This window comes from Atractosteus spatula, chromosome 4, assembly GCF_055471065.1.
Source record: "Atractosteus spatula isolate fAtrSpa1 chromosome 4, fAtrSpa1.hap1, whole genome shotgun sequence".
NCBI classification, from domain to species: Eukaryota; Metazoa; Chordata; class Actinopteri; order Semionotiformes; family Lepisosteidae; genus Atractosteus; species Atractosteus spatula.
This window is the reverse complement of record NC_142709.1, coordinates 2,383,024-2,455,112: the sequence shown is the minus strand read 5'-3', so window position 1 is coordinate 2,455,112 and position 72,089 is coordinate 2,383,024. Positions and strand designations below refer to the sequence as shown.

Genomic DNA, 72,089 nt, shown 5'->3' with positions numbered 1-72,089 from the left:
CACCTTCGCTGGAAGCTTTAATTCTCTTGCTGTACACTTGAGAATCAGAGATAAGCGGCTCCCACGTAGCAGCTGGGGGTGCCAGCGGCTGAAAGGAGCCCCGGGGGAGGAGCACAGGTCCAGAACGTTGCCTCGCCTGGGAATTCGTTCCCCATTATAACGGCCGCGGTGTTGGACTCGTGTGCCCTGCAGGAGGCGGAGGAGCGCGTCTTCTCCGGGATCCAGCCCACGGGGATCCCCCACCTGGGGAACTACCTGGGCGCCCTGGAGAGCTGGGTGCGCCTGCAGGGGCAGCACGGCTCCGTCCTGTACAGCATCGTGGACCTCCACTCCATCACCGTGCCGCAGGACCCCGCACGGCTGCGGACCAGCGTCCTGGACGTGGCGGCCAGCCTCATCGCCTGCGGCATCGACCCGGAGCGGTCTGTCCTCTTCCAGCAGTCGCAGGTCAGGACGGCCTCACACTGTACTTATACTTATGTTCCTTGTACTCCACACTGTACTTATACTTATGTTCCTTATACTCCACACTGTACTTATACTTATGTTCCTTATACTCCACACTGTACCCGTAATTTTTCTTCACAGTTTAGGATCATCTCTGTGGGTTCCACCGATTGACAGGGAGGTTTAGAAAGCATGTAGTCCTTAAATCTAGTCCTCTGTGCTTAGGAGATTTGCTGAGAAATTCAGTGATAAAAGATGGGTTTTTATTTTTGGAAACGTCGGGGCTAGACGCACTTGTGAGCTCACTCCCAACACGTTGTTTTTTAAAACATGGATACAGTGCAAAGCAAAAGCACTGTGATCAAGATGAAAAAAGATCTGTTGAGAAAACAAAGATGTCTTTCCACCACTGTATTTCAGGGAGGTTGTTTTCTCAGTAGTGTGGTGATTTTAGCATTTCAGGATTGCTGGTCCCTTCAGACTGGAACTTTGAACGTTCACCCCCACAACCCCTGTTTTTATTTTAGTTAAACTTCATGCCACATATCTTGGCTCTGTTGGGGACCTCCCATCGAATACAACTTAAAGCTCATTCCACATGTAAAAATAAAACTTATATCCAAAAAAAACACTTGGCTTCACTGAACATTGTGACGAATTGAAATCAATAGTGTCTTAAGGAGGGGGCAGTGGGAGAGGGTTAAAAGAAGAAGAAATTGTAGGGTTTATAAGTGAATAAAACACTTAACCTACTGGAACGACAGCCTAGGGGGAGTGTAGAGTGAGTTTTTGTGGTATGCCAGTGTACAAAAACCAAGGGGAACGTGGAGTAAAATTAGCTGTGTGTATATAACATTTCTTTCTGTTACCAATGAGTGTCTGAAAAGAATTAAATGTTGTAATAATCCATATCATATCTCTGATTTATTTTTTAGTGTATGATTCAGTTCTTTGGCTGTTCTTTTAGGATCCGTGCTGAAATTTTAGTTTTCCTTTGTTTTAACTGGAGTTATTGTGAGCAAAAAGAAACGTACTCTCTTCACTCCTAACATTTAGAAACAACAGAAAACTGTCGGGGCTCTGAACTGTTTGCATAAATTAAAAGGCGAATCAGGGAGAAAAACAATTGCACTGTGATGGAACGGTGTCTGAAATTCCTTTATAGGTCCGTGCTACTGCTCCTGCACTTGGCCGGGTTTCGTTCTGATTTCGGAAGAGGGAAAGTCCTGCTGGGTCTTCATGTGTTGTGACATGAAGCGTGCCCCTGCAGCAGGGTCGCTGGACACGCCGGCTCTGTCACTGGGTGCCCCCAGACCTGTTCTGCAGGGGTCTGTGTGGCCCGTGGCTGGTTGATCAAACAGTAGATTCTGGACCGCCCCAGGGGTTTTCTTCCTGTGGGATCATGGAGGAACCTTACAGTGGGCGCGGGTGGTGTTCAGCCTGGAGCCTGGAACAGCGAGAATCCGCACACTTGGCAGGAATCGGGCTGTGTCAGAGGCACATGATGTGTGAGCTGTGAACGAGCTCGTTAAAACCGTGCAATGGTCTCGACAGCGAGGAGCGCCTCTCTGGGCAGGAAAGTTATATGAACACGGAAAGCCCCCCCCTTCCCCTCCCCCTTTTCTGACTCCACTGTGGGACCAACAGTGTCCCTGGTGATGATGTAGCGATGTTGAAATGTGGAGTGTGGTGCATATTTGCTTTAACCTGCGCTGCTTGGCATCAGCCCAGAATACTACATTGGATTCATCACACCTGGAGAACCTCGGGTTTTAAAAACGGCGATCAAAAAGTGTGAACTAGTTCAGGGTGTCAAAGAAGTCACAAGCAGTGAAGTCTTGAGAGCTGGAACGTAACCCTGTGAAGTATTATCGATCACTAATTACATTTTGGGGGAAGAATGAGCTTTTCGTGCCAGGCATGGTATAACCATGTATTCCAAGGCTCGCAGTGAAACGTGTTTTGTTCACTGATGTTACGACTGCTGTAGCCGATCTGGAAAGAGAGTCAGCTAACAGGTGAAAAGAGGAGTTGCTGAGCTGAGGCCGCTGTGGTTGCATCCTCGCGAGCATGTTTTGATATTGCATAAAGACAAGTGGCTGAAGAGAAAGTAAAAAAGCGAATTCACCCGGAATAGGGGAAAAAATCATGTTTCTGAAGGACTCTGACATTTTCCACCTTTCTGTTAATTGTGCAGGTATTTGCTGACCAGGCGTCGTTACTTAAGCAATCACTTGAGCGTTACCGTTGTCTTCTCTGCTTTCCCACAGGTGTCTGAGCACACAGAGCTCTGCTGGGTTCTTGGCTGTCTGACCAGCATACCTCGCCTACGACATTTACCTCAGTGGAAGGTAAACAGTGCAGTACAGTCTGGAGGTGCCCTCTGGGTAACGTTTGTGTGAGCATGGAGCTTGCAGAGCATGTCAGCCAGAGTCTTGGGCTGGCGATGGCTGAGCCTGAGCAGCTGTGTAAGAGGAATGGAAGAGTTGTTTTCCCTCACACTTTATTGCTAACTGCAAATTGTGACATGTTTCCTCATTTTGTCTTAGGATGTTGTATTATCGTACTTATGGAATGTGACATGGCCAGAAATGTCTTGTTGATACAGAAGCCTTCTGACTGTTCACCGATGTGGGCATGTGATGTTGATTTTCACTGAAAATGTTATGATTTTTTACATTTCCGATGCATTTGTATTCGAGGTGGTCAGGATCTTAATATCTAAATCAGACCTTGGTTACAAGGAGTGTTCTTGATTTAGGATTAAACCTAAAAAATGTGAAATTACTCTTGCATTTTAAAGTACTGCTTTTAGAACAACACATTAATAATAACTATAATTTATAATTTATTTTAAGTTCAGAGTGTTCAAATAACATGGTATTCTGTAGTTTTACTTTTCAAAACTTTCACTGCCATTTGTGTTAAAACACTTTTGTGCAAAGCAATTCTTTCCCTCTTGCTGCTCCCTAATACATACTAGTAACATTTTAAACTTTAAACAGTCATTTACTCTTTTTTTAATTTACAAAGATTATTCTTCGTGGCCATTTTTGTATCTCTTGGTGACTTATTCCACACCGAGTAAGTCTTGTCTGGTTCAGGAGGACGTTTTTAAAACTGACAAGTATTTTCTAGGTCAGAGATTTAAAACTGTTAGAAGTCTTGCTGAACTATAAGACAGTTTTGACTTTGAACAGCCAAAGTCTTGCTGAACATCGGATCTTACAAAAACAAACGTGTTAAATCATTCAGGTCCATAGCTAACATGTAAAGAGCTCCCTGAGCTTGGAAACACTCGTGCAAGTTTCCCACAGAATGACGGGTAAGGGTCGCTTCTGCAGTGGAGGTTCACTGGGATGTCCTTTTCCAAAGCAGCATAAAAAGCATCTGGTGTGCCTGATCCTTTGTTTCCTTGTTCTGCACCAGATGAAGAGCAATCGGAAGAATGAAGGCAGCGTGGGCCTGTTCACCTACCCCATTCTGCAGGCTGCAGACATCCTCTTATACAAGTACGACAAATTATGACATTTCCACAGACAGGCATTAAGCCTACTGTAGGAAGTCTTCCAGCAACAGCCACAGCCCTGGTGCCTGTTGTTGACCGTCCTTAATGAAATAAGAAAGCTTATTTCTTTCTGTTTTTGAGGTCTTATTAAATCCAGCAAGCCATAGCTAGGTGACACAATTTCCTTACCAGGTAAATGGTCTGTGATTCTTAAGGGGCTTTTGAAGCAACACAAAAAAGGTGACTTGTTTCTCAGAATATCTGACACGCCTGTCCTTCCCCTTTGAGTGACAACATGTGAGACACGCTTGTTGTCAGGGGAAAGTCAAGCCGACGGTTCCAGCTCCTTTACGGAAACCTCGTGTGTTGCTGCAGGTCCACCCATGTTCCGGTGGGAGAAGATCAGATCCAGCACTTGGAACTGGCGCAGGACACTGCTCGCATCTTCAACCAAAAGTACGGGGACTTCTTTCCCATCCCACAGCCACTTTTGAGTAAGTGGAGCCCAAACACCGTTTCAAGTGCTGTTTAGTTACTGTAGTTTAGGTACAGTGGAGGACAATGGGTTGGGTCAGACAAGTAGACGGGCTTTTTTAAAACAGGGCTTTAAAATTCAATGTGGGGTCAGATTTACTAGTGTGAAAAACAAGTCTTTTTGATGTCGTGCATTTGCAATGTTTTGACACAACAAGGAGAGAAAGAGTTGTTTCTGGAGAGGCTGTGACATTCTTATACCTATGATGCACGTACCAGTCATCGCACCTTTCTGAAATCATCTAAAAGGTGTGATTGACAGGGGTGGAGGGGTGGTCTTCGGTGATAGGAACGTACAGTTTGGATAAAACGCAAGTCCTGCTGTAGTGGGCCATTTTCTGTATTGATTTTAAAATTAAAGCGCAAGATAGTCACTTTCGTTTATTCTTTGTTTGTCTTCTCAAAATTCAGGTGTAACAAGAAAGGTAAAATCCCTCAGGGACCCCACATCCAAAATGTCTAAATCCGATCCTCAGAAGTTAGCCACAGTCAACATTACGGACACTCCAGATGACATCCGGCTTAAATTCCGTAAAGCAGTCACGGATTTCACCTCCGAGGTCACCTTCGATCCCGAGAACAGGCCTGGTGTCTCCAACTTGGTGGCTATCCATGCAGCAGTGACTGGACAGACAGTGGAGGAGGTAGTTCACCAGAGTGAGGGACTGGAGACGGCCCAGTACAAACACGTTGTAGCTGAAGCTGTCATCCAAAAGTTTTCCCCGATCCGGGCTGAGGTGCAGCGACTCCGGGCCGACACTGGGTACCTGGAGAAGGTGTTAAGCCGAGGGGCAGAAAAGGCTAAGGAACATGCTTCTGTTGTTTATCAGGAGGTTAGGAGACGTATTGGGTTTTCCTGATGGAGGAATTATCCTGGAGGCAGGAGCATTCTGGGAACTGCCGGCAGTGATGGTCATAGGTGTGCTCCACAAAAAAACTCCTGTTTTTATCTTTTTGATACATGCAAAATGTAGCTGTGAACAGAAATGCAGCTTCTGGATGTCATTAATTCACCTGGAATCTTTACTGCTGCTCACTGAATCTTTAAATCTGTGTTGAGTAACCCTGAAAAGATCATTTAGGAAACCAGCATTTATTTTGACAAATAATCTGTTGCTTTTTTTAAGTAAAGCTTTTCAGTACTTTTTTAATAGCAAGTGCAATCTGAATGCTGTCCATTTTTTTTCTGTACTTGTCCAGAAACAAGAGAGTTACGTGTCTGTCGTCAGTGGAATCTAGATCTGCTTTGGTTTCTACAATCTGTTCTGATCACTGATGTAAACTAATATAACCCTTATATTATATAATATTATATATTATAGCCCAGTGTCATTCCTGATTAATGTCAACATCAGGCAGCTTTTGTGACTATAAACAAGGGGAACAGCAGATTTTACTTATGGAATATAAACAGAACTTACTTTTCAAATGTTGCTAGGGACATCAGAAAGTTTTCAACATTATGATATTCACTGAACATCCCCCAGTTATCTTTAAAAAGACAACAGATGGAGACCTACACCTTGAAGATTTCAGCAGTTCATCATGGTTTATATTTGTTCAGAGGCTCGTTCATTCATTTTATTCATTTAAGTGTGATTTTACTGTGGTTAGAAATTAAGGATGTTCTTAAGATACATGCAGAACACAGTACAAGAGCATAGTAATTAAGTACTTAAATGTATTATTCTTTAAAATGAATAAACCTCACTAAGTCTAGGTCTGTTGACAAAGCACAAGAAACGCATACTCTAGGGTTTTATAATGTTGCAATTGTAGGTTTTAGACATAAGATCTGTCTCTGTTCTGATCCTGAAATGTTCTTAAGATGTTTCCTCCTATAGAATGTTATTTTGTGAAATACCTCAAAATTAACCATGTTAAAGTGTGTGTGAGATGAAGTTTAGAAAGCACTAATTCTTGTGAAAAATGCTTAATTCTTCACTGGCTGACTCATCTTTATTTAGGAGGTGATTTTTCACTTGCTGCTGATCTCTAGATGATGACATTTCTGGGGGACATTTACCAATCATCTCTGAACACACACACATCTCAGATGTAACTCCAGTGTTTGCCAGATGGGACTGAATATAACATATCTGCAAACCGACCATACAGTTTTGTATCATTTTACCCCATGTTTAAAATTTTGTTTGCAGATTTCAACATCTGCTAAATCTTTTCTCTGCTGAGCTCCATATCTAAATGCTGCAAAATCTGTTGATGTGGCTCGTTTCCTGGATGTAGGAGTAGATCAGTCTCATAGTGGATACAGTGTCTGTATTCACTGCATCAGCAATATGAAAGGCAATGTAAAAATCCTCCTACATTCTCCTTCTCCCGTCTACATAGAGATTGCAAGGAAAACACAAAGCTGTGTTCCTGTCGAATACACACAGGGGCGAACTACATTGTCTCAGGTTGATCTGGTAATTGGAAAGAAGAGCTCTACCAGCTCACTTCAACATCTGGTCTACAAGAGAAGCTGTTAAACATGCTGGGAATGTTTAGTAAAGGGGATTTTTGTCCCTGCTATTATGTAACTGGTTTGAGTTTTAATATTCTGTTTTCTAAACCGTAGATGTTTTAAAGTTACGTTAAATATTATCTTTAAAATTATGAAAACTAGAGAAATGAAAGAAAGTTATATGTCAAAGGATCATGCTGTATTATCTCTGTATCAAGTCTTTGTAAGCTTTATGTTAATATTTTGGCTGTGACGTAACATAGCCAGAAAACTGAAAACAGTTTGGGGGGAAAAAAAGACAGTTTAACATTTTTATTTTTTTATGTTTAATGAAGAATTAAACATGACTAATCTTATTTACAGTAACTGCTCTCCTGAGATTGTTCAGTAATGCTTTAAAAACTAAATTTGTTTTTAAAGAGAAACAGGCTCTTTAAGCAGTCCCCTTTTTCCTGATGTTATTTTTTAAGAAAGTGCAATACGATTGCTGTAATGTTTCTGCAATCATAATGTTTTCACTTTGGGAATAGAATTTTATAAATTGTGGACTTCTTCCTGAAATGTTTTATTCTTTTAACTCCAATGACAGCTAACAGAACACACCACTCAGCAATTTTCCATTTTTCAATGGAACATTATTATGCACTGTTTGGAAAATGGAGTAAAATTGTTTGCTATTTGTCAGTTCCAGGAAAACCCTGCCGAGCCATACCTGTTAGTTGAAAATCAAAAATAGCAATTATCAACAGTTAAGTAAAATTATTATTTCAGAAGTATTTTTTCTCTCCCTCAAGACCCCCTCTTAAAAACGAGGTTAATGCCCACCCCGCAACTAGTTTTGCTCATGTGGAGCGCAGTTAATGATGTTTCCCCAGCCTTCTCGAATGAGAATAGCAAAATTACTTCCATCTGGACCTTTTCTCCTAATGTTTAAAATGATCAAGAGTGTGGAGAGACTAGTTCTTTTCAGGAGACAGGCACTGTTAATATGAAAAGTGTTATCATGGGACAAAATCGACGGGCTCTTTTTTTAAAGCTAGAAATGTTTCAGGCCTTTAGGTCTTCCCACAGTCCCTTGTTCCCTGTCTGTAGGGGCAGATGATTGGCAACCACTTCCCACCGCTCTTGAGGGCTTATAAACCAAGTTAATTGAAGCTCCTCGAACCAAATTTAAATTTGTCATGTAATTGTAGATGAGTGTGTCTCTTTGATCGCTACATTCTTCATACTGTACTGTATGACGCAGAGAATCAAAGAGGAAACCACAGATATTCCTCCCATCATTATGGAATGTGTTCTTAAAGGGTTCTGTCAATTTTACTACGCGTTTGCACATATTGACATATTGGGGGGGAATTCGCCGCTAACAGCCAAACTCTTCGTGCCTTGATCTTATAATGATATAAAAACATGTTGCAGTCTTCCATTCGTATGTTGGAAGCCCAAAATAAGTACTTCTGATACATGTTTGTATTTCTTACAACAAGGGGACGTTTAAAAGGGCAACGTGAAATCACAGAAACACAAGGAATACTCTTCTTTTACACACCCGTTGGTTTCTCAGGAAACTCGGGAGTCCGCTTGACTACATGAGCGATTTGCTTGAGGCGGTGATGTGCGCCACCATATATATATTATTAATATAGGCCTTTGGACTCAAACTAATTTGGCTGATTCACAGCGGACTGATAGAACAGGACACTAACGTCAGGACTCTGCGGTGTGATGAGGCCGTTTTCTCTTGAAGTCCTGCGCGTTTTTCCATTTTGCGAAGAGCGCCGTTTCTCCCGCAGTCGATTCAGCGTTTAAAGTTGTGTCAAACGAGATTTTCAACTTCTGTCTTCTTGATCAATTCGCGTTCATTATTTAAGCAATTTCCCCTGCAGAACGTGCACTTAACAGCGCTGCAAGTCCGCGTCTAAGCGTGTAAATGCCTTTCCAAACCGGGTTCGCTTGAAGGTGGAATATACCTGTTACAACAGTAGGGGGCACTCCAAAGATTCACAAACGTTTCGCGCTGCCAGCTTTCCGCTGCAAAGCAGACTGTGGAAAAATGTCATGTAGATATTTGATCGTGTATGCATGGGCTTGGTAAGAAAAATAATGACTTTCAGGCTTTTAAAATTACAGTCCAAAGGTAAGAAGCGAGGTTAGATATCTTAAATCCCACTGACGTCGTATAGCATATTGCCTGCAATGTAATATAAATATAAATTAAAACTTTTTATGGTGAGGTGTAGAGGTGGCCCGTTTTCAACTTGAATTCGAATAGGAATGTTTGACCTTGGCCTTTTTTCTGACATACTATTATTTCCTTATATAGCCGAAGCTATGGGATACCTTGCCGGGGTAGGACATACTGCTGTTCCGTAGTTTGCCCACAAGACTGAAGTGTGAAAGGGAGGAATAATGTTCATCTCGCTCGTCAACATCATCGCTATAATTGTAGTTGTTATTGTTCTTGTTGCAACTGTTATTCTCATCGCCCTTTTACATCTTATCATCCTGAATTAAAAACGCATTTAATTAATTTTGCGGTTCGCTTAAATATTATTTTACATTTTGAGTATTATATACCGAACTCAATCCCGTCACGTTAAAATATTATTATTTATGTTATTTATTGTGTTCTTCTTGTTGCTTCTGCACGTCATCTCAACTCTAATCATCAAGATAACACGATAATGAATGTGATCAATGTCTTTAATATTCGCCTCGCTTCGCTAATTTGCAGTGCGGTGGTGTTATAGCCTTAGGCCATAATACTCGCGCAACCAAGACACCAGAAATAATTGCGAGTTATTAATAAGCTCTTAACCTCAAGTCGTTGTGAGTTTTTTGTGAGTGCGTTCCTCTTCGTTTCCTGTAACGGGTTCTTTAAAAAGAACAGTCCTTTAAAGTTACAGAAATATTTCAAATACCATATCACGATGTGGGGTTTTTATACCGCTTTTTTTTTTAAAACGACATTGGCGATGCGTCCTTCTTATATGTCTGAATAGATGTATTAAAAAGGAACTGAATTCTGCCAGGAACCTTTTTAAACGGTAATCTGAAAATGATCTGCTGTTTCCTTTGCATTCTTAATAACACTTATAACATTACTGACATTCGGAGTTTTTCTCTGTCCCTTCGCAATCGTGCTCTCGGGTCGGGATGGTCTGGATTAAAATGACCATTCCTCTTTACAACGGTAACGAGGCTAAAATGCAATACTTTTAAATTAACTTGTCTTTGCCGTACAGTTACGGAAATAATGACACGGCTAAAATGTACTAATTCAGTTTTCGCTTCCCGCCTGTGGGCAACCTCACAACTTTTAACTGTTGTTCGTGTTTTCATACAGATGAGGCTGCGTGTCGCTAGCAGGGCGACTAGCGCTCCCCGATGAGGATGACTGCACGGTGCGTCTATACGTTTATTTACCCTGCTGGGTGTTTCAAAATCATGTAAAAATCCCACTCATCAGTGCGGCTGTGCTATTGTTTTTACCCAATGTCTTCCCGAACATCGCTAATTCTAGGGCCAGTTACTTATCATCGTCGTTATGAAATGGCAGGCCAGTTCAACCTGCTGCTTCAATGGAAAAAAAAAAATCATTAAGTGCGGAATGCCCAAAGACCAGACATAATAGTGTGTTTTGTGAATAAAACTGACCAGTCAGGGAAATAGGAAACTTGTTCATCTGACGTTAAACTTCAGTTGAAACCTTAAATGAATGCCTTTCAGTATCATGAAAGAAAATTAGCTTGTTAATAGTTTTCTATTTTTATAACCTTTTTAAAATATATATATATAACGCTATAGCCCCGTTATTTAAGGAGCGCTTGTTATTATATCTAAAAACGACGGTTTTGCACCTGTCGTCACATATTAATGGGATAAAAGTCGAGTGCGTTGCATATCGCGATCGTGTTACGTAAAACATTCCAATTATATCTGGATCTGTGCTACAACCTTTGACCTCATACAGGACTGAAACTGGACGATGGAAAAGGCGCTGAATTGCATGAGACGCGATGGCGTAGCCTTTCGAAGACAGGGTTCTCGTTAATGGAAATACAGTTAGTATTTTCTCCTCGATGTTTCTATCAGGTCAAACAGAATAAACGTATCATCTTTTTTAAATGACCATTTAAATGTAGATGTGTATATATATAGTGCATGCTGTGGCGCTGGAGCGAGGGAGCAGAACGAAATGTACGGGTTTATCGTTTCTTTATTAACATGACATAAAAGGTGGACAATACGCAGTGAGGTCTTCTAAAAAAATGATGTGACTATTTCGACGACTTTAATTTGAGTTGCCAGTTTCTGCTCCAGACATTCTGCTGAAGTTGGTGCTAATTCTGGATCTGAACACCTGTGTGAGTTTTGTGCCTGTGGGTCCCAGTATTAAGCTCAGTGTTTTCGGCTTTCTCTCGTTACACGTGGATGAAAATCTGGGAGTGACTGGCTTGTTCTTGACAGACTATTTTTCATTCGGAAATTTCCGCAAAGGAAATTCTGGTCGTCTTTTTATTCCGTTCCATTCCCTTCGTAAATCACAGTTCTGTTTTTTTCACAAATTAAGAACGAAATAGTGAAGAACATCAATAGAATAAAATGGACTGTAAACATTTAATCTTTTTTTTAATATCTGAAGAAAATATCGGGAACGTTAATGTGAGTGGGCGGGAAAACGAAGTCTTAGAAATAAGCACAATTACAGGCAGCAGACAACATAAATGGCAAATTATTTTCTGCCATGTATTTTTAAAAGATGAATGCACTTACAGTAGATTGAACATATATTGTATACATGTTCAACAAAAAAAGTTAGTTTTTACAGTTATTATTTTTACAGTGACTATGATCAGCACATTTTGCACACACCTATGTATTTATTTATTTTTATTTATCTTGTTTGTCTTTTGTTTTATAACTATTCTGATGTCTGTTTTGCTTGTCTTGGGCTGGACTGCTGTAACACATCAATTTCCCTACGGGATTAATAAAGTATTATCTATCTATCTAGTTTTTAAGTCGCACCAAAATAATTGTTAAATTACTCAGCGTTTACATAGCTCATATATAAGTCGCGCTACTACTTTAATATTTTGCTATTATATACAATATAATTAAGACAATACGTTCATCGAATATTATTTTTTAAGTTTTTTCCTGCCTTCTTACGACTCAAAACGGGAGGTGTCCAGTAACGTGTTTCCTTCTAAATAAATAGTGTACATTTAATCGCAGCCTGCACAAAACTATATCGAAAACAAGACATCGGAAAGAATATTATTTTTCTCCAGCACAGTTTCAGCTTGCACGTGTAGGATAACAAAACAGGGAGATATCATTTTCTGAACTGAATAAAAAAAAAACGTGCCGTTGTTTGGAAAAAAATATTTTGCTGTTCATTTTTTTTCCCACTGCAAAGCCGGAGTACCTCAATCTAAATTCCTTCTCCCGACGACCTTCCCAACCGAAAGGTTTGCCGCCGGGTGTCCCCTTTCGGCGAGCAGTTACTTTGACACGCACATTTAATAGTTCAACACAGTAACGAGCACAGTAAGAGAAATAAATAAACACGGATATAGAGTCAACTCGTCGCGAAACTCGCTGGGAAAGGCAAAACCCTCAAGTCGAGGTGTGCTTTCTGGAATATATTAGGCTATTTGTGTGCGTATTTAAGTATGTTAATAAGCAAGATAACATTTTGTCAACATCACGGCAACGTATACAGTACGTGTCCAATTAAAACCGTATTTGTTTGTCGAATTAATTTTAATTTAATTCAGAAAGACGGTTTTATTGCCAATCCAATGACATCGTAAACGCTTTGCGCTGTGTAGCAGGCTGGTATTTTGATTTCACTGGTTTTCTGGGATAAGCTCTTAGTGTTTGCATGAAGTGCGATTTTTCTCTCTATTTAAGAAGTTACATTACTTTACTTATTACTTTATAATGCTGCAAGAGAGTTTTCATTGCGTCTTGCGTTTTTTTGGTGGTACAGAACAACCTTTTGTATATAACAGAAAAATCTACAATTTTCACCAAATCCATGCAAAACCATTGACTACTAATAACATCATTATTAATGCTACCATCTCACCTGAACTAATGTCAGCTACATCTGCTATTATGAAAACAATATATACTAACGTTGGTAAAGTAGTCAATAATATTCCACTTATAATGTAAAACGTATTGCGGAGTCGATAAAGTAGATCGAATATAAACGATTAAACCAGGCAAATGATTTAAATGTCATTCCTATCGACGTCGCGTTTAGTGTTTTTTACAGATAAGTGTTTGCGACGTTTAATCTTTAACTAGTGATTCTGACATTAATTATCATTGTGAAAATCAAATCTAGTGAAATAAACCAGATATCCAGCTCAACGCGTCGTGCTTTTTCCTGTACACAGTTCATTGGAAATCTCATCGCAGTGACCAAGCCACCTGCCATAAACTTCAGAATGGGACAAGGGTTGTTTCCTTTAAATATTGATGATTGTTAATTATGAGAATAAAAAGAGCAGCGGTCTCATTCAACAACAGGTATCCTCATGTCAGACTAATGAGAAAATAACCAATTTACGTCTAACGCTGCCCTGGCATATTGCATATTTTAGGATCATACCGTACGTGTGACCTGGAATAAGATTCTTTCCTAACACGTTTTTTAGACTGAAACAGAGGAAAAACTCGCGTCTCGAAATGTGAGCCTTTTAAATGTGGTCTATACATGAAAGAAAAAAAATGTATAGTATAGGAGAAGTAATGAATCCGAAATATATGTGCCACACTCCTAAATATACTGCTTTCATCACCATATGAAATGCCTAACTTGCATCAACTTGCATCACAAAAATAATGCACTTTTATTGCTTTTCTAGACTCATTTTGCAATAGTCGTATGTACTGTAAATGTCAGGTTGCATGGAATAAAAGCGCATGCACATGGAGAGGTTCCTGCTTTTAAACTCAGAAACAATGATCGCAAAAGCACGAAAGAGGGCCTAAAAGACGTTTGAACGTCTCTGTTGGTTTCCCATATACCGGCCCGTCGTCGAGAGAACCGGCGAGATGTCAGTGCGCAGAACTCCTACTGCAAGACATCAGTGTGAGAGACTTCTTGTACTGTATAGACTAAGAGTCAACTCAGCGCTTAAGAAGCCTCTTATTATTTTAACGTGGGAAACCATACATCAGTAGAATACAGATGCTGTGTGCGTTTAAATCTGCATTGATATTCATCAGAATATATATATACGTGTTTTCCTTTAGACGGATTGAGCCCAAACCGCAGCTGTCGCGGTGGCCACTTTTTCAGGTGCTGTGATCCCGTCAGTGCCGCGCTGTGCTGATGGGGTTAATTGAAGGGATGTCCAGTGATGACCATCTGGTTTGAGGGCTTCACACCGGGGGGTGCGCGTTTCTCCGCGCCGCCATTGGGCGACACGTTTCGCTGCGCTCCCTCTCCGCGCCGCCCATTGGACGCCCGGAGTTTGACAGGGGCACGGAGGCAGCCCGGGTTCTTCCCGAAGAAAAAAAAAAGTTCCGCAGAAGTGAGTATCAATCAGAGACAGCCCGAAAGAAGCGAAAGAAAGAAGAACTGCAGCAATCGGCGCTCCAAAGCCCGAGATCCCTCCAAAACCAAATCTCCCGACAGGTTTTAAACTAGGAAAAGCTCCAGGCATGGAACCTCATCCTTAAAGCTGATGTAACCCTTTGCTAGTCATAGTCGCTGGATTACTTTTTTTTTGGCAAGTGTTTCCGTCTTTAACATTCTCTGTAAGTGTTTTTTTTTCCGGGTGATTTTGGAAGGAGCTCTTTTTTTGTGTGTGTGTGTGAGTGTGTTGTTTTCTTCTCTTGGATTTGCTGTACAATGAGCGACAGAAGGAGATCCGCGGCGGCGCTTAGTTCTAGGGCTCATGCCTTTTCAGTCGAAGCGTTGATTGGGACGAACAAGAAGAGGAAGCTGAGAGACTGGGAGGAGAAGGAGTTGGAGTTGTCCATGGAGAGCCTCAGCCCCAGTGGACAGCTAGGAGACGAGGACGACCCGGCTCACTGTCTGGATATCCACCCCGGTTAGTGCTCAGACGACAGGCTTGCTCGGAGGCAGACATCTCCACAGCTTCGCCGTGCGCCCGCGGGGGCTGAGAGAGTCGAATAGAGTAGAGAAAAAACATGATCCCGTCCTGCCATCAGGAAATATGGCCCTTTAATTGTTTGTGTTTAGGCCCGTATCTGTAATACTGGATGACTGCTTGACTGGTTGTGTGTTTTTACAGATAATTTAACGAAACGAGTTCAGGAAATAGAAATGACCACAGATATTGGCTGGATTAGTCTTACATTAAACAATTTAATCCAAGTGCATTCAACCGATTCATCAGTCAAAGAGGTAGACGAGTACATAGCTGAAGGCTCGTCTGAACCGTTTTCCGATCATCAACTGGCCTTAATGTTATTATTATGACACTTATTTCAACTGTCATACCTGTTGGTATTGTGACATTTTGGTCCAGCTGGAGTTTTAACATATTTTCGTACTGCAAAAGACCCCTTATTCCTCTTTCATAGTATTGATCGATTATTCGGGTATTAGATTTGGTTCTGATTTACAAAATTTGTTCCCCCCTTTTTTTTGGATCCGGCAAAAAATACGAAAATTCTTCATATACTTATTTTTCCAAGACGAAACATTCAGAGAGGTTTTGTCATAGTCCAAATATGTCTGCAGGTTTTGGCGTATTAAACTCTTACAGACATATTTAATTAAATATTTCTATTTATAAAATTTCATGCACGCACGCATACAAGTATAAATACTTCCGGGAAATCAATCTTATTTCTTCGAGTATCAGACACGATCTCAAGAAATCGCCGCCTCACGATATTTACACGTGCAGATTGATTTGCCAGATTAACAGCGGAGAATTGTTCTATTACATTAGGAAGAGGCCTTACTGCAACGAGTTCATCTGCACGATTCCTAAATGATAGAGTTGTTGATGGTCACAGAAAAACAGTACGTGTAAATTATTTCATTTCTATTTTTATTACAATGTAACACAGGAGGAAGACAACTAATGTACTCGTTCACTGTTAAAACAGAAAGAAATGTATACCTTCGCAATACATGAAAAAGTTCTATTTAAAATGATAGGTATATATAGGGAGAATTCTGTTAAATAGAGATCGTTAGAAAAATAGAGTTTTGATAATGGAGTAGCTAAAATTATACAAATCATGAAACAGAATTGTTCTGCTAACGTACACGCCAACCGTGATTCAGAACCAAGACATGTGTTGACCTCGCTATTTTGCAACGTTGAGTAGTTGCGTTCTCTTCTCAAAATCTTTGTTTTGGGGGCTCTGAAATCGGAGCTTGTTATGGATGTGAATGCTCTGTATATGAATTGAAAAAATAAAATCGACGTGTGTGCGAATGTTAAATACTACAGGTGCTATTACACTGGGGCATCGGACATCGGTTTGTAGTGTCATTTTGCGAGTAGAATACACACGTTGAAAGTATCAGTACTGTCATATTCCCAGTGTCCTAATTGAAATGGTAAATTTATTTTAATTTTCCTGCAAAAATGAAAAAAAAAATCCGAAATTTAAAAATTTGTTATATATTATAATCACGCTTAGTTTTATTTTAAACCGTGCAATAAATTGCCAACAACCCTGTGCTGCGATATTGTGATTTTGTTGCGTTTCTTAAACCATTTAAAGATACTGTAATTTAATTTATTCTTTCAATTGTTCTTCACCTACCGAGCAGTGATATAGATGCAATTATAATCCAGTTATATCTTTCTATAAATGCTCCATCCTTCACATAACCTAGTCGACATAAAACGGATTTGTTAGTAATATTATTTTTTTTTACAATTATTCATTAATGAATTCATTAACAGATTTTTGAAAAATAACATTTGAAAGCCACCATAATTTTCAAGAATATGCTCATATTCAAAATATTGCAGAGTGGTCTATTTAACTAATTTTAAATCCATATTTCGACCTGCCGGTTAGTTTCTCACAGTGAGCTGTTTCAAATCGATCGTGTGACGCACAGCAAAAGTTCTGCTCACAATTTATCAAGCTGCTCTAACTACAGTATATGCCCATTTCTGCGAATTTCTATTGTAAAAAACGAACATAAAATACCGATTTTTATTATTGTCATTTTATGCCGTTGTTATTATTATCACATTAGTAGGCCTTACTGTTATTGCGTGGCATATTCGAGTTTTGATTTCGTAGGACCAGAGGAGTGAGTTATTTACGCGGATGTGGAATATTAAGAGTTGAAAACAAAGTTTGATCAGATGCTTATAAGGAGTAAAATATCGATGTTTATATTATAATAAACTTTGAATTTTTTGTTCACATTTTTAATCGTTCACACCTATTTAAATCTTACCTCACTTTGAACGCCTATCCATGCCAATACGCGACAGCTTGTTTTGGAGATAATTGCATTGAATTTATGAACATTAAAATGGCCTGCTTTTCCATCGGTAGAAATTGAAAGTGGGACATTTATTTTTTGGTCACAATGAAAAGCATGTACTACTTAAAACATGATTTGAAAGTTAAAGTTGAATTGAAAGTTAATCAAGGTAAGAGGATGTACTTAATGTACAGCTTCACAAAAAAGTAGGGTAAACCAGTTTCTGCGGGCGTTCTGCGATTCCGTCGTTCAACCTGGACGAGATGTGGTCGGAGTCTTACTAAATCACTGTGAAACGTTTTCAGTGTTGTAAATTAATGAAAGCGACATGCGTGAAAATTAATACATGATTCATAGTTGAACAAATTCATTCCCGAATCAATTTCCCACAACCAAAAATAGGCGCCTTCTCTTGTTGATCAATATTATTCAGTTCAGCGATTAGTGAGGAACAACACTGAGATACAAATCTATTTTTCGTTCTAGGGTATCATTTCCTTTTGAGACACCAAGCGATGTGACAATGAGAAAGGATCTATTAACCTTTGCAGATGAAATCATAGACTTTTGCCGCTGTATGTGGGTGAATACTCTTTATTTCTCACTGTAGATGTCTTGGTATTTTTTAAATTGGTGTGATGCGCAGATAGCCAAGCGCCTAGGCCAGTGCACGACAGCACGTCTTTAAAAAAATAATTCATTCTCACACGCAGTTATTATAATTGTACATGTACGGCTTCTTAATACCAATAACTAGATTTATAAATCTCCAGTTACTAAAGTAATAATAATAATAATAATAATAATAATAATAAAGGAGATCTTCTCTCTGTAAGAAGTTGACTGCGTCGTCAAGCTAATGAATTCTCATTCAGGATTCTTTGCACAATATTTTGCTCGTACTTCTTGTTTCATAGCCACGTATTTTGAGTAAGGGATGAAACTCTGGGAGTTCCGTTTCTTCTCCCAGATGACAGAAGCACTAAAACAACTCGACTGTGTTAACAACCGCAGCTTCAATAGGACGGGAATGGGAGCGATTCGGATTGCTGCGATGAAGAGGAGATTCTCTCTGGGAACTAGGCCGTTCATAATCCCCGAAAGGTATTAACAATCTGGAGGAGTAAGTGCAAGATATTCTAACATTTATATCACTCTTATCTACAATTAATTTGGAATTAATTAACACACGAAGAAGGCTCCACAGCCGAAAGGTTGTGTTTCTTTTCCTCTCTTTTCAGGAAGGAATAAACCTTTACTTGTTCGTCTGACGCAGCCGCCCACCTGAACTACAACATTAATTTTGCCGATTATAATAAATTATCCCAAAATGGGGAATAAGTATATTTCCTCATGAACTAGACCGTAATGTGTCTCACAGCCCTTAGTACAGAAACACACACCAGCCGAGTGAAATGTCTTTATGTTAAATCGTTTCTGCTCACACAGCGTCCTCACTCCTCAGTCTTCTGCGCTTTACAAGAGCTCGCCAGCAGCGCGACTCCCAGCTCGCTCGTTTGTAAAAAACGGAATACATTGGTAACAGCAAAAAGAACACCAGCTCCTGTCACGTCTACCTGTGACTGAGATGTGGATATTAAAAATAGCACCGTGGCGGTGAATTTTAATCGGGATTTGTGGTAAATTGTGACTGGCTTTAACAAGAAAGACACGCGTCTATTTAAGAAAATCCCCGTGAGACAATCAGGTTTTACCGAAAGATTACTATAAAAATACATTTGCAAGATTACTCGTATTAACTACGTTTGGGCTGAAATAAATCAAGTAAATACAATGGAAATTTAGCAGGGGCCGACGCTATTACGGACGGCGCTCAATCCGAGAGTGATTGGGCCAGCTTCTGGATAAGTCACTGCTGTTCGGCCTCTGCAGGTGATTTCAGCTTCCTCGCAGAGGACAGCACTGGCGGCTGAACAAGTCGCGTTACAAATTCTAATTCCTGCTTTATCGGGGTTAGCTTTGGTCTGTTCCTTGGAGTCGTGCCCCAGTGTTTGAAAACCTCTGCATCTTGAAGGCTATGGACTTTGAAGTTTGCTGGCACAGCATTTTTCTGAATGTGGGTGTCCTGTCTTTTCAGCGCTGTGTATGATCATCAGTGAGCAAATGGTAGCCTACACACTTTCAGAGCAGAACTTTCTTGTGGTCAGTGTGTGTGGTTATTATTATTATTTTTTGGTCCTTAAGCAGAGAATTGTTCTCAAATGTTTGCCTTCAAAACATTATATGCTGTACACTTGGAAGTACATGACTGGAGCAAAAATTAAAGATCAAAAGTTTCAGAGAACCAAAAGCATTAGTAAAGCAGGATTCATCACGGCTGTGCGCCTTTTCGGATGATAGGCCTCAACGAAAAATGTTAAAGCTCTGGAGCAGTTTTAAGGTCAGCTCTATGAGCAAAATAGAGGTGTTTTATTCTTCTGATATATTGAATAAAGATATTAAAATATCTTTATATTTTAAGTATGTCCAGAACACTGTAATGAAAGGACTAAAAATGAATATCTTCTTTGCATTTTATAAATATTATAAGTGAACAATATACATTTGTGATAAAAAAAAATCTGTTTTTGATTGTACTCATTTTGCTATTGTGTGCATACATAGTTTTGGAAAATGTAGACTTTCTCTTGCAAATAGGTAGGACAGAATTATATATTATAATGAAGTTTCACATTGTAATGTTAAACTTTATGAGTTAGATACACAGCAGTATAGCAATAGATGAGTATGATATCTTTTAAATAAATGTACAATTTAAAAAACTAAAACAAGCATTTTTTGACTCTATCAATAGAAAAAACAAGAAAAATCTTGTTTTTTAAAAATGTTTTATCATATGCAAAGAAAAATGATGAAGGCCCCATAATACCAGACAGAAGACTGCAGTGATCTCTATACCATACAGAACCCCTTGCTCTCAGGAATTACTTTTAATTTGTGTCAGGATTGAGAACTGTGAATCTCTGTCATGCTGAAATATGAAACTATGGCCAAATGAATCTGCAATAATTTGGTATCATTGAGGCAGATTCTGCGCTTTAAATACTTTAAGTATCTATTTCAATAGAGTGAAAGTTTCTTAAGATCTAAACCACCACAAAGTGAATCATGCTTCCCTGTAGTTGTAGTGAAATTCTCAGTATACTGTAAATGTCTTCATTACTTCTGCACAATTGGATGATCATGCCATATACAGTACACTAAGCTGTGTCTGTTTTCTAGACAAGGGTTAGGGTTGTTCGGATATCACTGTCCTGTGGTCTTATGAACTGTTCCTGCAGGGTCTGCCAAATTTGTTCTTCACTTTTGTCTATTTTACTTTATATTTTACTGTTCGTTATAATTAGTCTCTTGGCTTTAACAGACATTGTACTTGGACTCTCGGGTCTGACCCGTTTGCTTATTTTTCTCACTAATTACTTTTGCTAAACCAGGTACCAGACTTTCAGCCTTGTACACATTTGAGATTTTTTGTGGATCTGCCTGATGTTTTCAACCTGTGGCTAGTCACATTATTGTGAAGGTTTTTCTACTCGTGTAGACATTAATATGTTTTACGTGGCACTTCTCTGTTGCGGTAAACCATTGATGTATAGTTTGTCCATGCAGTTGCAATTCAGTTGTTTTTTAAAAATATGTACTGTGTGCAACATGCTATGGTGCTGTGTTATTATAGCATTGTTTTTTTTCATTTAGCATATGGTTGTGATTTGGACCCATATTATGCAACATAATCTTAACGTTTCATTGTTTGCACAGGAGTACTTCTCTATGTATGCACACATGCAAATTATGAATATACTTTAAACATGTATCCAGAAAATTATATGTGGATGTATTTTGAGTCCAACTAGACATTAAGTCACTGATATATCAATTGTATACACACATGTATCATATGGATTTTGTACAATACTTGGTGATTGTTTTTGCCTGTGGACCTGTCGAGTCTCAACCCAACAGGTTTTATATATAACCACTAACTCACCAATTTCTAAATACTTACAACATTTTAATTCTGTTTGATTGAGCAGGTAATTTGTTCAATTAAGTAACTGGAGTTCACCTGGCAAGAAATCTAAATACCCTTCAGCTCTCAAACAGCGTAGTTACCCTAATGGAAAAAATAACTTGTTTAATTGATTAATAGCTTGCAAGTGTTCCCCGTCGCTCGAAACAGGAAATCTAGACCGACCTATGAAATGCATTGGATTGGGATTCTGTCTCCATGACCAGGGTTGGAGACCCCTGTTTTAGAGAAATCACGTAGAGAAGGTATTGCGTATCTTGAAGGCATTGCGTCGAGACGGTGGTACAGATTTTCTGCTTCAATAGCTAAATGCAACACATATGACAGGTTTTATGGAGAGTGGGCCATGATGATTGACAAGAGATCACCTACCTCGCTCTCCTGGGGTTCCCATGGTGCCCCAGTACATCATGTTTTCCCATGATCTCTGCTGTGCAGCATATAAATGTATCGAGCCAGGAACCACAGTACATGCTGGTTTTTATATAAATGTTGTCAGAGGGACTTTTCATCATACATCAGATGTTATCATAATATTACATTGATGGAAGGCTGGCTGTGATTTAAATATTACTGTAGGATCTAATTATTATTATCCATATTAATTTATGTTCTAATATGAGCATTAATACCAATGAATGGAAAAAGACTCTTTAACTTGTATGTTCTTTTGGAGACATAGTCATAAATTGGCATTAATCTTCTCCTCTTGAAAACAAAAATTTCAGATCATGGCCAAGATCATGTGAGTCTTCCACGATGGGTGAATTTGTCAAGCCCACAAGTAATTTTTTAGTTTACAGACCGTATAATTGTATTAGAAATACCATTTCTGCAGTTAATTTAGGTGTATTGAGGGCTGTTCAAACTTTCCTGTCCCAGACACACGCGTAGTTACAAATGTTAATCAAGGTTTGGATTGCTGCAAGGCTGCGTAGACTTTTTTCTGTATATAATATAACAGTGTAGTTCCATAGATAACATTACACAGCTAGTGTCTGTTCTAACGCAGGCCTGTTGGGACTGCACCTGTGTTCTGTGAAGCCTTCACCATTTACCAACTACCTCCACAGGAGTCCAGACAGCTGGAGTTTTTACCGTAGGTCATTTTGCAAAAAAAAGTCTAAAACCGATTTTTAGTAGAAACTAAACTACCGGCTGTAACTCTTTTCATATGAGATAATTCTGTTTTTTTTTTTCCAGTCTGGTGCTTTTCTAATAACTCTAAGGTTACCCATACCATTTAGAATACTGACAGACGCGCCTGCTCTCGGAAGATGCTCGGGCCTGGTTCGTACTTGCTGGGGAGGCAGGGAAGACCTGAATACCTGGGGCTTTGCCACGTGTTTGAAACTGATACACTGGCTTCTTTTCAGAAATGGCTGAATGAGAACCTTGAATCAATTAACTGATTAACTAAAACGAGCTAGATGGGCTGCGTGGCTCCCTCTCTTCTGTAACTTGTCTCATGTTCTTAAGATGTTCCTGGGAACTAATCTGTGGAAGCAGAATGCAGTAGGGATGTCCCAGTACCAATGGTCACTTTTCTCCTTTTGCTTGTAAGGCATATCTCTGTGAATGCTTTACTCTATTCATAAACAGAAACAGGGATAGTCAATCCCACTGTCACCAACAGAACTAACAAGTTTTCAAACAGACGAAGAGGGCATATTGATTGATGCTCCATTCTTGAGAGCATTATTATTTGTCTTAACACAGATGTCTAAATTAGGCACTTTGTCGTAATGCCATAGTTAGTAATTCACATATCCTATTAATGTGTCTGTCAGAGAAGAATATCCTACTACTACTTTCCTTTCTATTTTTCGTTTACTCCTTTTATGTTTATTATTATGCAAGTGCCATTTTATTAAATTCTAAAGAACTGTGTGTTATATGGTATATTTATAAACCCTCATATTTATAAACTGAAGATTGAAGGGACAAAATCTGCTAAAAGGGAATTTTGTCTGTAAAAATCAGAAATAATTGACTTTCCCTGCAATAACAGGGACACACACACACATAATAAAACAAGATCAAAACAAACACCACACAGGTTAGGTTTGAAATTCAGGAGCAGTGCTGGTGACCCAGGGGTAGGTCAATTGCTTGCAATGGGTGTTTCATGTGCTTTCAAGAAATTGTATGCAGTGTATTTACCACACGTGAAATAAAGAGCTTGTGTATTTCTGATTAGACGTTTCGGATTATAAACAACAATTTTCATTGGCTGTGTTGATTTCAATTGTTAAAAAATAAGTCTAAAAAAATCCACCAAGCATATTTAAAGTATGTATATATGTTTTTTCTCCTATAATAGTGTGTGTTTTTGGCTGAAAAATGTAATTTGTGTTTTAACAGACACCCCTTCCCGCCTATAGTTCTGTTAAACCGTGGGTTTGCTGTGCATATGTCACACTGTGTCCAGGGCTTTAACATGACTAGCTCAGTATATCTTTTAACAGATAGTTTCTGGTTGTTGAAAATGTGGACTGTATTTCCGGCGAAGGCAGTTGTTCCAGTCTGGACTGTTTCTTTGATTCCCTGCTCTGTGTCAGCCTCTATTAAAGACTCACACTCTCCTGTAACAGCTCCAACAGCTCTCTCCAGTATTTCCCCGCACAGGAGAAGCTGTATGGCCCTCTGAGGTCCCTCTCCCTTTTGCCAAGCCAGTAATCACCTCAATACTTAAAAGCAGGCCCGTTCAGAATAGACACACACAGGATCTCTGGGAAATGTGAAGAAAGCCACATTTCCAGAGTGTGTTTCACCGAGGCGAAGTATCTGTCTTCTACTAACGCAGGTAAACTACAACAGTAGTCATTTCCCTGGTTTATACATAAAAGTTATTATGCTTGCGGTGAATGCACGATTTAAATCTGTGAAGCATAATATTCACGAGACTTGCAAGATAAATTTGAACAATTACCTAAAAATAAAGCATTCGTATTCAATATTTTAAAGATGAAATGATATGTACACATATATACACAAAATAGAGGTGTATAGAATGAAGTTTAAGGATGGGCACAAATACACTGGTGTTGTCTAAAGTATACTTTTCTGAATCTAAACCATGTACATTATCATGGAATACTGTTTATTGCAAGACATCTGCAGATGACGAGTCATTACAATATATATCCTGATAACCAGACTTTCTTAAAATCACGGTCTTTTAAAAGAGCTAAGTATTTGGCTAGTGTACAGTGAGTACAATTTGCTGGTTGCAGACATTTTGACAAAGAATGCCAGATGTTAGAAAAACATGTCATTATCGGCTTCATTACTTTCTTAAGGACTACTCAGTGAGAGGATGAGAGAGGCATTTAGTTCCAGTGCTCATTTGTTGTGTTTGAATGCTTCTCCGTGTGCAATGAGGGTGCTGTTGTGGGAGGGGAGCTGTTGACACAGGTCAGACTGAGAGATGAAAGCTGGTTCTCTGGAGGTCTGACCTGCACGTACGTGAGGCTGAATTCAGGTGACACTTGCTTTCTCCCTGCAACCTGTAGGTCCTCTCTTACACGAGGTTTGCTCACTCTTTGATCAGATTCCCTCAGGGAACTCCTGTTTAACATTACCCCAGAATTTCTACAGTATGTGCTGTTTGGAAATTTCTCAAGATCTATTGTCCTGTGGTTGTACTCCACTCTAAGTGACCGCTTGCTCTGCTGTTTGTGTGATCTGTAAATTATTGGGGTCTAAATAACATCTACTGTGCAAGCCAGACAAGAGCTATTAGCTATTACTATTCTACTCAACTATTTTGCATTTAATGCATTTTGCATTACTCTTTTTAAATAAAAAGTAAAAATACTTTTTTCTTTTTCTTGTGTACAATATTTTAGGTTTTCTATATACTGTATTCAATTATTTCAAAGTCACAATTATGTGAGGTGAATAATCCAAAGTGGAGCCATTTAGTCTAACACTGTTATGTAGTTTGTAGGGTTAACAATATTTTAATGCTGTTTTTTTTGCATTTTCTCATGCATTTTTCTCACATATTAAACACGTACACATAATGTACATAAATATTTTGTAAGGCAAAAGTAAAACAATTGATTTTCATAGAAGGCGAATTCTAATTTCAGCAGCCCTTGACTCAGAAGTGGAATTACACCTATAATTAAGGCTCTTGTAGGGGCTGTCCTGTTGTGTGGTAAATGTACTGCAATAATTCAACTCCTCTGGTCACCAAACTACGTTTCCCAAATATAACCCAGTCTGATGTGTATGTTGTGGTTCCAGATTATACAATAATTGTTTGTTGTTGGGAATCACGGGTCATGGTTGTGAATCTCCTTCACTGCCAATCAAAGATCATAATTGTCTATAATCTAGAATTCACTGGTTCCTGTTGACAGATGCAAACCTTCACTGGATGGAATGTGCAATTTTGTTATCATTTTTAGCCTTTAGGGGCTGTTATTAACCATCCCTAAACCATAATGGTAGAAAAACAATCATTTTATATATCGTCCATCAAACATGCGCAAATACACTGTTGTTCTTTTGCACAGCTTTAAAACCAACTTTGAACATATCAGTCATCGTTTAAAGCTATTATTGTTATTGTTGTTGTAGCTGATGTTGTTCTTGAACGTACAGTTAGGATTTCCTTGCTCTGTTGTTTTTACATGTGTAAGAAATCTGAATGTACTTCCTCTCAACACACAAATATGACATAGAACATTACTTTGGTGTTTGTCTGCAATTAGCAATACATGTCTTACAGCAGTCATCTAATTTGGTCTATAGCTCTAGACGGACTGTAATTAGGGAACAGAACATATTTGTATTATAAAACCTCACTTTTCAGCTTTGTATATGTATTCTTTTTTATAATGTTTATATTGGTGCCTACAGAAAACAGTGAGGCATCAATTTAAACTGGACTGAAAAGCATTAAAATGCAATAACTCCTATTGGTTCCAATACCCATTTGTTGTGCTTACTGTATTTGTATATTACTTTTTAAATGTTGATCAGCTTTATGTGCTATAGCACTGGGCTAAGGTATTTCGAGTTTTAAAATTTCTTATTTATAGAGTGATTTTAAACACTGAAAATCAGTTTTGTTTGTTATGTAGCACAATACAGTGATGTTAGTCAGTGTATTATTTTATAAAGCAAACTTATAATACCGTTAATGGGCCATAAAATCTATTCTGTTACCTCATAAATATTTACAAAGCTCTAGCGTGGTCAAGGGAAATTGAGACCTAGTAGAGCTCGGTTGCATAGCTGTGGTGACAACACGTGTAAACAAATCTAAAATGTTCCATGAAGTCTGCTTTTCTGTGCGGTGCGCTGAAAATACGCTTTATCCGTAGGTAATATTTTCCTAAAGATAAAGACGCCGTAGCGGTCGGCTCCGCGCACAAGCAGTGCAGACGCGCCCGGTCTGCTCAGCGGCTCGGGGGGAGTTCTGTTCGGCCGCCCGCGATCTCAGCCTGTCTGTGTCCCCCAGAGGCGGAGGCCAGCCCCGGCTCGGACAGCGAGGGACTGGCGGAGCGCACGTCCTGCTCCTTCGAGTCGCGCTCAGACCTGTGCCACACGCCCGGCGACGCCTCCCCGCCCTCCTCCATGGACGAGATCCAGGTGGAGCTGCAGTGCGCCGACCTCTGGAAGAGGTTTCACGACATCGGCACGGAGATGATCATCACTAAAGCTGGCAGGTAACGCTGGTCTTCCATCGCCAAATCGTGAACAGTACTATAACAACTACCAGGCGATCTCCTGCCCCCGTGATACTGTTTTAAATGAACTGCCTGCTTTATTTTCTCCTAAAAACGTTTTCTGTGTGTATTGGTGAAAGAAGGGGGGCCCACACTATATGTAAAGCGCTTTGGGATACTTCATAAAGAAAGCGCCCTGCAGAAGCAAAATGTTTTTATTTCGTTTAGTTGATCCACTGCTCCACGGCAGAAACACGGTGTGTTTTTTTTTCTTTTTAATCATCGGCGTGAATCACCAACACTGATTCTGCTATTTTTAACGTTGTCTTAAAACTCGTTCAATTATTCAGACAGCTGCTCGGGACAGACCTTTTCATAATAATAATAATAATAATAATAATAATAATCATCATCATCATCATCATCATCGTCATCATGTATTTAAAAGTTTTTTATTAAAGTTTTTTTTTAGTTTTTTATTACAATTTAAAATTACCTCAGACAGTTATGGTAACGTAATATTTATTCCAAACAACAACATCAACAACAACAACAACATGTAAATTCGAAATTGTCAGTGAGTATGCGACTGGGATGCAGATTAAACAAATTAGGGACTTCCCGGGCGTTATGTGTACTCGAATCAAAATACAAATTTGTACATATATTATGTTGAAATATATATTTGAACAACATATATATATACGCGAAGAAGGCTCCACAGCCTCGCTTTGCTTTTCAACAGGAATAAACCTTTACTTGTTCCTATATATTTGAAGTGATCGTTTTCCTACTGTAGTTAATTCTGCGACATAGATCGGAAAATAATCAATTTATTTTCTTATCCAGAGCCGAAGTTTATCCCGGCAAGTTAACGGGCGCAAGGCGGGGTACACCCTGGACGGGACGCCAGTCCATCGCAGGGCACAGACAGACACACACTCACGCCCGGGGCAATTTTCACACAAGTCAGTAACTCTACCAGCATGGCTTTAGGCAGCAGGAGGAAACCAGAGCTCCCGGAGCAATCGCAGGCCAACAGGAGAAGAACATACAAACTCCACACAGACAGCAGCCGAGAATGCGCACCACCCGCCTCCGTGCCGCCCGTAGAGTCTAAAAAGGACCTTACGGGTTTCTGTATGGATGTCTTTGAAGGAACTGTCCTCAAAGAGCTCAAAGGATTTTAATTAAAAACCATCAATCGCCCGAACTCTTACTTCCTCATTTGCTCAAGGGATTTACAACTGGCTGTTAATTCTAAACATGCAGAATATCGCGCACTGCCTCAGAGATAGAACATTTTAGAAACAACAAAAGAAGTATTTTACAGCACTGCAGTCGCATTACGATGGGTCGCTTTTTTTATTTGCAAAATAAGAAATTCATTTCTGTGCCAAGATCATGACGACTTCTGATGGAATATTTTCTCTCCGTGTGATCAAAGACGAAAGCCAAGGAGTGAAAATAATTTAAGAAAATCTCATTCAGATATAACTTGATATTATTAAATGACTTAATATCATTTTATTCGTTTGCAAGAGGGACGTATACCTACTACACATCCACAGACGATCAGGAAGCTAAAGACTTATTAATAAAGAATTGATTTAAACATCATGATGGACTACTAGGAACCGTAGGTCTGCGTAAGAAACGCAGTCATAATAATAATAATAATAATAATAATAATAATAATAATAATAATGTTTTATGTATGTTCTATAATGTTTTATATTTTCTAAGAGTAAGAAAAAATGGAAGATAGCAGCACTATTAAGACCAAGGACTTTGAAACCGGGAGAAGATGCAGATGAGCAGACAGACATAGTTCAGTCGAAGCCTCTGAAGAGGAATTTCTGGAGTCTGGATTTGAAAGGGATCGGGAAGGCGACTCTCGCGATTTCCTCGGGGACAAAATACCAGAGCTCTGGGGCGCTGCAGGAGACGGCCCTGTCACCCACAGAGTGCAAAACTTATACTACATTTTTTTTTTAGTCTTTCATATCGGAAGTCTAAGTTAGATAATAGCAATTTTTGTAACAGATCGTTAATTGTCATTACATTTTCTTAAAATTATCTGAGTAAAAAGGAAAATAGTACGTAGCAGGCCTAAATTCTTGATGAGGTGTGAAACCTCTTACTTTGCTTATACATTTACACATTTAAATATAAAAAAAACCCAGTTTTGAATGTTCCCGTGATATTGGCGCGCTCAACGTTTTAAACAGCCGTAACCCTCGCCAGGAGAAACGGACTTTGAACGGGAGGATGGTTATCCGGAAAACTATTTTGATTCAAGTAGAAATTGAATTGAAGAAGCTGGGTTTTTTTCCGTCAACGAAAAAGATCGAGGTCGGTTTGATGGCGTCTTCTTGTATGTACAGTAACTTTTCTTATACTCTTGTATCAGATTCATTTTTGTAGGTTTGCTCATACTTTTAAAAGCTGAAATATTGGCAATGTAGATGACTTTTAAACAGAGTCGTTGCCATAAACCCAGCACAACGTGTTTTCCGTGTGTAGCCACCAATCTTCAATAAGTCTTAGGCATATTATTAATTAGTAATACAAATATTGAAATAAGTAATGGAAGAGTTGTGTAGTGTGGATCCGCGCGCTCGAGAAAATTGTTAATCTATTTACAATAAAAATAAAAAAGAAATGCCTATTTTAATCAACATAATGGAGTAGTTTTAAGTAAATAAATATGGTCGACAAATGTATAATTCGTGATAATTCAAGGTGTGCGCACTTACAAATGCGCAATTCGTTAATGGGTAATTAGAGAATCGGTAAGGAAGGATTTTCAGAATAATCTGCTCCTTGTTCTTCCAAAATAAGGTTAATTTAAAATATTTATTTTACCACTAACACCTAAAACATGGACAAAGTGAGTTTGATTTATATATATATATCATATATAGAAGCTTTTCTTTCATAACGCTTTGATATTAGACGCTCCTTCGCTGTACTGTACCTTATCGGTATTCAGCTGATGAATCGAAATGTCCTGCATATATAGAATATTACATTCTTAGTTTGTTCGCATTAATAACGGCGTGTCGCTAAATTTCGTGAAACGTATTCTCGCATGTTTTAAAATACACTCTATTGTTAACAATGCTTTTAATTGATATATTTATATATTATGAATAATATTATTTAATAATGTCTTCCATGCTATTATCACTATGTCTGAAGTTGCATCTCTAGACATTTTACTAATATTTCTAATATTGTTAATTTATATAATAGAGAAGTATTTTACATTATGGCTAATATAGCAATTGATTTAAGTTACCAAATACTTACAGTATAGTTACAAATCACTGTAATTTGTTATTGTACAGTGCTAAAATGAAAAAATAGAATTTGAAAACTATTGTTTAAATAAACTGTAGTTTTATTATTGTTTATTACGTCTAGTATTATTTATTATCTGCAGCGCAAACAATAGATACTCGAACTGTTTTTCCTTAATTGGCTAAATTCGCATAAACCTTGTGTGATGAATGACATTTTAAATTCATACCACGTTAGCGGGCATCCTTGAACAAGAATTAACTTTCGTGTTTTAAAAAGCCTTTTTAGAATCGTGGGGCATTGCTTTCATGGCTCTGTTTTTAATAACCATACACATTTCAAAGTAAGCGAAAGTTTAACAAAAATAACTTTTCCTTTCATTATGAGGGCACCAGCTTATTGCGTTTCTCTAGGGGGAAAATCTAGATTTTGTAGAAGCAAAAATAAAATAGAATTAAGTTAAAATATGTTTGAATCGAGTATTATGCTGAAGTACATTTAATTGTTGATTTTCATTTTTTTTTTGGAACACTTCATTTTGTTGAGATTTATTGAAAGTTGAAATCCTACAATGCCTGAGGTGTGTTCTTAGGCAGTAAACTCTATAGTGCATTCCCCTGTCCCTGTTAGCGTGCAATCACTCTTTAGATTTGCTTTCAAATGCACATGGACTGTGTTTGGACTGTGCGGTGCATTGTGAAAACATGTTAAAATAATTAAGAACATCATCGTGCTGACGTCAGTTTTGAAAAGAAGCAGAATCACTTCCAAAACGGTTAAAATCTTTTGTACTGAAGCCCAGAATGACTGGGTTTCCTTTATGCGGGTGCTCTAATCATATAAACCGTGATCACTTGGGTCCAGACAATGTCATTCAAGAGGACGTGTTTTATAGAGGAGCTCTGTCATTTTAAAGTCAGAAATTGTTACTTGCTGGGGTTAATGAGAGCAGAAATGAAAACAAGTCAATGTGTACAAACACTTCTCTGATTTGATCAGTGCCTGGGTCAATACATTAGTCATGAACATACCTCCTGTAGCCATAGTGGTGTTAGCCTCAGTGCTGTGAGTCTGTTCAGTCTGTGCAGTAAGGCACTGCAGTCCCCTGACTGTGTCCCATTCCGGACAGTTTCCTATAATCCTATAACGCTCATTACAGTGCTGCTCGTTGACATTTGCAAAGCAGCACTGATGTGTAAATACACAGGCAAATTAAACCTCCTGCCTTGTTTGCATCCTTGCACTTCTTGTGTACTCTACTGGAGCACCTCTGTGCTGAGAGACGGAGGATAAAAAGGAGAAACTCTCACATGCAATCTTAGTGCTAGAGCTCCCCACTCCCCACAGATGCCTCCCACTTCGGCTGTCTGCTGGTATTGAAGGAAAATGCAGATGACTGCCTGTTTGATGTTGAGCAAGTGACACTCTGCAGAGTATGTGGGCTCCTGGTGGGTTTGCAGGAGGAGGCATGCGGGTGAATGAGCTGAGCTGAAGAGCACCGGATTGCTCTACCTCTCCACGTGTGAGAATGTCGCGTGTCAGTAAAGCTTCCTGCAGGAACAGTATCAGAAATGGAGAGAAGGGTCTACAGGATTTCTGTTGGCCCACAAAAAACAGGCCTGTTCTTAGGGCCCATGTCCGGGCCGCAGGAGAGGCAGCAGTTAAACGCAGAGTGAAAGCATGTTCTGTTAAAGAAGCCCTAATACTGAAGCTGGTCGTCTGGGGATGAGCTCAAATCAAATTTCTTCCAGCCCTGTGTTTCATTACCCTTTTTTCCCTAATATATTTCTAGGAGAATGTTTCCTGCCATGAGAGTAAAAATCCTGGGCTTGGATCCACATCAGCAGTACTACATTGCTATGGACATAGTACCTGTGGACAACAAAAGATATAGGTAATCCTGTTCTTTCCCTTTCGCTCAAGCACATTCGCTCCCGATCTAGTAGTAATTAGTAATTTAAGTATTTCAGCAATCAGCACAGTCATAATAATGACTGCTTTCATACCAATCTTGGGGATCTGCAACAAGCACCCAGCCCAGTTCTTGGAGCCAAAACTCCGGCTTCTTTTCAAGAAACAGCTGGACGAGATCCTCAGATCAATTAATTACTAGAACCCAAACAAGCGAAACAGGCTGCACGGCTTCCTCTCATTTATAACCTCTCTGATGTTCTCCTGCTCCCCTTAAGTCTCTTAACCCAGACTCCTGGTACGTGTGAAAAAGATGTGCTTTTCTGCCAGAAGGCCATTTCACTGTTTACTGATTATAAAACTTAGTTGAACTTAGTAGCGGCAATACTACAGCACTTTTGATGCCTTTTAAAAGCTACTATGTATTCACACAATTGCTATTCAGCTACAGCACGTTACTAATAATAATTCTTTACACGTATACAGCGCTTTTCTGGACACTCCACTCAAAGCACTTTACAGGTAATGAGGAATCCCAGTACCACCACTAGTGTGCAGCCCCACCTGGATGATGCACCAGTCCGCTCCCCACACACCAGCTCTCAATGGGGAGGAGAGCAGAGTGATGGAGCCAGTTCATAGTTAGCAGATGCACAGTGCAAGCATATGATGTAATTTAATCATGTGAGAACCTCTCGTAGAACTGTGATTCCTGCCCAATACCTTTCCTGTTTGACACTGTAGTTTATTTTGAAGCAGAGATGCGTCTGTTTCAAGACTCCAAGAAAAAGACGTGCACATTCGCACCCCTTGTCCACTGACACTGCTGCCAGGAGCTCAGAGAGCACCGCGCGGACTCGGGCGCTTCTGCATGTGCTCATGGGTGCTCTCCCATGTGCAGCACCAGGAACGCACTCCGACGTGCCTGGCATGTGCCTGCTGCACACACGAACGAGCTCACACAGCAGGGACTGGCAGAGCTGCGAGACGGCGGGACCTGCCGACACGCCGCTTGGGCAGAGATGTATGTGTGTGGACCGTGAGCGGGAGGAGGTGGGGGGGCCATCTGTCCAGGATTGTGTCACACAAGCCCGGATCTTTATTGATTGTGCTTGTGCCAGATGGCAGATTTATGAAAGATGAAAGAGACTAATCAAATTTCCAGTTCTGTTTCAGCTTAGGTCTCTCCTTTAACACTTTCCCCGCTACTCAGCCCATAACCCTAAACAGAACTTCACACAGGAAATTATAGAAGTGCCTTGAATTCTCCGCAGGGGAGCGTTTAATACTCGTAAGCGATAACAAAAGGTGAAATGAGAGTTTTGTCAATTTGACCATTTAGTGTCAATTTTGGCAGAGGGGCGAAGCTAAGCACTTTCAACTGCTAGCATGGCCAGAACTAAAGTCAACCAGCTGTTCCTCTGTTAGCAGCAACATCTCATTCTTGCAATTTGCTGGAGGAATGCTTTGTTTTGGGAGGGGCAGAACGTACTGATCGTTATATGCATTTTCAGAGTTCGGAAAGTGAATAAAATCCTGTTTTTACAAAAGCTATGGTGGAAGTGAATTAAGAATACAGTTTTTAACAGTCCCCAAATGCTAAAAAAATTACACACACTGGTTTTTCAAGGTCCGCAGGAATGCCAGTAAAGCATACATGAGTAATCTTACTCTGTATGTAAGCTGTCACCCCAGCTTCTTTCTTATGTGTTATATCCTTGAATACTTGTGCAGGATTTACATTTCTGCGACTCAGGTTTTGAATAATTTTTAAATGAATCCATGTGACGTGATTTGTTTCCAGTATGATCATTCCTGAGAGTGACAAAATATAGTTATTTTAAGAATCAAAAACTTCAAAACGCTTACTAAAGAAATATTTTAGCACTGCTGTGAACTCAAACCTATTATGCCGGCCAGGTGTTGTGTTTGAAAAGGAAAAAAAACAAAACAAAAAAGCTATTAGTCTTGCTGTGGAAGTAGAGAAGGTAATACCCGAATCCTTCCCTCACTTGAGAAAGGTCGTTTATCAATGCAGCTCTTCAGCACTCACAGTGCGTACTTGGTGACCGCTGTTGCCGAGCACTGCAGACTGGTGAAAATAAATCGGACCTTTGAGTCCTGCTTGTGAAAACTGAGCTTCCTCCGGTGCCCATGACAGAGGCTGGGGATGCTGGCCCGGTGTGGACCCTGCTTTGTGCACGTCCCACTGTCCCACTGTCCCGCAGTCCTCCAGTCCCACTTTCCCATTGTCCCACAGTCCCCCAGTCCCCCAGTCCCCCAGTCCCACTGTCCCACTGTCCCGCAGTCCCCCAGTCCCCCAGTCCCCCAGTCCTACTGTCCCAATGTCCCACTGTCCCCCAGTCCTACTGTCCAAATGTCCCAATGTCCCACAGTCCCACTGTCCCGCAGTCCTCCAGTCCCACTTTCCCATTGTCCCCCAGTCCCCCAGTCCCCCCAGTCCCCCCAGTCCCCCAGTCCTACTGTCCCACAGTCCCACAGTCCCTCAGTCCCTCAGTCCCACTGTCCCCCCAGTCCCCTTGTCCCCTTGTCCCCCTGTCCCCCAGTCCCCCAGTCCCCCAGTCCCCCAGTCCCCCAGTCCTACTGTCCCACTGTCCCACAGTCCCACAGTCCCCCAGTCCTACTGTCCCAATGTCCCACAGTCCCACTGTCCCCCAGTCCCCCAGTCCTACTGTCCCAGTGTCCCACAGTCCCACACACAGGTACTTGGTGGTACAGCACGTGGGGAGCTGCTCTCTTCAGGGGTGAAGCAGCAGCAAGGATGTGAGCACAGACAAAAGGGACTTCCCTGCGGTTCCTCTGTTAACGGCCGTGTTCGTCTTTCCGGGCTCCAGGTACGTGTATCACAGCTCCAAGTGGATGGTGGCGGGGAACGCGGACTCCCCAGTCCCCCCGCGAGTCTACATTCACCCCGACTCCCTGGCCTCCGGAGACACCTGGATGAGGCAGGTGGTGAGCTTCGACAAGCTGAAGCTCACCAACAACGAGCTGGACGACCAGGGACACGTGAGTGGGCGCGCGCCGGCTCTTCTTCAGGACGTGCACGCTCAGACACCGCAGGGCCCGGCCCACTCAAACGAGGGCTTGCCGAGCTCCACTGAACTGCAAACACGAACACGGAAGCTTTAACGAGTTTAATAACAGTCTGTCTGCCCGTCTCTCTGAACCTGTCTACTACGAGTTCTGTGCTGTACTGTGCATTGGTATGAAACGGCTCTGAAGGGTTAAGTAAGGATATGCTATTAGGTCCACCATAACAACAGTCTGCCTGTCTGCCAGGAAACTAAATGTGTGCTCCAATCAATTTGACGCATACTGTATATCCTTTACATTCCTAATGTTGTTATTGAATATTCCCTGCTTTTTTTAAATGCATTGGGTATCACTGTTGCTTGCATTAGTTCCCTAGCCCCCTGTGCAGTTGATATAAATTGGCGTGAAAGATGGAAAGAAATGTATTGAGTGTCCCCACTAAATAACACTACATATTTATAAAGAGAAACTGTAATTCATTGCCTTTAAGAAATTAGATCTTCGTCAGAAGGGTTTTACTGACAAGAAACAGAGGGGTGGGTTTGAAAACTAGTTTTATCAATATCATTCTACTTTAATTCTCTTCTTGGCTATTTGTTTTCTAAACCGTGAATGTTTTGGTCCTGTGTTTTTGAAAAAAAAAGACTGCTGTCAGATTTGAAAACTTGAACGGATTGCAGTTGATCTTTAATAATAACAACATCAAGAACTCACAATTATCGCATAGGAACCCGTCATGCTTCGCATACAGAAGGAGCTACACAGCAGAGTCTGTGGAGAAAGGAGGAAAGGGTTTGAGGAGTCTGATTTCTTGATTGAGTGAGGACATGAGGTTTAACACTTCTGTTAGCATGAGCAGTGCCATGGGATCGCTGATGGCCACGCTGTCAGGCCCTTGGTTTATCATGTCATGCAAAGGATAGTATTTCCTACTGCACTGTGTCCCCAGACACATCACCGGGGCATTGATTTAGGAAATTCAGCATTGCTGGCTCACAGCGCAGGGGCCCTGGGTTCAGTTCCTGGGCTGCTTCATGGAGTTTATATGATCTCCCTGTATTAGCGCGGGTTTTCTCTGGGTGCTCCAGTTTCCTCCCAAATGCTGGTAAGTTTATTGGCTTATGGGAAAATAAGCCAATAAGTGTGTGTGTGTGTGTGTGTGTTTGCCCTGCGATGGACTGCCTTGCTCCTGTTGCTTGCTGGGATAGGCTCTAGCTCGCCTGTGACCCTGAATTGGGTGAAGCCGTTCCAACACAGATGGATGAATAGAAGGTTCAAAGGGAATAGCGCCACCTACTGGTCCACTAAAGCCACATACAACAGCGACTTGATATTTCTTAGAGGTTTACATCCCAGTACTGACCAGGCCCAGCCCAGAGCTTCTGAGATCCGACTACATGCTTCCTCGTCTGCTACTAATCATCATTATTTTCACTGTTTTTGCTCTATTATAAATTATCTGGTTGTGACTTTTATGTAAATGACACATTGAGCAATCTCTCCCTGTAGAATCAAGTTAAACAGCTTCCTCTGAAAAACTCTGTGCACCTCAGTGCTGCCTGAGATGGTTTCTTCCCTGGGTTCTGGGCCAAGACAGATCAAAACAGCATTCTCTAGTTGCTCTGATCTAAGAGTGCAATTTCAAGTTCCTAGTGGAAAAAAAAACAGCAATCACAGTCGCTAATGGTTAACACATTGAGAGACTGATTCTCGATGTGTAACGTGTTTGATAATAATTATTGTCCACTGTATCAAACTAGGAAAGCAAGATTTATACGTTTTGCAAAAGCATAATCAAACTGCAAAAACAATAAGAACTTCAAGGATGCTTTTCCTTGTGTCATTAATTTGTGTCACACAAATGAGCAACTGGAAGCAGAAAGCTGTGGCCACACTGTTTTGTGTTTTCGGACTCGGTACAGAAATTCCGCTTTTTGGTGATTATAAAAAAGCATGGTCTGAGATCTGCTTCTACATGATTTAAGTAAAAAGTATTTGGCAGGCGTTGTAGGATTTAACAGTGTGGTCTGTCATCCTTCAGATAATTGAATTGTTTGTTTAGAAGATGGGGAATTGAAGAGATTAAACTCTTGTTTAAAAAAATCAATTTGCTGCCACTATTTAGCCATTTGTGGTAATTACTGTTGCATTTCCGAGCTTCCTCGTGGCACTGTTGATGTGCTGTATAGACCCAGCTCTGATCTGAGCGCCATGCTGATTGGACTGACAATCAGCTTCTGCGTTTCATGAGCTGCTGCTGTGTTCCTTACAAGCAGCTCTTGTTGTTGCTGTTAGATCATTATTTATTAATAGTATTATATTACCCAAAATGTGATATATGGTGCATTTAAAAATGCTGCTTCAAGTAGATCATTGAGAAAGATATTTGTATATTTTATCATGTTATTGTTTGTTCTGTATTCATTTTTTGTTCTTGTCCTCAATTTTTATTTTGGAGTTTGGTGGCAAACCAAACTTCTTCCCAGGTTGACAAGAAATACTAACAAATAAAAATAAACTCTGAAACATCCCTTTTGGATAGCACAGGTGTTCTAAATATCCAGCCCCCGTCTTCAGTAGTCAGTCAGAAGTGGGTCCTGGCTTGTGAATAGTATCACAGCAGCTGTTTATTGTGTCAGATACAGAGATAGAAACAACAGCAAAAACAACTTTTGATTAATGTGGCACCTCTCTTGACAGCTCTTTACAGAAACAGCACAGCCCAGCTCTATTAATAAACCTCCATTTTACAAGTTCAAGACAGAACAAATTCTTATTTTTGGCGGTAACCTGGAGATTAGCAAAGCATTTTACTTTTAAATAGTTTGCTGAAGGGAAGAACTGCAGTACCCTACGCAGGACTGAACCTTTATTCTTCCTTTTACTGTTGTCAAGAGAAATGACCTCCGTTTTGATTTTCCTTAGAACCATGCCGATTACTTTGGGGTCTTGTCCCTGGTGCATGCCCACTCAAACACAACTGCTAGCCTCTTTATCAGATATGCATTGATTTGGCACATGTGGCACAGCAAGGCAACAGACTCCCTATTTTTGTCTACTGAAAATCAGCCTGCGCAAGACGAATGTCGCTGTGGTAAAGAAATGCTCCAAATTGGCTTTGAGCAAGCATCTGTGGTCAGCAGAAAGGTTCCAGTGAGCCATTTGTCAGCCGTTCTAGTTATCCTGCGAACCACAATCTGCGGTATGTACTGTAGGCTGACCCATACTCAAGACACGACGTCTGATTATCAGCAAATATGGGAAATATTCTTAACTTTATTGCTTTGAATATGTAAATAATTTAGAATATGCTACTACTACTACTAATACTAAAATCGAATCAATAGGTTTTTATTTTAAGTGGGTAAAGTAGCATCCCAGTAGAAGAACTGTGTTGTGTTGCAGTAGTTATTCTCAAAGGCTATCCAGTTTGTATGATGAAGGTGCTGTTTCTAGCTGCATTGTGATTCTGGACCATACCTTCACATCACAGCTGACTAATTGAAAAACTTGTATCAGCTGCAAACTCCACCTCCAGTACACATTCTCTTGTGGAGCTGTTGTGCCGTTTTGTCTGGTGTCAGTAGTGGCCCTGTAGAAAGTATGTTAAATGGTTGTGCAGTGGAGACCCTCAATAGCCTTGTGATATGAAAATCCCAGAAGAAGCATAACACACATTTCACATTTATAGTAATGTAAAGCTTTATGTAAATTTATCCAGCAGATCACAAAAATAGTTGCTTGGAGACATTGAAAATATATATTCATTTTTAAAAATATCTACATTTTTGCCTGATACCTTGAATTACAAACAATTTACTAATCTAAAAAGCAAGGATGATGAATTTTAAAACTGTTTTTTTCTGGCTATTAAAGCTCATCTATTTTTTTTCTTATTTTAGATATTGATGAGGCTAACCTGTTTCAATGTTTTTTATGGTGTATTTTTTATTGAACTCCCATATTTTAACCACGAAGCAACACAGAAAGTGGTGTTACCTTTGACAAGACATCTCCGCCATGAAATGTACTTTTGTTCTTGAAACCAAAAACTTAGATATACGTTTTCCTCCAACCTCTAACTTTGCATTAAGTAATAAAACAGGGGAAATGCAAGACAGCAGCAGTATAAGCTGACCAGCAAAAACTGTTTTGCTTCAGTTCCTCTGCCACGTTGTTCGAATTTAGCAGATCTGGCTTAGGTTTATTTTAGGTAGGGCTGAGGTCTGAGTCCCAAATTGGGATTCCCTTGAGGCAGACATACAGAGAGGGGGTGGCCGGTATATTAAATTTACTGTCACTATTTTTGCACTGCTTTCAAAATGTCTTTTTGTTTGACCCTATGGTCCGCAGCAGTACAGGGGGACATGTGCTCACTTTTCCACTAATTAAAAACAGAGACAGAGACTGGAGGGGATGTTAAACTATCCATATTTTACAGAACAGTTCTAGTGTGAAATCTTCGCATTCAGTACTCATTTTCCACTTTGAATGGCGATGTGAGGTATAATTCCTGAATTTACCCTTTCTCCCCTGATGTGATCTGTCGCAATGTGGACGCAGGAGTTTCAACACAAGAAAGCGAAACAGTTGCAGGTCCTGTAAAAACACACACACTCTTAGGCCCTTATTTTTTTACTTCAAACATACACCCGGATTTGGAGTAAGTGACTCATTAACACTCAATCTTGGTATGAACCAGGCAGAGAGAAAACTCTCGATTATGCTGTGGACACCAAATTACTAGGAAGGCTCCAGAATTACAAGAAAAAATATTTTTATATCACATACATTATATAATCAAATAACCACGTTGGGCTTCACCATTTATAATGTTTCCTAGTTATGTTATTACAGCGAAAACATTCTGCTCAGTTGCTCAGTTATAGCAAGAGATTTTGTGGTTTTAAGCCAGATCTTCTGTACAAATCCTCTCAATATATCAGTCAGTTAATGTAAAAAAGACTGTACTGTAAATTGTAAATAATGAAGTTGTTTTGACAATATAATAACATAGTACCTTTCCAACAAACAGACCTTGGCTAAAAATCAGAAGAACAAAAAAAATGAGATGGGTACACATTATGTGAGCCAGTCTGGCTGTGTTTTTAAAGACAGAGCCTTGGTAACGGAAATGGCCACATGTGTGGACCTGCCTCTGACTTCTCTGAGTTAGAGTTCTTGCCAGAGCTGCCGAGTCGTCTACGCCCGGGTGACGGCTGGCTCTCGATAATCGGCTTATTCCTTGCAGATCATCCTTCACTCCATGCACAAGTACCAGCCCCGTGTGCACGTGATCCGCAAGGACTTCAGCAGTGACCTGTCCCCCACCAAGCCCGTCCCCACTGGAGAGGGGGTGAAGACCTTCAGCTTCCCCGAGACGGTGTTCACGACCGTGACAGCCTATCAGAATCAGCAGGTGAGAGCAGTCGGACAGCAGCGTTGCCGCCAGTGGAGAGCACAGGAAGAGTCGCGTGCCAGGAATGGCCATGTTCGTTAGGTTCTTATGAGCTGAGCGATCCCACAGGCCAGCCCCGGCTGTTCTCGAGAGCCTCGCCGGCTTGTCCTTCTTCTCCAGTGCTGCATGAAGATGGCTCCAGCTCCAGGGGTCAGCATCTGAGATAAAGGCCCTGAATGTAGTAGTTCCAGAGGTCCTCCTCCTTTGTTTCTGGCTGAGAATTCCTCTCGTCTTCTTGACCTGTCCGCAGGCTACACAGCTTTCAGATCACCGTCCTGCTGGCTCTCGTCCTGACACCGTTCTCCATGATGACTTGCTATGTAGTAGAACATAAAGTCATAAATAATTTGATGATTGTTTAACAGGGCCTATTTTAAACAACACCCCCCCCCCAAAAAAAAACCCCGAATGTCCTGCTGAGCACCCATTTATCACTTGGAGCTTAAAACACTTGAGTATGAAGTGAGTTTTATTTCTGGAAAGCACACTTTGCCCTCACTTATACAAAATAGGAAATGAGAGCTCGTTTGTCATGGTCTGAGACAGAGACGAGGCTGTCCAGAGGTGAGCACGAGCCCACATTCCCGTTAGCCGGGATTTAAATGAGGGAGGATTTACAGCCTCATTTCCTGCTTTTATGATGGAGGACATTGAATCCCAAAGATCGAAAGCCTGAGCCTGGAATTTCCCTCCAGAAGGTTGGAGCGAAAAAGCATGTCCAGCGCTTAAAAAAAAAGAAAGAAAGAAACTTTGCTCGCTTAGTGGATACCGAGATAAATAATTCCAAGGAGAGAAGCCCCCATTTTATTTACATTAATTTGTGCCATATTAACAGGGATAACATATACGTACAGTATAGGTATACGTAACATTTTCAAATTGTGATCACTTGTTAATCACCTGGTTTGTATAGGGTAGTGGGTGTAGTTATTGTGAGCCAGTTGTGAAGGACCAGAGCTGATGGGAGTTCTGTACTTCCAGCTGGTAGTTTGCAGGTTCAAAAGCCCAGTGAAGACAATGCTGTTGTACTCTTCAGCAGGGTGCTAAATTTTACCAGCAAAATATGCAACTGTACAAAATGGGTGCAAATGTAAGTTAAAAAGTGTCAGCTAACTAAAGTATAAATGCTCTCCTGTGATTTCTGAGAGTTTTGTTAACTGACTGTATTCTGATTTCAGATTCTTGGGTCGTATTTCTTTTTCACTTAAAAAACAAAGTCTGCACAGATTAAATTGCTGAAACTCACAGCTTTTTCTGAGCTATATTTTTATATTAGGTGGTTATTTTATTACATTTTGTCTTTGTGTGAGAATTTGGAATTGCTATTTACTTTTACTTCTCTGCCCAACTAGTTCTGAACAGCCCTTTGTTAATCAGCTTAGATACCAGCCCCTTGTGATATCCTGCCAGCTCAGCAGCTAGCACTGGGGGTGCACAGGTGTGTCTCACTGACTTGTGTGCTGAGCTGAGGCCTCCTTGCTGGACACCTCTGGGCTCAGCCTTGGTGTTTCTCACTTAATAACTTCACATTAATAATAACCTTTATTTCTAAAGCGCCTTTCCAAACCCAGGGAAGCTGTACATCATGAACAAAAGAAAGGTACAATGAGAGTAAGTGGAAAAAAACAAAAGCATACAGGTTGTTACCAATTGACTGTAGGCAATCAGACATACAGTAGACCTTGGTACAAGGTATGTTTTAAGTTCAGATTTGAAAAGATTGAAGTTGTCTCTCGTAAAGTCTGAGGAAGGTCATTCCACAACACTGGAGCAGTGACAGAGAAGGCCTCAGTCACCGCAAGGCCATGACAAGCAAATGACATGTCTAGGACAGTGTTTCATAACCTTTTTTAATCCCACGGCACACTTACATCAATACAGCACACCGCCCACTTCCCCCAGCATGCCCTGTGATACACACACATCCCAGGCCCAAGCACATTATTATGAATACTCTGAACCAAGCTGATTTCAGTGTGCCCAGCCACACTCCCGGCAGGAACTGGTGACTGCGAGACACAGAGCTCTTGCTCAGCTGCTCTCAGCCGTTCTGTGTTTCTGTATTTTATAGCCTTCAATCTTGAAAAACTTTATTCACACCACAAGCCGCTCCCACGTGAGCAGTCTTAACAGTGTGGCCTTTGTCTCGTGTGTATTCACTGAAGGTGTGCTACGACACTTTGGACACTATGCAGAACTCATATATATACAAAACATCAAACATGTTCGTTTTAATTACCCTCGTATGTGACACTTCTGGAATTCTGCGGCACAGCAGTTAAGGAGTGAAGGCACACTGGTTAAGAAATGCTGGTTTCGAATGAAGCAATTCCCCTCCTCCCATAACTGAGTGACCTTACTGGCCAAGTCTCTCCAAAGCAAACCGCCTGCCTCCTTGCAAAATCTCCTTGCAAAAGTTATAGATTTGGAAACAAAAGTCTCTCAAGTTCTTTTTCTACAGTTCTGTCTCGATATGTATATAATATGGATTTGAATTGCATTTTATGGAACACTAACTTTCAGCCTAAAATCCTATTAGAATGAGGCACTGCCCGAACAACTGATTCTGCTGCTCAAGTGCTTTACATTTCTCCAGAAGCAGTTTGTGCTTTAGCTCTGGTATTACACTCCTGTGAGGGCTGTGGACTAGATCTGGAGGTTTTTGTGAAAATAATTTAGAATGGAATTTTCAACCTTAATTTAGGTTGTTAATGGTAGCACTGAGTCCATTTTTCAAACTGCTGTATTACGATGGGAATTGTTTGAAAGAGAAAATTGGTGCATGAAGCTTTGAACCCCTTTCAAAAAGTTTTCTTCCTCTTTTCAGATTACCCGGCTAAAAATCGACAGAAACCCCTTTGCTAAAGGGTTCAGAGACTCAGGGAGAAACAGGTACTGGACACATAATTGATCTATTCTGCTATCTGAACAGTGCTACTTGTGTGATTGCTTATTTATTTGGCTCATGGTATTTACCAAAACACAAGGAAAAACAATTTAAACGACAGAATTACAGTGAGTTATGTTGTGCATAAAGATACAGTAATAATAAACTTTATTTTATATAGTGCCTTTAAAGGTGGGTTCTCAAAGCGATATAGAGAATACACAAAAAATGCACAAGATATGCACAATGAAGATACACTATGAGAGGAGACAGTAGACGGGGGATACTGAATGCTGTAGGAGCAGAGGGGTAAAGAACAGAACTGGTTAAGTAAAGGTCCTTCTAAAGAAGAAGGTTTGGAGTCTGGAATGAAGGAGTTTAGAGAAGGGGACTCTCTGATATCAGTAGATTGCAGTAGTTTGGAGATTGAAGGATACAATGCAAAGCTGTTGAGGCTCTATGTAATTTTTATAGTGGTGAAGCAGTAGCACAGTAGAACAAAAAAGGCCCTCAGCAGGCCTTACAGGTGAGGCTCTGAGCAGATGAGTTTTTCGGAGGTGTATGAAAGGAGACGGAAGACGTTAAGATGTGTGCAAATCATCTTTGTGGCCGGCAGTTTTTCAGATCGATGAGGCTTTTAAGCATCTCACAGCCGCCTAGGTGCTGGAAGTCCTGTACAGTGAGCGTCACACCATGACACGACAGTGCTGTAGCCTTGTGATCTTTCTCCTGCACAGCAGAGGCTCCAGCTGATCTTTCCTGTCTGTTACATTGGAGGGTTCGCCTCAGAATGGTCATGTAACAAGGGAAATGGTGAAACTTACCCACAGCACATGAAAGCACAGCCATCTGGAATAAATTATCAACATAGATATTTGAGACATCTTTTTTCATTTTTCAAACAATAGAGGGGCTGATTTATGAACTATTATTAAAATTTTATTGAAAAGAAAACTAAAGATGAAAAGATGTGTGCCTATGTGGATAGAAATCCAGTAAAAAAGACAGAAAGTTTGCAGCTTTCTGCTCAAAATGTGTAATGTAAGGATTACATAATAAAGGTTAAAATCACTGTATTATTTCCCCAACCAAAATGCATTGACTCATTTTTAAATTCCTTTGCAACCATAATTGAAGGACAAGTTTATTTAATGTAATTTAGCCTCAGAAAGGCAGTTCCCCAGCAGCACAGGCTGAAGCTTGGCTGGTATAGCACTGTGATTTACAGCAAGATGATGTACAGTACTAAATTCACAAATATTTTGTTTCCACATTTTAGATGAGCATTTTTTAAAAAAATTCTACTGTACAATTTCACAAATATCCTACTGACTTTAAACAGGATCTGATAATTGGATCTCTGTGCCAGTACACAATTCTTTAAATATTTGTTTAACATAAATCTTTTAGACTGAAGTAAAACAATATATTCATCCGTTAGCAGCTACATGTATAGAAAATCTCCACGCTGCAAGGCTGCCAGCTGTTCCCAAGGACTGTGTTGATGTTTTTCCTCAGGGAGGATTCCAGTTCAAGTCAAAGTGAAGGAGCAGCGTGTTCTCCCGTGTTGTTTAGCTTGGGAGACACTGCAGGTCTCCCTGGATTTCTCTGAAGTCTAATCAGAAACGGCACATCTGAATACGCAGCCCAGCCTTGAAAAGCGCCTGTGCTTGAAGTAATGCCATTGTAGTAGACAATCCTTGATACCCGCGTTGGCATAAACATGTCAGGGTGTTTTAGCTGTGCAGCCTTGAGGTTTGATACTTCTGGACCCGAGTCGGCAGTGGAGGCTCAGCATGGATGATCCAGAAGGATACATCTTCATACAAGTGGAGGACTGCGTTGTGAAAGGTTGGAGCTCGGTCTCAGCTGCACTTGTGTACCAGACTGGAACAGGCCTTACAGTAAAGTACAAGCGCAGCGCTCAGCTTCGATCGCAGTACATCTCAGGGTTTCAGAATGGGATTCTGTACAGATTCTGGGTTCTGTATGCTGCTCATTCCCTGGGGGAGAGACAAGATGGTGAAACAAGATCTCATGGTGTTGTGATCAAAGGTATCTTAACAAAAGATATCACCGGATCTCGGAGGATCCCCAGGTGATGAAGACAGCTATACCAGGCTCTGTCTAGTGTTGTTTCAGGACTTGCGTTTGTTGTCATGAAAGGAGCTTACATTTTACTGACTTTACAAGCATTTTGTGCTGTAGAAGAATTCAGTTTCGTTATTGGTTAAAAACCATATTTTTGGTAAATATTAGCCCCTTTCATAGTTTCATTTGTTCGCTACTTGCATTCATAGGCCAAGCAGTGTACCATCCTTGTCGGCTAGTATTTGTACAAACTAATGTCAAATAGCAGAAGAATTATAACTTATAAAAAAACAATGATAAAACAATTTTCTTTCTTTTACAGAAGCCCGACTGGGAAGGTATATAAATCAGTATGGAGTAGGATGGGGACTAGGGAACTGTTTGGGAATGGAATGTCAGGGAGATTTATATGTACAGTAAACTTGGTCCTTTAGTGGTTCCCTGCTGGACTGCTCTGCCTCTGACTTTCCTCCCTCTTTTTCTGTGTCTCAGAACCGGTCTGGAGGCCATAATGGAAACATACGCTTTCTGGAGACCACCGGTGCGGACCCTCACATTCGAGGACTTTACCACCATGCAAAAACAGCAAGGTGTGTGGGGCCACGAGCTGATCCGGAGCTAAACAGCCAGCCTGACAGCAGGCTCGTTCAGAGTCGGTCTCCAGGAAAGGCAGTGCTGTAGTATTATATCCTACAGAGGCTTGTATGAAAAACCTTTAATGTAAATATGGGTGAGCCCCCTGATTTCTGATTCCCTAATTAATTAATAAAGCCTAATTAATATGTTCATAAGGGCTTAAAGTGAACCAATAAATAACTTCCTGAGTGGCCTCTCTGCCTCTCCCCTCTCCCTCCTCCTCCTCCACTCCCCCAGCTTTTGTTCTCCTGTGCTATTTAATCTTTGCCGTCTGCCCTGTCTTTCTCACACCCGAAGAAGGCTCCAGAGCCGAAACGTTGTGTTTTCTCTTTTCTCTTTTCAGCATGGAATAAACCTTTACTTGTTCCTCTGCAGACAGCTGATGCAGCTCCCCACATGAACCACAATAAATAACCAATATTTTTTTTGTACTCCAGCAAGGTTGCACAGTCAGATTTAAATCTTTTTTGATGTCTAAAAATATAAAATTAAGTCCTATGTGTTGTCTCTGCTGACATTAGCCTGAGAGTGATATGACTGAGAAATGTTCTTGATGGTTTTCTGATGACTGAGAGAACGAAAGATTCTGCCTGATTGCAGTACATCCCTGGAGTTCCAAACCATGCTTGTCCCTCCCTACAGTCAAGTGTGCTTCTCTTGAGCACCGAAAGGCAAAAAGAGTCTGCCATTTGGGATCATCTTCAAAAAGGTGGATGCAAGCTATCATTTAATCTGATACTTTGGGACACATCCACAGTTGTAGCTTATTTTAGTGTCTTTGGAACATCAACAGTCTCTTTCGAGTTCATGCAAAGTCTTCTCCTTCATGTTCTCCATGAAAACATGAAAAGCTGGGTTTAACCTGACATTAGGTAGTGCTTATTTTCCCTAATACACACGGATGAGAAAACACTAAGCCGTGGTCTCCCTGCTTTGCTTTTCTAACAACCTGAAGATGTACCACTCTTGCACTGCTGGCAGTGTTCGTATAATTCTCAGAAATCTCCTGCTCTGTCCAGCAGACATCTGCTCATTGTTAATTAATTTGAACAGACTACAGTTTAATTAATCTTTTTTACTGATACACTTTATGCACTTATGAGCTTTGAACTCGTGGCCTAACTGACTAATCTCTCATGTGTCTAAAGCCCTCTTTTCGTATATGAACGATACAGGAAAACCTTAAGATTTTTTACATTACGTCACCATAATATCCAGCTTATGGCAAAAACACAGCATAGAGTTATTATTGAACACACATGGTGTGAAGACAGGGCAAGCCAAGAGTGTCCTGAATTATTTAATTAGGAAGGGTTTTGAACTAAATTTTGAACAACAAAATGAACCCTAGCCAAATTCTCATTAATAAAAATATGTGATTGATTTCCCACAGCTACAACATCGTTCCAAAAAGCTTGACATATTGAACATGAAACGGATCCAAGATTTTTTATAAATGCTCGAGAAAAAAATAGTGCGTTTTTGGAAAAGATGTAAAGATTTGTTTTCATAGCAGAGGAACACTGAACATGATCCATGTCTTATGCTTCATGCTGTACTAATAGTTTAATTCTTTATTTCTAAACAGTTGCTCAAATTTCAAAAACATACGCCTCTGAGGAAAAACGCAAATCAGTATTACGTATAATTAATTTTATTCTTTGGTAACTGAAACCTACTGGTAGATTAGTGGAAAATATGTGGAAGTCTAATTAAAACTAAGAACGGGAGGCATTTCTTTACCCAAAGGGTTGTGGATGTCTGGAACAAACTACCCAGCCTTGTGGTTGAAGTCGATAGCTCGGTTTCTTTCAAGAAACAGCTGGAAAAGATTCTCAGACCATGGAACGGGCTAGATGAGCCTCCTCTAATTTAACCCCCTCTAACTTTTATCCTGTTCTTAAAATTAATCAGAAAGAGGGCTGAAGCAGAGGGTTACCATTCCTGAAAGCTTAATGAAATATGTAATGTGAAATGATAATTTCCTAATATAGAATTGTGCTTACAGGAGTCAAACACTATGGTCATTATCACGTCAAAAATAATTAGGGTACCTTTGAAACCTCTGGGATCGTGCTGGTCTATATACTGAGACAGCAGTGTAGGGAAGCGGTTAGGGCTTGGTTTGAAAAGGCTCAGATCCCAGGTACTGTAGGTCGGGACCCAGGTTTGATAGTTGTAGTAAAACGCCTTGTTATTTGTGTTATTTGCTCTGACTGAAAGTGTTTGCTGTGTAAATTAATAACGTGTTTTGAAATGTTGGAGGTTGAAATCATGCGAAGTACCACCTCATATAAATTTAGCCTTTATGAAACAGAACAAGAAAAGTAAATGCTTTTAAAAACCCGGCCGGCCAATATTTATTTTGTAGTTTTTTTGCGGGAAGCAAAGAATATCTGAGGAGCAGGAAGGCAAAGGGATTGTCTGTGTCCGAGAAATTACCTGGAATGAATTTCCTGAAGCTAGTGAGTATGCGAAGTGTGAGGAACTGTGAGATTCGTGCATCATATCTAACAGGCCTTTCTGTCAGTAGTTCAAGTAGGGAGCTGTGGCAGCATGCGTAGGCTGCAAACGAACAAGTAAAGGTTTACTCCTGCTGAAAAGAGAAGAACAGAAACTCAACGTTTCAGCTGTGGTGCCTTCTATGGGTGTCCTTCTGTCAGGTCGCGCTCGGTGGCTGGTTGTCACTGCCCTTCAGTACAGATCCCTTCATGATGGACTTGAATCCAATGGGCTGTCTCACTAATATTTCTGGAATTCGGGCCTAAAGGGCAGCGGCTCCCCTGTCCACCGTAGGGGCACTGCTGTGTATTCGGCGTCAGCACTGGCTGCGGGGCTGTTTTAAGTGATTTTTAAAAGAACAGCAGGAACTAATTGCCCCCCAAAATGTGTCTGTTTGCTTCGCAGGAGGAAGCACAGGCACATCTCCAACCACATCCAGCACGGGCACCCCGTCCCCCTCGGCCTCCTCCCACCTCCTTTCCCCTTCCTGCTCCCCCCCCACCTTCCACCTGGCGCCCAACACCTTCAACGTGGGCTGCCGGGAGAACCAGCTGTGCAACCTCAATCTCTCCGAGTACCCGGCCTGCGCCAGGAGCAACATGGCGGCCCTGCAGAGCTACCCGGGCCTGGGGGAGGGCTCGTACGGGAGGCTGCAGGCCGGAAACACCCCAGCCAGCCAGCCCTCCGAGTCCTTCATGCCCCAGAGGACTTCGTCTTTAATCGCCGGGATGCAGGCCAGCCCGGCGTCTCTGCCCAGCAACAACAAGATGGACACCTACAGCGGCCAGCTCGGCTCCTTCCCCCCCTCACAGCTGCAGTACGTCATGCAAGCAGGAGGTTCGGCTTCCAGCTCCTCCTCCTCCCACATGTTCAGTGGGGGTCACATGCAACAGGGATCTTACAACGCCTTCTCCCTTCACAATCCATACAACCTTTACGGATACAATTTCCCTGCGTCCCCCAGGCTGGCCGCCAGCCCAGAGAAACTGACCGCCTCGCAGGGCAGCTTGCTGTGCTCGTCCTCCCCCAGCGGGCCCTTCGGGGACCGGCAGTACCTGGCCAGCGGGATGGAGGGGATGCACATGATCGCCAACCCCTCCGGCGCACAGCAGGCCGCCAACACCTGCGACAGCCGCCAGTACGGAGCCATGCCAGGGCCATCTTCACAGATGTCGGTGCACATGGTGTAGACGGGGAACGACCCTCACCGGCCTGACTCGCTCGGTTTGCATTTCCCACGTTCTTGCATTGCCCTTTCAGCCGAAGGACAGAGGCATGTCGTAGAGGCAGGTGATGCGTTCTTGGACACGACGGTTTGCCTCGACAGGGGAGAGACCTTGACAGAACTCTCACGCGTAAACGAACAAAGAGAAGGGATGTTGTTGAACCTGAACTCAATGATCTCTTTGTTAAGAAAAAAGGTGTCCAATAGTTGAATAATTGCTGTGTTCGTCAGTGGTCCATGTCAGTTTGTACTTTCACCCACCTGCCTGACTGAGAAGGACTTAAGGCAAAATCACACCCTGCACTTCAACTGGTTTGCAAAGAAGAAGGGATTTCAAGTAGCCTGTGGGAAAGTGGACAGCAGTGTTAGTGCAATAGAGGAAGAGGAAACCCGTTAAAGCCGACTTTGTCTGCGGTTACAGACCCCTATCTGAAACACTATCTGACCAGCTTCGCTGCCAAGGGTGAAGAGGCTGGCACTTGCCTTCAAGAAGCCCTGGAGCAGTAAACGCAGACGGACAAGGGTCTCTGCTGCAGAGCTTGAGGAAAGACATGTGTCTGAGGAGGTATTCTGGGAAACTGAAGACTGAAAATAGCCTAGAGCCACATTTTGAAAAAGTTATTTAAAATCCCCAGAAAATGGAAATACACATTCTGCTAAGAGCGGAAAGTGCAGCAAAATCTTGGAAAATTCAGCTGAAGAGTATCACAACACTGAACAAGGAGGATGTGAATGTTCAAGAGCACACCAAAGGGATTATCAGAGATGTACAGTACTCTGAAATGTTCCGTATCACCTCTTGAACATGCGGTGCTGTGACTAATTCACAACAGACATTGTCCTGCATCGGTCAGAACTGCCTTCACCGTATGCATTGCTGATTAGTCTAAAATATATCTTGGTGAAAAAAAAAAACAAATGCTATGAATTGTGTGCAAATACAAAATAATAAGAAAAAGAATTATTAAAGTATGTTTTGATGTGTTGTAGATAACTGTATTTATGTGCCTAGCAATAATACAATTATATCGACCCCAGAAGGCCAGTAAGAGATATATAGGATGCTAAATATGGAGATGGAGAGAAAGAGAACTGAAACAAAAAATGTAGGGGTATTCAATAACAGGCCTACTTGTGAACCTGTAAATAGAAGTGCAAAGCACGAAAAAGTTCAATAAACATTATAATTCCTTTACGTGTTTCTTTGATCTGAATAATGGTTTGCTTCTCAACTAGTTTCAAATAAGAAACTGAAATAAAAAACTTAAGGTACTTTCTAGTAATGCACAGCATAAGGAAGATATCTTCCAGCCTGGAAAAACATCATCCACTTTAAAAGGCATGAATTAGGATACTGTATAAGAGGGATTCATTTTAACTTTTTTTTTACTCACAAAGTTGCATTTTCCAAGCTGTGGATGTCAGATCTGTGCCTTTGGTTGAATTCAAAATCCTGTCACAATGATCAAATGCACACATGTGCCTTTGGGGGAACGTTTTAAAATTAATCACTGATCTGACCATATGATTTCTGTTCTTGAAGGTTAGAAAATATCTGCTAGTCGGGCAATAGCTGATTTTCAACCTCAGCGTTTATCTTCAAAAAATTCTAATTCATTCTAATCCTTGATAGCTGCTTTCAAACTGGATATGTAAAGTATGACAAATGACACATGTCACACTGTAAAAAGAGAGTCTTGAGCTGTGAAAAGTCAAGTGAAGCGCTGTAAAGTGCCAGAGTAAACGTTTTCAGTTATTGTACATCTTACAACTGTCATCAGCGCAGAAACTAAAACCCACCATCACCCGACATCATATACTGTATATGTGTAAATGTTCTGAACAATACAAAGTTATTTAACATACTAAAACCACACCCGTTTTAAAATTAAAATTATCTTTCAGATTCAATATTTGCCCTCTTTTAAATGCAGGATCATTTGTTTTCTGCATTTGAAAATGTTTCTATTTACAGTGCAGAAATGGATCATGGGAACGAGAAATTAAACTGATCACTTTAAGTAATGATCACTGATCACCCCCAATTAAGTAATTAAGTACAGCAGGGCAATATGAAATACTGTACATAGTGACATATATACAGACTACAGAATACATGAACTATTTTTTGTTTTTGTTTACCAGAAGTGTGGACAGTCCTTTGAGTTTGTAGTTGTGACAAAATGGCAATCATTTCTTCAAAAAGAATTATGGCAAAGCACACAGGTTGATGCACAAAATTATCAACTTAAGACGATCACAGCACCTGTGCAAGAAACCAACGACTTACTTTACAGTTTAAAAGTCTTTGTGTTACACTCTTGATAATCTTTTTGCTAAAGAAGAGATCAAATATTCATTCAAGAAAAATATGAGCACAAGCCTGTTATGTCCTTTAGAAATATTATATTTCTTCTGTGCAGAGACAGATTTAGTAGAAATACACAATGTGTTTGTGACTCAACTTCAGCAGTGTGAACTCTGCTCATAATGCACTAATCCCAACATGTTTATTTTTTCATGGGTGAGTAGTTTGCTTGCAACTGAAATGACAGAAGAAACACCGATGCTTTCATTTGACATACATGTGCAAAAGATTCTTTTCAAGAACAGACCTCCCTCTGAGACCAGATAATCAGGCCTTGAACAGGCGGATATCTGACACATTAGAGGCAGCAAGACACTCAGTGGTACAGTATATCTGAATATCACTTAACTAGGTGCTATAATATTTGTTCTACTCTTCCATACAAAACTCTGGTAGGGAGAGATGATGTACAGTTCGTACATGACACATCAATTACACAGCTGTTGGTTATCTTCTCAACACACAGACCAAAGTTAACATCATTTTTAACAAAATAGCCACATACTTATTTATGAATGTATTGTAAATTTTTTGTATGGATGGTGAGATTCTAAACAATGATACACTCATTCAGCTAGAGTTCCACAATCTTTACACACATCCATGTATGCTTTCTTGAGTAGCGTGCAAAGTCATTTTCAGGAGTTACTGTAATTGGAATGGAAGAACATGCGAAAATGCCTTTTGCTACACACTTGATCCATTTCACTGTTCTCTTTTGCTGGTTTAATGTGACCTTCTGTCATCAGATTTCTGGTAAACTGTTGCCCTCTTGTGTTTATTTTGATTTTATGCTTGAGCTTGTGAACTCAAAATTGTTTTGAACAGCTTATTCTCACAATATCGTTAAGCAACAAATATTCCTTCAGTCTGTTATAATATTTAGATCCTCGTGCCACATAACATAATATCACTCAATAAGCAATAAGATAGCCTCACCTGAAGAAGGCTCCGCAGCCAAAACGTGTTTTCTCTCTTCCCTTTCCAGCAGGGAATTAACCTCTTACTTGTTCCTTTGCAGCCTACGCGTGCTGACGCAGCTCCCCACCTGAATAAGATAGCCTCTTTGACTAATGGGAAGCAAGGCTAACATTCAGATCCTTTCTTATGGGTATAATTGCCCTCTTGGCATGAATTTCCCTAAATACTGAATAATCGTAAACCTATGTCCCTCCATTACACCTCCATACATGCATTTGACAGCCCAAGCAAGCACTTTTCAGTCACGTAATACTCAATTCTAAGCATATATTAAATTGGCAATGCCTATAAAAGTAGTATTGGTAAAATAAAAGATACAGGCATGAATGATCTTGCTTATCTCTTAGTAACTGCACTGTACACGAGGGTAAAAACCTCTCAAGGTTCATGTTGTTTTTCATTCCAAAGGGGAGACGGGCCTGTAGGTTAAATTGGTACTTGATTCATAGCTTCCCCTCATCTCTGTGTGAAAGAAACAACACTGACCAGTTAATATTTCAGGAAGAAATACTGCACGTGATTTTTATTGGAAAGGAGAAAAAAAAAGATATTTTAGTGCAATGCCCCAGAAACAGGTGGAAGTAATATAAACTGTTGAAAACAACTCAGCCCTTGCATGAAGGATACCTGGTGAGCAGAAAAGAGAGAAGGAGGGTAATTTCCACCTGGGTCTTGCACAGACACTGAGGATTATCAGGTTTACACAAATGCAGCCAGTGTCCTGGCACAGTGGACTTCTGAAGAACTTCACTGTTTTGCCAGTGAGCAGCAGTGACCTTCTCTCTCAGCAAAGGGGCCTGCATTTCAGCCCTGTGAAATCATGCTGCTGAGGAAATTTGCACTTGAAAAGAGGTCTAGCTCTCCTGCGAATGGTCTGCAGATGTGTGTGGGAACCCCCTGTGCCGGGATACAGCCAAACAGGTGTTAAATGTGTCTACAAGAGGAAAAGCCCGGGCTAATTTTTCACTTGAGTTGGAAAAAAGCTCACATTGCAGTTCAAACAGGCTTTCAATCAGATAACCGGTGCTGGCTGTTTCAAAGGGATTGTGCAGATGATCTTCTACCAGCTCTTGTGAATTTCAGGGATAGCTGTAGCTGCAGAGCCTTGTAGCCCCTAAAATGGAAACACAAAGAGGATATCGCACAGCTGCTCGCCATCATTGAACCTGGTTCTGCTACAGAAATGACCCAGTAAGGGCTGAGGTCAGTGACAGTGTCTAGAAGCGTGTTTCTAAACAATAAGACCAACCTGCAGTGGGGAGGAAACACGTCTCGAGTCTGGCCCTGCAGCGGTGGAGGTGTGAGTGGCGGGTTACCGCAGACGGCTGTTGAAAGCGTGGCTGACAAATCAATAGAAACACCCAGCTAGGACTGGCTGCCAAGTGTCAACATGCAGCTTCAAGTGATCGTGCATGTGGTGTCCTTGAGCTTTTGCTACGGGGTATATTTGAACAAATTCTGTTTTGCTGGTGTAGTGTAAAGGAACAGGGGTAGAGGTTTATTCCCTGCTGAAAGGAAAAGAAAAGAGACACAATGTTTTGGCTGTGGAGCTTCTTCCTTTGCAGCCCATGCATGCTGATGCAGCTACCTACTCAAGCTAGGCTAGTGTAATATTCAGGTTCTGTAATGTTCTGTATTAAACTCCCAATTCCAAACTATTCACACTGTTTTTATGTTTTGTATGGCTGCAGATCACACTAAGATGAATTAATCTTAGGCTTTTTGGTCAGGCCCTTCAAACACCATTAAGGTGATTTGTCATTAGATCCGCTTAGGGAAGCAAAGTTTTACACTTTCACCTTCTGTAACAAACACCGTTATAAACCACAGCATGTCAGTGTAAAAACAAACAAACATAGATTTGTTTTAAATATAAACCCTCTTCGTCTCTTTGTTTTTAAGTCAGTGAGATATACTGTATTTTTGTAAGAAGTAAATACCTGGACAACACAGCAAATATTTTGAAAACAAATTTGAAAAAAAAATGAGTTGGTATTCAGGAAGAAAATATAAAGGTATGTGCAGAAAAGTAGGCACAGCCGTTTGACGTCCAATCTTTTCTCACTTAATGAGTGTTCAACAAATACCTGCAGACGGAACTCAACTGCAGTACCTCACAGTAAAATAAGGTCCTTATGGGGACTTTTGGAATTTACTGTATGGATATGCCAGATCTCGGCTATGAGCAGCAGGGTGCAGATTATGGGCAGCGCAGTGGGGGAGAGGTGAGTAGTGGTTAGCAGGTGACTCACCGTGACCCTGGGCTGAAGGAAGTGGACAGAGAATGGGTGGATGGATCTGAGTACATGAAACTGTGATCATTCGTGTCAGATGCACACTATTTAAGGGTCCTTTTTAAATGCAGCTTGCCACCTAGGTCTTGCAGGAGCATACTTGTATCGATGCCGTTTTTTCTGCTTTTAAACGAGCACACCAGTGCTGAAGCCCTCTGCAGGCTCCATTTCAGCCTGCATTTCCAGTGCTAGTAAACTCCGACTGTAGCTGCAGATGCCTTCACCTGCCTCCTGAAATTCTTTTGTGTGGCAGAAGGAGGTTGTTTCCAGTTTAGTGCTGCGGACCGCAGGGCTGGTATCTTCGGCGCTCTGAGAGCAGGCTGGTCACATGGGAATGGAAAACATTTGGCAGCTGATTCCCGAGCCTGTCATCACTGCCAGCGCAAGCCAGGAAGGCCGGGAGGAAGGTGGGAGATGGGAAGGCAAAGGACAAGGCCTCCGTGCCAGCGCTCTGTGTGCATCCTCACAAGGGACAGGTCCGGGGCATCCCAGTCACGGGCTTGCCCCTCCTTCGGATCCGCACCCCCAAGACTACCCAGGAAGCGAACCCCTGGGGTTCCCTGCATTGCTGATTGCAGAGTAGCTCTTCGAGCTTCATTAATGTTGCGTTCAGTGATTATTATTATTGCAATCCTCTTTAGAATGTGATTAGGGTTAATTCTCTGGGTGCTGAAATAACCAATATTGCCCTTCTCTGTGGTACTGATGGTTGCAGGGGATATAATAAAGTTTCAGTATAAAACAACTCTCCGTTTAAAATGGCCATCCGGTACAGTTCAGATCCTTTACACTGGGCTAAACAATACAAGGTGAGCTCTGGCAAGCTAAAATGGCACACTGTGGATAACAAGGTTATGCGGGCGAACAAAAAATAAACTTGAATTTCATCTGGCATGTTCTCCTGGAGTGACAGATTAACAAGCCGTGTCTCGAACAGAATTTGCTCCTGCGTTCCCCACGCTTGACTTTGTTACGCTGTTACCTCGTTCAGAGGAATTTGTAAAACGTTATTAGACAGTGGAAACAACCATAATTCACGCCATTTTAAATACACCAGTAATCCGTCGGATGAAGACTCCCGAAAAATATGTGGGCTACATATGCATCGAATGAATCATTTATATAATGCTTGTCAGAAATGTCTTACTGTAACTACAAGCTTATGCGCATCCGTTAGTTTATAACAAACGTGACCGTCCAACTTGTCACGCCTGTGGAGATTCCACACTTGGGATTCCCGGTTTACTGAGCCACCACTAGACCTCCCTGGCTATAATAAATATGCTGCGTGCGTGCCTGAATGCCAGCATAAAAAAATAGCACCACATTCCTCCTCATACTACCAGCCCTGCAACGAAAAAAGCCCAGCCAGCTACAGGAAAAAAAATGCCTTTGACCTTTATTCAAAGGCCTAGTAATTACCAGTTCAACTGCCGGGAAAAAATGGCTTTCTATTTCCGAGTTGATAAAACTACTAAGCTTTCTCACCCCTGACCGTCGTGTGGCTGCAGCGGAAACAGGAACTTTAACATACTAGGCACGTAAATGAAAGAGAGGAGCTGAACAATGACATTGCCGCACTTCCAGATCACTGTGTAAGCACAGCCAGTTTCCTCTGCCGAGGTCCGTGTGAGCTATCCGTTCTCTCTACGCAGACTCGCTGATGCACTGGTGCGTAAACGTAATGTACAGTAGCTTCATCTGTGTGCATACAGCTAATGAAATTCAGGATGTTTAGGACAAAGGTCCTCTTCCAGCTTTCGGGTTTAGAAAGAAATGTCAACTGGCTCTCGAAACACCCGAAGAAGGATTTTGGTGTAAACCAAATTATTTTTTTAATCGTTTAAAACTTCCTTTACAGCACAAAAGCCGCCATCTCCATTTACGTTAGTTTCCTCCGGCGTTGTGTGCGAAAGCAATTTCTGGGTCTGTACAGCCTATTGAACGCGCATTAGGGAGGTATCGGGTAACCCCTGCTGCTTACAATGTCATTCCGGGACTGGGGCTCCTGGAGGGGGGGGGAGTGCTTATTGAAACATATGAAACAAAAACTGACTTCAAAAACAACAAAAAAAAAGCCCCCAGTCTCCATGCTTGTTTTCAATTTGCGTAGCAGGTGAGGAAGGACGAATAGGGGTTGCGACTGAAACTCGCTCCAGACTAATGGGAAATCTGCAGATATTTATAGTCGGGGGAAGAAAGAAAGAAAACAATCAAACCACAGAAGCACGGTCCGACATTCCCACAGCTGATTTATCTCGCTTGCCAATAGCGCCGCATTCGTCTTCCATAAATTACACAGTGCATGTAAAACATCAGTTTTTAGCAGTAACGGTTGTGACAGCACAAGGAGGGCGCATCGGGAGAGAAGAGACCCAAAAATAAAGTCAACTGTGTGTCTTAATATAGGAGTGATATGAAGTTCAAGTTCGTATGTGCTAGAAGAACAAATGTAGGCCGATAGGCTGTCCCCCCCCCCTTCAGCTCCTTATTGCAATTGGAGGGTCAATAATCTCTACCACCTGTTGCAAAAGGCAATGTCAAGTTAGATTTACGGCTGCAAGGGGACCTAACGCAAGGGACGTTTTAATTGGACCACTTTAACTCGATGCACATTCCTCTTTGAACGTATTAAAAAGCACTAGGCAGTGGCTCGAAGAGTTATACCTGCCTGTAACGAGCACTGCTGTTAAAAAGGGGGATGGAAAATTGAACATGTGTAGCAATAAATAGGATAAAGAGGTTTCCGTACCAGATCTGCCAAGCCCTACCCTATACACAGGTCCGTTTATATTTCGCGGAGGGCGCAACCGCTTCCTTATACTAAACTATTTACTACATAACAGCAATAAGTTTGAAAGCAAAATGTGTTTATGTTTCTGTATTTTATTAATCAGTTTTCTTTCTGTTCCCTTTAAGCACTTTAGCAGAAAAGACAGAAAAGGAAATTCTATTTTGCGTTTTTAAGTGCTGTCGTTTGGACTGATTTTGAACAGGGAGTGTGTGAGACTGTGAATATTTCCGACTACTCTGTAAAATACTTTCTTTTCTTTTTTCCTTTGTAGATCTGAATAAAACCCAATACAGAGTATATGATAGATATGTACATCTTTGTTGGCCCACAAAGAACAATATCTACATATACTGGATCATATACAATGCTGTACATACAGTATATGTTACTACATAAGGGTTAAGAATTTCATTCAAGGATGTTATGTTAAAATGCACAAAGACAGCTAATAGCTCATTTAAAATATTCAGAATGTATAATCACGAGATTAAAAAAGTCAGTCCTGTGAAGTGTAACCACATGCATTCTTGGGTTCAATGGGAATGAATTCCCCATTTTATAATTCAAAGAGACAATAAGAGTGAGAAACAAGTTCTTGCAGGTGGCCAGAACAACAGCAACAACAATTCATCAATTCCTTACACGTATATAGCGCTTTACAGGTGATAGGGACTCCCCTCCATTAATTCTGCATAAACGCACTTATTTTCTGTTGTGCAGAATTTAATTTATGAAACGCTGACATGTCTGAAATACCTAATTTAACTAATTTTAACATTCATAATTCCATGTTTGTTTTATATAATGCCTTTGAAAGCCATCATGTCAAAATGATTTTTTTTAAACCTCAAAGCAGTTTTCTCAAACTGTCCTGATATAGACTGTGATCTCTGTGTCTTGCTTTTACTTTTCATAGCTTTATTTTTTTTAAATCAACATAGTGGAATAGTTCCTGAAAAGTAACATAATGAGAGCTAAGCAATTAATATTTGACAGAACTGCAATGGCAGAAGGGTAACATTGCTTGTCAATCAAGCACCTTGCATAGCAGAATGTAAGGAGGAAACTGTGAGGCCTCACAGGAGCCCTTTTCTTCTGGCAACAGTCTGTAAAGAGAGATCACGTCCAAGGACACTGCCTCTGCCAGTAGATTTGTTGTAATGTTGTCTGCCAGACTCTGTCTACAGTGTAGTCTACTAAATAACAGCTACTGCCTGTTGTGATCACCTCCACACAGGAGCAAAATTGCCATGAATGAAAACCATTTGCGGACGTACTTGTAGAAATGCCTTTACTGGTGTTTTCATTGCTGTGGGTGATTATTGTGTCCATTAGCATAATTTAAAGACAGTGTGTTGAGTGAAAAGCTTAAAGACTGGAGCATTTTGGATTGAGTTTCACAAAAGAACAGCAGTGGATGCAGATAACCGTCTTTGTGTGATCACATGATGGGAGTTTTTAATTTAATAACCACATCTCCTGTAGCGGTAACTCATATTATATTTTGAAGTCTTGGAGTGATTGTATTCAGTTTGTTACATGAGATTTGTAATAAGTAGGTTTAAGAACCTTTCTCTGTTTTATGTGAAGTTGCTCAAGATGCTGCGGTTTTCCCATTACAATCAAAACTTTTTCTCCACTCACTGTCCGGATCTACTTATTCCTGGTACTGTACGTGGTGGAGCTTTAGGCTGCTTATCCCAGAAACATGGGGAAGACTATAGCCTGGATGGGATGACAGTCTGTCACAGGGTACACACGTGGACAATGGGCAATGTATGGACCTGAGTGGACTGGGTGAGGAAATCGCCTCAAACACACTTGTTTAAAACTCCACTCTTGTGCAGACCTGGGCCCAGAGCTGTGAAGCAGCAATACCACTCACCACACCTGCTGCAAAGCATTGTTAGAGACACTGAGTAATTAATGCTGCCAGCTGTTTGTACCTTTATCCAAAGATGTAACTTACACAAGACCCACATTCACTGTGAAATGATTACTGTACATTTACTTGCAGCTGAGATCCATTTCTATATGCAACTGCTCAAATGAATAAGTCACAGTTTTGCTTTGTGCATGTGTCTTTTAACTGCTTTTGATCCAAAAACCAGCTATGAATTGATGTGAAGACCCTACTATGAATTGTAGATTCAGTTTGGTTTGCTTAGACTGAGCCTATTCGTTTCATGGTTTTACAAGGATGGCATCTCCCATCTCACTTGATTACTGTACGCTTTCGTAGATGCTTTATCTATTCCTTCTCAAGCTCAGAAGATCTGGGAGAGCACATATTCTTTGTAAAAGCAGGGCAAAAGCAATATTCATCTGAACATTAACCATCAAATGCGTATCCTGACTACAACCGCAATGTCTTAACTTTTAGACATTAGACACACAGCACAAATCCTGAATATAACTGAAAAAGTTTCACTAAAAGTAAACTTTGCCAGTAAAGAACATTTTGTTCTACAACCATAATGTTTGTTTTCCTTTTACGATAATGTAATGGAAATGTGCTGCAAGGCATTAAAAATTCAGTAAATGCCATCGGTTACAATACTCATTTGTTTTGGTTTTAATGCCACTCAGTATAGTTCAGATAATTGGTAATAACTGCAGGAGTTATAAATTCTCAAATTATATGCATGGTGCTGTTTCCATAGCAAGCTTTAAAACTCAAATGTCTTTGGAAACAAAGCTCTCCTCTAAAATGAAGCTCAAAAGTCAGCTCACGTCTGAGTAAAATCATTTATTGAGTGCAGCAGCAACAGGTCATTTGGAAGGCATTTTTCTTAAGGTATTTCTGCAGCCAAGTTTTTTGAGTGTTCAAAGTGAAAACAGCTCTCTGCTGTTTGTGAATTATTTCACTCTACATACATTCATCTGCAGCTTAATAAACTGAAATCTGAACCCTCTGACTTCTTTATTGAGAGATCAGGATATTGTTTAATGTCCATTTAAACAAACATATATAAACATATGTGCTTACCCTACATATGGCGCACACACAACACAGGCATTGCACTGTGCACATTTATTTAATTACTCAGGAAATAAGCCCAGTGACATTCACAATTTATTTATGATGTGTGGATACTAATTCTCTGGGATCTCAAATTGAAGAGATTTTTTCTTTTTGTTGCACATACTGTACATCCCATCCTGAATCTAGGAGTCTAATAAACATTGCTCCACATACATGTGACTGTGCAGTTTGTCAGAATAATAGAATCCTATTTTACTGAAACACACTTGCATAATGACAACAAACATAATGAAATATCATTTTTAACGTTAGTGGTTTTTTCTCTGCACAATGATGTTTCAAGTATTGTAGAGGCTGCATGACATCAAAGCATGCAGTCGATGCTGTTTTTCGGTTGAAATATTGAAATATAGTCACCTGAAATATTCAGTTAGATATGCTAGATACAATTTTGATTTAAGAAAGTACAGTAGAGTTTTTCTTGTTTCCATTTCTTTCAGAAAGACATGTTACATTTGTTTCTGTGCATCTGTACTTCTAAGGATATGAGGATATTTCAGGATTTATACAGTATAAGGGTGAAGGATAAGATATTTAAGGGAAGAGTACCTGAATTTCACTTGTTACCCAAAACTGCTTATGGTTTGTTTTTAATTCACTTGTGTCACAGAGGCACACATTCATCTCATAAAGGCCCCCGCCTTTGACACCTTCGACACGGCGCAGTGGCATGGCCTCACACGACTGCTGGGCAGGTCCCCGCTGCCCCCGCCGAGTAGTTCCACATCAAGCTTTTCGCAACCTGTTTTTCTGGAGCGAAAGCAGGATACAGTGATTTTACAAGAGCAATGCCCTTGAACAGATGGCCCAGCTCAGGATGTGACAAAATGCAAACAGGAATCCGTGAGCCCCCCAGACCTGGCCACTGGAACAGCTGATGAGCAGCGTGATGGCATGCCCCTCACAGTCCAGGGAGGCTTGGGTGACAGCTGTGATGTTTATAGGAGGGCTTCGATGACAGTTGGAAGGGATTGCTCTGCTCTTTTCAGACAGGAATTAGGTTTGTCATCAGATTCTAAAATCCTCCTGATTTATGGCATTTCCACTCCTGCTTTCTCCTTGATTTCCCCTCTCTTTGCACTGCTCGATGACATTTAGGGCATCATTCTGTTTATTTACTTACAGACACTAGAAATATCGATTTCAATTTTCCTTCTAGTCATTTTGTTTTTAGCTGCGTGGATTTGCTGTGCTACTGTATAGGAATATTTTCCTACCGTTTGGAAAACATCACTCCTCTTCCTGTATCTGCTGTTCACCTTATTTTCAGGTGAGATTCGTTTCAGGATTGAGTTTCAAAAGCATGGGTTGAGATCAATGTGGAAATGAATGCAAAATATAATTTAAAAAAAATCTTTCCATCATCGAGGAAGTACATGGTTAGATAAGAGAGATCAATGGAGCTTCTAACGGAAGTTCGGGAGGAAGATTAGATCCCGATCTCGCACACTTCCTCTCATCTCCGCACAGGTCTCCAACCCGGGACTTCCCTTCACACCACCCTGGCTCCCCCTGCACCCCTGCAGCAGCTCCCAGTGGGAAACAGAGCGACCCCCGTGGGTTTTCAGAATGTCCAGATCATTGCCAGAATCGTCAGGTCTTTCTTTTTTTAACAGCCTTTCCATACAAGCCAAAACGAAACAAAACAAAAAAGTCTGCCTGCCCCAGTGAAATCATGTTTCGATTAAATACTTTTTAACCAAAAATAGCTGCTTGTGCACTTAAGTTCAGAGAGCAAAAAATAAAAAATGACAAACGTAACTTATGTCTGCAGACCCCAAGAGTGGCATTAAAGTGAAGGGTTTGCACATTTGTCATGTCCAGGGTTTATTATTGAACTCCAACTGAAAACACTGAATTGTTCTAACCTTTTTACTAGTGGCTTAAACCACCACACAAAGTGGCACTAATTCAAAATCATGTTTGGAAAGCTGTGTTATACTGTGTGTATGTTTAAACAAGCAATAGTCTCTGTAGACAAGTTCTGTACATTCATATAGGATGTAAAGGGACCTACAGCACACAAGGGAAGATCATGGAATTCAAGGTGATGTTTAAAAAAAAAACAAAGGACTAATTGAGAATTATACTGCGACTTTAAAATAATCTAGACACTACATTTACATTGTCTCCAATCAAACACAACCTTTTAGTTTACCCAAAAGAAGCCTGACTTCAAATTTTGGATTTCTAATTTTGAAACTTTGAGTTCACAAATTATCTCTCCATAAACTATAATTCCAAAAGACATATCAAGCCCCATCACTTGAGAAAAATCTCTAAAGAAATCAGTGATGGTCTTTTAGGATGCTTGTTGGCAACATTAATCAAAACATGAATGATTAAAATATATAACATGTAACTCTCTCCATATGATGATAATTGATTCAATTAAAATGGCAATGTGCCCAGAGTTATGTGGTGAAATGCTTGTGCTTTTCAGATTTTAATGATTTAAAGTGTTACATAAATATGTAAATGTTTTAATCATGTAAGTTTTTGTGTGTGTAAAAAGGAATTTGTATAAAGGAATTTGTAACTGATAGTCACATCACATCACGCTTCAGGAAGAACCTGTTGGATTTCTTCTGATCGTTCAGAGTGAGAGAACAAAACACATAATAAATAAGTAAAAGGAGAATGATTGATTTAGATGTTTATTTTTTTCCCCTAGCTTACGAGTCATTTCCAAAACAAGTGGTTGAGGAATATAAAATTATTATTCAACTCTCAACTAGTGGATTTGGACTGAAATTATAGCAACTCATTCCACTAATTTAACAAGCAAATGATAATGAGAAAGAAAAAAGTAGCTTTGGAAGAACATGTGCTGACTGCAATTTGTGTGCACTGGTGATATTCAGACCCGAAATCAAATATATCTCCATGTCCAAAGGACTAATATTGAACTAAGAATTAAACAGACAGTTTCTTACTAAAGTGAATGTATTACAGCATATATTTTTGGAATTAGAAATCTAAAAAACGTTCTGTCCCAACCACCATACTGCTGATCCTTTGTTATAACCTTTACTATCGTTTACATATACCTACGCGTGGTAGAAGTGAAACGCACAGCTCTGTACTTTCAGTTTCCTGCTTCAGTTTTGTCACTCTTTTTTGGACGCATGTGATCCCAGCAATTACACTAATTTTGAGCGACTGCTGGAAGAGATTTTTGAACAGATAACATCTGTTTCCTTCGGTGGGATGGGTAGAATACCATCTGTCCCTGGAGATTTGTTTATCTTTAGTGCTTGTCACACTTGTAACACTTCTGTCTCTTTTATGTCAATACAATTTAATACAGAACGTTTTCCGTGTTTATTCTGAGGCATGTGCAGTAGCTCTTCCTCAATATACTCTGAAGTGAAATGTTCATGAAATGCATCAGCCTTTTTCTTTTCACAATTTCAGCCTTTTTTCCATTATTAATCATTTCTAAAATGTCTTGCATTATTTTCCTAACATTTTAATTGGTCCTTTACTGTTCTTTTGCTGTTGTTACACCAACAATAATTCTGTATTAGACTTCTTTATATTTATTTTCTTTATTTGGACCTGCCGCTTTTAAAATAATTCCTTCAGCTGCTTTTTTGTCCTTATATTTATATTGAATTGATTTATGAAACCATTTGATACTCTGCTTTCTAAGCTTTGATTTATGCACTCACGGGATGAAACTTTTCTGTGCTTCCAGATGTGCTTAATTAAAACTGAATACGATCCTTTCTTTACTGATTCTAGATCTGTCTTGTCCCACTCCACTTCTCTTTAACTCTGTCTCATTCCCTCATAGCCAACAATTGTTGTGGACATGACGCAATTGTATGATTACAGTTTATTTTATTTTTTTATTCAATTTTCTCTAACCCTTTATGATTATACTTTCTGTACAGACTGTATTGGTACTGTATGCTTTCCTAATAGAAGGTGCTGTAACAAATTGAGTAAGAAAACAGTTGTTGGCCATTTTTTAAACTGAAACATTTTTAGTTTCATATTATGGCATCCTTCACAGCGTTTCCCAATCTATACGTGAAATCATAATATTTCCCATGATAACAGTTTCTTTCCCTTACTCACAAATTCCTGATTTCATCATCTTGATCTGCATTGTAATATCTACAAATATTAGAAATATCCCCAAACTGTACCCAACTGACTGGCCGGCGGTGGACCTATGCATGCCACAGATTTTTCTGAGAATGTCGTAGATACTGTTGCCAGATCACATGACTGACCGCTCTAAAGAAGGGGACTTGTTTTGTGTGAAGGACGCCATGTGCCTAATGATTTTTAAAGGGTCCCAAGGCACGGCCAGTTATTGGAGTGTGGCAATGCTTTCCTGACACTCACTGGTGTGAGTGGGGCCTCTCTTCATTTGCACTGAACCATCGTAAGAAGACTGGTAGGGCGTGCTGATGAATTTCAGTTCCAGAAATAGCCCCACCTCTCCCCCCTCTCCGCCCCCTGCGGCTGCCTGCTATCTCAATCATCCATCCTGTGTCATCTCATGAACACATCCCGAGCCGGCGCTTCGTGCCAGACTTATTTTCGGCCTCTCTCTGCCAGCCATTAATCACTGGACCATTAGGGGCGAAAAAACAACAAAACCCTGTAGACGTGAGGAGCAATTTTCAACTGGTGGGAACAACTTTGCGACTTTTCAACAATATTACGTACAGGGCAGGGGATTTAGCCATGAATCTGCCAGCTGATAAAAGCTGACACTCAGCAAAGCATGCCAGTTACCTTGCCTGGAAGGAAGGGAGGACATTCGCAACAACAATTAGTACTTAATAAATCAGGGAGCCTCATTTTATCCCCTTGAATCCCTTCACAAGTGGCGACGAGCTCAAGGGCGGTTTCTGCGATCAGCGATGCGCTGTGACATTTTGCAGGTTTGGAAAGTGCTAACAGCGTCCAGGTTCAGGTGGTATCAGCCCACGGGCCTCAGTAGGAGCTCTTGCACCTCCTGCAGGAGCTCCCATGTGTATCTGGTTAATAAAGGGGTTACAGTATGTAACATGACGCATGGAACTCAGTCCAGGACCAACAAGTGATGTGCAGAGAGGTGGTCCGACTTACAGTAGTAACACACACAAGATCCAATGGGTGAGGAGGCTAACGGATGATTTGGTGATGCAGGGATGGGACCAGGAGTGGAAAGTAAAAGCAAAAACAGTTAGTTTCTTATTGCCCGTGGATTTGATATACTCTCTTTGCTTAGACGTTCAAGTCTGTGAAGAGGGGAAAGAGCTTCCCTGGCTTATGGCAGAGCACTGTGGGCAGTGTGCACGTGTAAAAAAAATAAATTTGAATTTTGCTACTGTACAAAGCATGTAGAAAACCAGATGCACGGATGTTTTATCAAGAGATACGGCCACTAAGATGTGTTACTCGGCAGTTGGTGTGTTTGGGAAGAGGAAAATGGGGAAGAAGATAGATGAAATGAAAGGTTTAGATGCTACGGGTCTGTATTGAATATAAAGATGCTGTACATCAGCTATATAGAGCGCATCTAGCAATACACTCCGTCCAGCTGTTATGAGTATTGAAAATGAAAACACCTATCAAAGACCTTGAAATGATATAGGTGAGGAAGTGTGAGAAGTGTCTGTTTTTATGAACTGAAGCAGCTATAATATAGTTGTTCATGGCTGTTGTCCGTCAGGTATCGGGTTTGAAGAAGAATCCTATGTGAAAATTCTGGCATCACATCTCAAAATGCCTTCACGCTTCAGAAGCATCGACACCAGGTGAAAAACGGATTTTAACTTTCAAGATTTGTCTGACTGTGTTGAAATAGTAAAAGGAGGTTTAATGGTTTTAGTATTTTAACTCTAAAATACGCAGTGCAGTTTCAGATCATCATATTACCAATACAGATTTTTCAACTTATAATTTTTACAACATAAATCTCTAAATCTATCATTTAAATATAAACCCTGATAAATGTAAAATATTTTTGGAGGCGTCTAAGATATATTTTTTGATGAATTGCAGTGGTGTTGGGGACAGCTTATGGGAGGTTTGTGGACCTATTCAAAATGGATCTTATCCCACTACACTTCTGCAACAGGTATTTTTCACTTGGCATGTTCTGGAAACGCTAATGGAACATTTCTTCTGTCTGGATCTCTGCTCTCATGTCCTGTTCTGAGTACCGCACATGCATTTCCAAGTGTCTTGATTACCTCAGCATTTCTGCAACTGGGTCCATGATCGTTCAAGCATTTCTGTCATCGCCAGTCCCTCTGCCCACCACTAATGGACAGACAGTATGCGTGATGAGGGCAGATTTCAGTGGAAAAACATGCCATCATAAAACAATCCAGACAGTATTGTTTCAGTTAAATTATCCTGCTTAAGAAAGAGTGGATCGTTTTCTCCTATTCAAAATATGCTTTACTTAAAAGCAGTTCATAAGCATAGAACATTAAATTCACCCAGAAAACATACTCTTCCTGTTGCTGTTGCATGTGTGAAATATACACTCTTTCCAAATTTGGCTGGCAGTACACTTCTTGCTGTCTTTGAAAATTGACAAAGATAAGTGTGCTTTCTTGGGGTGGAGATAGGGTTTTGAGGGTCCTCTTTGCCAGTGGTTACTTCTGCTCTGTGGCATGAGACACAGTCCCTGGTGGACTTCTGTGCTAAAGTCTCCTACCAGCCTTTGACAGCACAGCTGGGAGACTCGTGCTGTCACACCTCAATGAAGGGTTTGATTGGGTACCTGGAACACAAACTCACAGGTGTGTGGGGCACCATGTATCTCACCAACAGTGTGACAGGTAGAGCTGATTTTAAACATAAGGTTCATGACTTTATACACTGCAGTTAAAACAGTTTTATTCTTTCTTGGTTTTCACAAGGCTTAAGACTGAACAGATTACATCGCCTCATCATCTGTGTCCAATCATCTCTCCAACTAATAAGGAGATTAACTGCTTATGTGACAAAAACACTCAAGCGTATCACAGTTAGACATGAATGATCAAATTGACGTTTTCAATACTTCAAATTGTAAATACTTTGTTCTTACAAACACATACATGTAGAAATTGATAAGTTACTTTTGATGTTTAGTCAAATTTTAAAACACACCAGAAATCAGAAACGCTTTCAGATAGGTGTACTATCTGTGTGAATTTCTGATATTATGCAGTGAGCTTGTGTTGTTGGAGCACACTTGGCTGGGCTTCTGGCCATTGAAACTTACAACATATCATGTTTCAAAAGCTGGCACTTTGCTGGATATCCAGATACACAAAAAATGTATTTTAATACTTGGCACAAGATAACCAGAGGCTCCACTCATCTCCTGCATTGACCTTTCCTTACTGCTAGCCTTAAACACAGACAGGCATTCATCGTTGAAAGTAGTCATTGACTTTTGTTTTTACATCAGTTTCTTTTTAAATATATCTGCATAAAGCCATAGTGTAATAACAATGAATTACATTTGATTTATTGAGTGTTCAGATGTGAAAAACTGACATTAAAAATACAATTACAAAAAATAACAGCACCAGAAAGGGCTTCAGTTCATTCACTAGTTCTTCAGGGCTTGCTTTAAGCCAAGTGCAGGTCATCTCGGCTTCAACCATAGAATACTGCACATCTGGACCAGTAACAAGAGCACGTAATGACACATACTGTACATAATCTGCCACACAGAATAATAACATTTAAAGCTTTGAAGTTCATTTTATCTGTAAAGGAAGTTTAAATGTAATTTTGATGGATGCAATGAAGCAGTGTGTGTAATGTTCTTTTGTCATTCATGTAATTAAAATGTAATTTCAACACAGACAAGTTTTGAAAAGTATGAACAGAAATTTACGCTGCTCTCTAAAAAGCATTATGGTTAAAAACAAACATCTTTTTGGTTAATACTTGTTTGGGATTATTCCATACTGCATTTAAACATGAAGGCCCTTCTTCTGAACTGTTAAAGCTGTTCTTCTTTACAGCTTTAACACATCAGCTCATGAACTTTTCAATTTAAAGGTCCAAGGGTTGAAACCTAAAAGAGGAATACCAAATACTTGAAAAGCATGCAGAGGTTCCAATAAGTGTTCTGAACTATTAACATCACATGAAAACTCCAGTCCACAGACTGGTTTAGCAGACCTTGTTGGTGGACCAAAAGTTATCAATATTGCAGAATGTATAGACATATATAATGCAGCTAAGCCATTAATTATGACAAACTTATATAATAAGTATGTTCTTCACTGCTTGCAATGGTAAGGTATTATATACAATCTTAATAAGACACTTGGCGATTCTTGTATTTTCTTTGAAAGCTTAGTCACATATCAATATTTGCAATATAACATTTACTATTTAACCCGTACTATTTTTTTGTTGTTGAACACTCTTTAATTTCTGGAAGAAATAGACATAAGAACAATTCGATAAAAGAATGGAACAGCATCATTCTATAGAAAACACGCTCGAGGACTAAATCTGGATATATGTTTGAAGCAGAACCCTGGAGAATATTGCTCTCTATGTTGTGTAAACACTGGCATGTTTAAAACAGCAAACCAGAATACATGATACCCTTCGTTTTAAACACCAAAGAGGAAGAAAACAGTAACTTAAATTAAACGAGAAAATTAAATATGATCCGATTTGAAATTAAGAGATTCTATAGAATATTTTTATAAGACTGAGCTAAAAAGCATATTTAAATTTTCCTCATATCACTCAAGAATTGACTTTAATTTGTTACTCAGACTGATTAAGACGATTAAGCATGCTGTACTTTTCTCAGAGTTTTACAGATTCCTGTCGTGGAAGATTGTCTCCCTTGTTCCTTAAATACCGTGCAGTCTGTTGAAACAATTAATATCAAATTCTCCTTAAGTGCCTTAATGAACAGCACACATCCAGTGTGGAACCTTGTACTACTCTTTGTCATTCAACCACTGTTTTTGATGAATAATAAACATGTTTGGCCTTCTGATTATTGTTAAAAGCAGTGGACATGGCTGCTTTACTGCAACTACTCAGACTAGAAGTACTGCTATTATAAATTTGTCTTTTCATCTTTTCAAAAGATATCACATTACACAAATAACGTATTTTTACATCTTTATCAAAAGATCAGAAATTGTGGCTTTAAAGACTATTCATTTTAAGTCCTTTCAGTTTTTGAGCTCATTAAATCTGTTGATATAGTATATGTTATAAAATATACTAAATAGTATTTGAGTATAATTACACAATACAAAATTAGATCATTATTAAATGCAATAAAACTGAAGTCTTTACAAATGCTGAAAATAAGGTTAAAATCATTACAGCTATGGATTTTTATAACTTCAACTTGAGTACTTCTGGATAATGATTATTTTGGCTAATCGTCATATAGACTCTCTCAAGTCAGTTGACTGTACCGATATGATCAGATCTCATGGGTGGTGTGAATTCTCCGAGGATAGCTGCACAGGGTCATGTTTTTAAAAGAGAAGGTTCTGCAATATGTTTAAAAAACGTTGTTGAATTTTATCTTTGGAACAGGACCCCTGTTCCTCAGCCATTTTAAATCTTCACAACTCGCTGAAACAGAAAACGAAATAAAAGGGGTGAAACATCCTGCCTGGTTCTGCGTCTCATATTTTCTTTAGCTAAAGATCAATTTGATACTAAGTTCTTTTAAAATGTAACTACGTGAAATCTTGTTTATTTTCCTTGGCAGTACATAGTGTTTAATGTACTGGCTGTGGCAGTGTGCTCAACGCATGCAGTGGTAATAAAAACTACATTTACTTTGGAAGCTAAAATTAAGTTATACAGTGCATTGTCCAAAGCAGTTACATTTGATTTCCTGCTTAATGTAATAAGCGTAATGTAACCGGCTTTTTACCCTGTTAATTTATTGACATTGATTTGGCAGTTGATGTGATGCTTGAAGAAGGAATCTGTTAATATTAAAATAAAACAGAAATATGTCTCTTCTCTTCAAACAAGTGTGTTCAATGGCCCATCATTATCTGTCATTCATTGATTGTTTTTGTAAATTAATTCCGTTTTTTAAATTATGTACGTATTTAGAACAATGTTTCATAACATTCACCCTGTCGAAATACTGTAACTACCCGCTTTGTGGAGTTGCTGCTGAAAAGGAGTTATCTGTTTTTAGAGAAAGTCACTGATAAGAACTGACAGGTCAATAAAAACGGAAATATTATCAGCTCAGTATTAACTGCTGCAGCAGCTGCCAAAATATTCCCATTGCACTCTGATTTATATCCCTGGTCACTATCTTTCTGTAAAGGTGATAATTTTACGGCATCAGATGGCTAAAACCCACAGATATGTTAAACATTTTCATCACCAATTCTGTGCCACAGAGCACAGTATCCC

The 72,089-nt window shown here is 40.3% G+C and overlaps 2 protein-coding genes across 4 annotated transcripts in view; both read left to right on the top strand.

Annotated features, from left to right (window-relative positions):
• wars2 (tryptophanyl tRNA synthetase 2, mitochondrial) overlaps nucleotides 1-7,317 on the top strand; it is a 19,723-nt gene extending 12,406 nt beyond the window's left edge. The window contains exons 2-6 of the mRNA XM_088914343.1: nucleotides 193-447; nucleotides 2,718-2,798; nucleotides 3,877-3,959; nucleotides 4,331-4,449; nucleotides 4,901-7,317. Of these exons, the coding sequence (XP_088770469.1) occupies nucleotides 193-447; nucleotides 2,718-2,798; nucleotides 3,877-3,959; nucleotides 4,331-4,449; nucleotides 4,901-5,349 (987 nt within the window). The 3' untranslated portion in view covers nucleotides 5,350-7,317. The remainder of the gene's footprint in view (nucleotides 1-192; nucleotides 448-2,717; nucleotides 2,799-3,876; nucleotides 3,960-4,330; nucleotides 4,450-4,900) is intronic.
• Nucleotides 7,318-14,527: 7,210 nt separating this feature from the next.
• Nucleotides 14,528-51,418, top strand: tbx15 (T-box transcription factor 15). 3 transcript variants are annotated; one of them, XM_088914086.1, is made up of 9 exons: nucleotides 14,528-14,741; nucleotides 14,894-15,037; nucleotides 26,946-27,153; nucleotides 32,252-32,353; nucleotides 35,226-35,397; nucleotides 40,676-40,843; nucleotides 43,710-43,774; nucleotides 46,353-46,450; nucleotides 49,404-51,418. In XM_088914086.1, exons 2-9 carry the CDS (start codon nucleotides 14,965-14,967, stop codon nucleotides 50,186-50,188), a joined length of 1,671 nt encoding a protein of 556 aa, XP_088770212.1. In that variant the 5' UTR covers nucleotides 14,528-14,741; nucleotides 14,894-14,964; the 3' UTR covers nucleotides 50,189-51,418. The 3 variants fall into 3 exon arrangements, with proteins under 3 accessions (XP_088770212.1, XP_088770211.1, XP_088770213.1); XM_088914085.1 differs by having other exon boundaries at nucleotides 14,528-15,037; XM_088914087.1 differs by lacking the exons at nucleotides 14,528-14,741; nucleotides 14,894-15,037 and adding an exon at nucleotides 24,177-24,275.
• Nucleotides 51,419-72,089: the final 20,671 nt, after the last annotated feature.

Excerpts from the sequence above, each read along its gene's own strand:
- tbx15 (XM_088914085.1), top strand. The coding sequence starts at position 14,836 with ATGAGCGACAGAAGGAGATCCGCGGCGGCGCTTAGTTCTAGGGCTCAT. Across the intron at positions 40,844-43,709 it reads CAGCCTATCAGAATCAGCAG|ATTACCCGGCTAAAAATCGA; the intron begins GTGAGAGCAGTC and ends TCCTCTTTTCAG. Across the intron at positions 46,451-49,403 it reads CACCATGCAAAAACAGCAAG|GAGGAAGCACAGGCACATCT; the intron begins GTGTGTGGGGCC and ends TTTGCTTCGCAG.